The sequence below is a fragment of the Silurus meridionalis genome, chromosome 17 (genome assembly GCF_014805685.1).
Source record: "Silurus meridionalis isolate SWU-2019-XX chromosome 17, ASM1480568v1, whole genome shotgun sequence".
NCBI classification, from domain to species: Eukaryota; Metazoa; Chordata; class Actinopteri; order Siluriformes; family Siluridae; genus Silurus; species Silurus meridionalis.
In genome coordinates, this window is record NC_060900.1 from 28,618,300 (window position 1) to 28,690,388 (window position 72,089).

At 42.3% G+C, this 72,089-nt stretch overlaps 3 protein-coding genes and 1 long non-coding RNA gene across 6 annotated transcripts in view; 2 read left to right on the forward strand and 2 right to left on the reverse strand.

Annotated features, from left to right (window-relative positions):
- lonrf1l (LON peptidase N-terminal domain and ring finger 1, like) overlaps positions 1-499 on the reverse strand; it is a 9,135-nt gene extending 8,636 nt beyond the window's left edge. The window contains 1 exon segment of the mRNA XM_046870248.1: positions 1-499. This exon segment is cut by the window's left edge and continues 367 nt beyond it. Within this exon segment, the coding sequence (XP_046726204.1) occupies positions 1-225 (225 nt within the window). The 5' untranslated portion in view covers positions 226-499.
- A 2,356-nt stretch (positions 500-2,855) lies between these two features.
- On the forward strand, positions 2,856-12,021 carry LOC124399387 (very low-density lipoprotein receptor-like). Its single transcript, XM_046870243.1, has 12 exons — positions 2,856-2,950; positions 4,895-5,032; positions 5,671-5,790; positions 6,297-6,422; positions 7,035-7,206; positions 7,875-8,084; positions 8,298-8,416; positions 8,521-8,660; positions 8,853-8,997; positions 10,910-10,984; positions 11,368-11,519; positions 11,635-12,021. The coding sequence occupies exons 1-12, from the start codon at positions 2,878-2,880 to the stop codon at positions 11,659-11,661; spliced, it is 1,497 nt and encodes a 498-aa protein (XP_046726199.1). The 5' UTR covers positions 2,856-2,877; the 3' UTR covers positions 11,662-12,021.
- A 7,745-nt stretch (positions 12,022-19,766) lies between these two features.
- LOC124399388 (N-acetyllactosaminide beta-1,3-N-acetylglucosaminyltransferase 3-like) lies at positions 19,767-55,549 on the forward strand. Of its 3 annotated transcripts, XR_006928225.1 has the most exons (4): positions 21,736-21,813; positions 22,054-22,250; positions 51,487-51,517; positions 51,837-52,032. XR_006928225.1 is itself a non-coding variant. In XM_046870246.1 (3 exons), exons 2-3 carry the CDS (start codon positions 51,493-51,495, stop codon positions 54,546-54,548), a joined length of 1,191 nt encoding a protein of 396 aa, XP_046726202.1. In that variant the 5' UTR covers positions 19,767-21,813; positions 51,487-51,492; the 3' UTR covers positions 54,549-55,549. The 3 variants fall into 3 exon arrangements, 2 of the variants coding, with proteins under 2 accessions (XP_046726202.1, XP_046726200.1); XM_046870246.1 differs by lacking the exons at positions 22,054-22,250; positions 51,837-52,032 and adding an exon at positions 53,383-55,549 and having other exon boundaries at positions 19,767-21,813; XM_046870244.1 differs by lacking the exons at positions 21,736-21,813; positions 51,837-52,032 and adding an exon at positions 53,383-55,549 and having other exon boundaries at positions 22,133-22,250.
- On the reverse strand, positions 21,807-25,678 carry LOC124399391. The gene is made up of 4 exons (XR_006928226.1): positions 23,025-25,678; positions 22,611-22,806; positions 22,125-22,302; positions 21,807-22,013 (listed from the first exon to the last, which is right to left on the reverse strand). It is a non-coding gene; the product is annotated as an uncharacterized LOC124399391 (long non-coding RNA).
- Positions 55,550-72,089: the final 16,540 nt, after the last annotated feature.

Consider the following 72,089-nt stretch of genomic DNA (forward strand, 5'->3'; position numbering starts at 1 on the left):
CATGAGCTCCACCAAGGCGCTGATGTGCTCTGGTCGCACAGACTCCGACTCGGACCTCACGGCTCGGAACAGGGCGTCCAGCGCTCCCCGAAGGCGCTTGTGCTCCAGCCCGAGCCGGTCTCCGAGCTCCTCCTCAGCCCAGTCCCTCTCAGACTCGGACGGGATGAAGAACCCTCCTCTGTCCCCTGAAGAGACACAGTTTTGCTCCGGCTCTTCTATCGACATTTTAATTGTGCAGTAAAAACCAAATAAATGATCAATTCCGCCGTAAATCCATGTTTTTATTTTCTTCTCTAAGCTCGGAACAGCCGCACCGCAGGATCACCGACATCACCCCCGTGCCAGCGTGTTACATAAAAATACACCGTCACGTGACCGGAACGGAGCGCGCTGATTGGTCAGAGGGTTGTGAGTTACAAAACCGGAGCTTGTCAAGTTTTGTAACTGATCCCGGGAACAGACTTTCGAGGAACTGTTACCTGATACCACCTCCAAAAATAGAGCAGAAAAAAGAACACAGAAATATGCACATAAACACAACCAAAACGAGTTATTTACAATAATAATAATAATAATAATAATAATAAAGTTTCGTTTTAAAAGCAAAGCGTGAACCTTCCTGCATCATGAACTGCCTCGATTAAAATAAACATCATATAAATCTATATCATCTATATGTTTATTTAAACACTACTAATAAAGCTCTTTACATTCTAATACAAAACAGAAACGAGTGAATGTTCTTTCACACATCCTGTTTCAGGGCGGAGCTTCTGCGCATGCGCAGGAGGAGAAAAAAAAACGCGTTATGAGAGCATTGGAATGATGAAACTTATTTCATAACAGCTTTCATAACTTATCTATTTATTCCTACATCTCGCTTTTTATCCTCTGCATCAGCAAAATTATCACAACACTCATGTAACCGACCTCAGTGTACTGCAGCTGTGTGTTAGGGCTCTTATTTAATGTTTATTTCAGGATTTTCATGTCTGAAAGTGTTACAGTGTATAAACCAGTGAGATTTATCATTAATTCAACAGATTAATAAATCTTAAAAAGGTTTATGTGAACAAGAAACAAAAACACCTGGTACCGTAAGTGTAAAGGTACATTATTAGTGATTAGACAGAAAGTCACTTTTATTTGTAAATCGCTTTAAACAATGATTGTGTCCCAAAGCAGAATTAAATGGATTATATATATATATATATATATATATATATATATATATATATATATATATATATATATATATATATATATATATATATATATAAAATATAAACCTTTACATTTATAAATCAGTCCCTATAAGTTTAACCCTGATGCACCAGCCAGAAAAACTCCCCGAATTCATGAGAAAAAAAAACCCCCAGAGAAGGAAACTGTTTAAAAGTGAACTAATCCTCAACACCAAATGTTCATCATTGTTAATGTGCACTGTTTACTTATAGAGGCTTCATTAAACTTAACTTTATAAATGACTTTATTATTAAAATGTGCTGCATTTAAACATGTCATAATTTAAAACCCAATAAATTGAGAAATGTCTCTGATGTTAAGATCATTAACACAGAAGCCAAGAAGGTACTGATCACTTCTTAACTATTCTAATGTGCATTTTTCAGATTATTTGTATCCTGAACTCATCCTCATGTTTTAATCCAAAAGATTATTGTCATCTGTACAGGAAACAGTCTGTTACGCCTTACAATCAAATCCTTACTATGTGAATCCTTCAAACAGCCTGACAGATGGTTTGGACATAAAGAAAAGAAAAAGACACAGACACAGACATAAAGAGAAAGACATAAATTAAGACAGTTATGATTCATCTATAGAGCAAATGCAAGAAACAGAAGTGTGTGCAGAGGTAGTCTGTAATCAATGCTGCTTTTTCCATTTTGGTGTGTGTGTGTGTGTGTGTGTGTGTGTGTGTGTGTGAGGGATGGTTGTAGTAGACCCCTCTCAGGGTCAAAGGGTAATCTGTGTGTGCAGTGATGTGGGAGAGGCAGTGGATGTGTGTCGTTCACAAGTCTGATGTCATGCAGGTAAAAACTGTTATTCAGCTTTGAAATTCTGGTTCCTGTAGCGTCTGTCTGATGACCAGAGTGTGAAGGTCATGCTGGAGGTGACTGCTGTTTTTGATGATGCTGATTGATCTCCTGGCTTGGTAGTGGCTCTACATTGTTTGTAAGATTGTTCTAGTGACGGTTTGGGCACATACAGCCTTACCATCATTTACTGAGCAGATTCTAAACAGGCTGTGATGGAGCTGTCTAAAAGAACAGCTTTATAGCTTTATAGCTTTTAGCTGGATCCTAATATAGAAATTATTAGCAGCTTATAACGTGTATTATAACTTGTAAATAAAACTAGTTTCATTTCCTTGCACAGAAAATTTCTAGACAAACCAGACAATTAACCAGAAAAGGATTTTGAACTCTGGTTTACATTAAAGTCATTTTTAATTTAATAAATACAATGAAGATGCTGTGATGACGTCATATAAACTACAATTATAAACAATATCAATAATCCTGTAGCACATAGAAAAAATAAATACATAAAAACACAAACAGGCACTATAATAAACCATCTAATATTTATAACAAATGTAATCTTCTAACACTGTATATTTAAGGAGATGTTCAGGTAGGAACAGGTTCAGTATTCAGCTTCTTTCTTCATAACACAGAGCACATATAATCAAATTATAAACAAATTATAAACAAGTTATTTTTAAACAATAATTATTAAACCCGGACATTTTTCCAAACATGGTTTAAAATTAAACTTTATACATGTAAAAATAAAAAGGACGGACGGCTGGTGATGACGTCATATTCCTGCGCCACGAGAAGGAGCAGGTCAATGAATGGCAGCATGGAGCGCTTTTACCCTCTTCTGCTGTTTGCAGGTTTATTGTGTGTAAAAGGAGCAGTGGGTAAGAGAACAAATGGTGGGATGCAGAGTGTTATAGAGGGAGTGTGTGAGTGTGAGTGTGTGATAATTATTAATTTAATACTTTATCAGGCAACCCGCGTAGATTTGCGTGAACTTGGCTGTGATTGGTCAGAAGAGCTGTCAATCAAACCGGCACACACGTGTGTGTGTGTGTGTGTGTGTGTGCGCGCGTGTGTGCGCGCGTGCTGCTAATTAGTGCTAATGCTAATGCTAACCATGCAGGTGACAGCTGGAGAAAGTTAGTGAGAAAGAGAGAAAGAAAGAGATCTATATTGAGAAATGAATATCAGACTTGTCCGGTGTGTAATTTGTAAAAAACAACTGACGTCACAAAATGATGCATCTGTTTTACCAATCAACACGTGTTACACATGTTAAAAGTGATAGAGTAAAGAATAGAATAAGTGTGGAGAAATGTCTGGTAGCAGAACAATCACAATGAAGCTGCTTTAAACCCCTAAAAACACATCTGTTTAATTATAAATAAATAATATATATATATAGTGTATATGTATGTATGTATATATGTGTGTGTGTGTGTATATGTATGTATGTATGTATGTATGTATATATGTATCTCAGTGGTGGGCCGTTATAGACAGAAAGTCCTTCTCTATCAGAATCACTGAATTTATATTTTATTTTTAATCATAAATATGTATTTAATTATCCCACTCGTCTCAGTTGTTACAAGGAGCAGCACCACTGAGTGTAATTAAAAGAGATAAAAGGGATCTGCATAAAGCCTGCACTATGAGCACTATGGGCACTATGAGCACTATGGGCACTATGGGCATTATGAGCACTATGGGCACTATGGGCACTATGAGCACTATGGGCATTATGAGCACTATGGGCACTATGGGCACTATGAGCACTATGGGCATTATGGGCACTATGGGCACTATTGGCACTATGAGCACTATGGGCACTATGGGCATTATGAGCACTATGGGCACTATGGGCACTATGTGCACTATGAGCACTATGGGCACTATGAGCACTATGGGCACTATGGGCATTATGAGCACTATGGGCACTATGGGCACTATGAGCACTATGGGCATTATGAGCACTATGGGCACTATGAGCACTATGGGCATTATGGGCATTATGGGCACTATGGGCACTATGGGCACTATTGGCACTATGAGCACTATGGGCACTATGGGCACTATGAGCACTATGAGCACTATGGGCACTATGGGCACTATGAGCACTATGGGCACTATGAGCACCATGGGCACTATGTGCACTATGGGCATTATGGGCACTATGAGCACTATGAGCACTATGGGCACCATGGGCACTATGGGAACTATGGGCACCATGAGCACCATGGGCACTATGGGAACTATGGGCACCATGAGCACCATGGGCACTATGGGAACCATGGGCACTATGAGCACTATGGGCACCATGAGCACCATGGGCACTTTGGGAACTATGGGCACTATGAGCACTATGGGCACCATGAGCACTATGGGCACTATGGGAACTATGGGCACCATGAGCACTATGGGCACTATGGGAACTATGGGCACCATGAGCACTATGGGCACTATGGGCACTATGAGCACTATGGGCACCATGAGCACCATGGGCACTATGGGCACCATGGGCACCATGGGCACTATGGGCACTATGAGCACTATGGGCACTATGGGCACTATGGGCACTATGAGCACTATGGGCACTATGGGCACTATGAGCACTATGAGCACTATGGACTCCTTGTAGCTTCAAATCCATGTTGCTTGAAGTCTTGTTTCTGTAACCAGTCAGATTGTGGCTTGTTCACTCATGAACCCTCTGTATGCTGTAAAGGTTGTACGTGTGTAAAATGGAGTGTGTAATGGAGTGTGTAATGGAGTGTGTAATGGAGTGTGTAATGAGATGTAGTAAAAGGTGGATGGTGTTGCAGGTGTGGAGTCTGTGCAGGTGCAGGAACGAACGTGTCTCAGCTCTGAGTTCAGCTGCTCTAATGGACAGTGTGTGGATCACTCCTGGAGATGTGATCACACTAATGACTGTGAAGATGGCAGTGACGAGGAGAACTGCGGTGAGGAAACCATCTAACGCTGTCTTCACTTCTCTTCTAATTTCCACTTCACATTCTCCTCCACTTCCTCCTTCATTTCCCAGCCCACTTCCTCCTTTTCCTCCTATGCACACTTCTTCTGACTGCGTCCCATGTTTGCTAGAAGCCATGGTGCACGCTGCTCACACCTCAGAAACACCTCAGAAGCACCTCAAATGAGTGGCTGCTGGAAAACTCCTTGAACAATCTTCTGGGTGATTATTTTAACTGGCCTTTAGAGGCGACTCACTGACACCACCAGCTGTTCACACGTGAGACTGCGCACTGCATAGAGAGCGCTATTATATTTATTAGTGATAAATTATTCATTTTATTTATTCATATATTCATATTTATTTCATTTGGCACATTTTCATGATTCAGTATTTTTTGTATTTTTGTAATAAAGTGCAGTACTATTTTACATGGACTTTAGTTTGTTTGATATCAGTTGATTAATCGGAAGGTTCGATCCAAACTAGTTATCAATAAAACCCAGTCAGCCGAACTCTGAACATGAACACTGTGTGCGTGTGTGTGCGTGTGTGCGCGTGTGTGCGTGCGCGTGCGTGTGCGTGCGTGTGCGTGTGTGTGCGTGTGTGTGTGTGTGTCTTTTTCAGAAGAGAACGAGTGTAAGTTGAATAACGGTGGTTGTTCTCATCACTGCGTGGATCATCCTCTGGGCTTCGTGTGCGAGTGTCCTCCAGGCATGAGACTGGTTCAGGACACACAGTGTGAAGGTACACACACACACACACACACACACACACACACACACACACACACACACACACACACATACATACACACACACACACACACACACACACACACACACACACACACAATAACAAATACACACTGAAAAAAGTGACTATATAGAGGCATACATATTATCTAAGCAGATTCTCTCTCATTCTGTAGGTGAGTCTGATTTAAAAAATTGTATTATTCTTTATTATTCTTTTTTTTATTTGTATTAAAAATTGTTTTTATTTCTTTTAAATTATCCATTAAAGATTATGAGTAATATACTGGCTTTTGATTCACCTGTAAACACATTAACCACTAGATGGTGCTGTTGATACTCACCATACTGATATTAATTATAATATAATATATGACACAATAATGATATAAAAATATGATAAAGTTCTACTTTGTGTATTATTGAATGTAATTCAGTGTATGTTTAAGTGATGGGGTGTGTGTGTGTGTGTGTGTGTGTGTGCACGTGCGATGCCAGAGGTGGACCCGTGTCTGAATGCAGATGTTTGTGATCAGGACTGTGTTCAATCCAACGGTTCTTTTACCTGCGAGTGTGGTAATGGTTACGTGAAGCTCTCGGCACCTGGGCGCTGCCTGGCTGCAGGTGAGATTCCTCATGGTTATGATTTCTTTCAGTACTAATTGAATCTGTTTAATATCAGGATTAATTTAAGGAAAGTAAGACACAGACCCGTAGAGTGTGTGATGGCACAGGAGTGAGGATACGCAGGGGAAAATACTCAGGGCTCCAGACTGCGTCTAAAATGGTCGCGTTTGCGACTAAAAATAATAAAGTGCGAGTAATATTTTTGCCGAGAGCGCCAGCTGCGACCATAAACATGTACACGTTATGACAGAATAATCTGCATGTTATGACTTTTTATGTGCGTGTTCTGTGAGGAATTGGACAATCACGCATAACGGTCCATTTTTCTCATAGTTGATTTTTTATTTATTTTTTTGTCTGGAGCCCTGAATTGAATGGGATGTTAGTCAATGGGAGGGCACTGTGAAAGCGCGCACACACACACGCACACGTACACACGCACTTTTAGTTACACCAAAGCATATCCAATCTGTAAAACTCCTTACAAATTATAGCTGTATGTCATTCACTATGTGTGCCACTAGAGGGCAGAATTACACTTCTCAATAATTGGCATTGCGTGTGTGTGTGTGTGTGTGTGTGTGTGTGTGTGTGTGTGTGTGTGTGTAGATGATGCAGCAGCAGTGATCTTCAGCAGCAGTGAGGGAATCATGTGGATGAAGCCTGATGGCTCTGAGCAGAAAAGAATCTCTAACAGAACAGGAACATCAGGAGCTTTAAGTTCTCTCACTGCTGCTAACACACTGTACTGGGCTTACACTGACCACACACACATTTACAGGTACGTACACACACACACACACACACACACACACTGTACTGGGCTTACACTGACCACACACACATTTACAGGTACGTATACACACACACACACACACACACTGTACTGGGCTTACACTGACCACACACACATTTACAGGTACACACACACACACACACACACACACACACACACACACACACACACACACACACACACACACACACTGTACTGGGCTTACACTGACCACACACACATTTACAGGTACGTACACACACACACACACACACACACACACACACACACACACACTGTACTGGGCTTACACTGACCACACACACATCTACAGGTACGTACACACACACACACACACACTGTACTGGGCTTACACTGACCACACACACATCTACAGGTACGTATACACACACACACACACACACACACTGTACTGGGCTTACACTGACCACACACACATCTACAGGTACACACACACACACACACACACACACACTGTACTGGGCTTACACTGACCACACACACATCTACAGGTACGTACACACACACACACACACACACACACACACACACACACACACACACTCTGTACTGGGCCTACACTGACCACGCAGTGTGTTGACTGAATAGTGAAGTGTGTGTGTGTGTGTGTGTGTGTGTGTTTGTGTTCTCAGGCTGGTTCTGGATGGTTCTGAACCCTCAGTGATGCTCTCAGGAGTCAGTGGGATTGTGGGACTGACAGTGGACTGGATTAATCAGGTTCTGTACTGGACCAGTACCAGTACTAGAGCTATTCATACCATGGTGCTGAACGGAACCACACACCACGATCTGATCACGGGTCTGTCGTCCCCCACAGCCATCGCCGTCCAGCCTTTAGCAGGGTCAGTTCTGGGTCATTGCTGTTTGCTTCTGGGTCAGTACTGGATGGTTCTTGGTTGGTTCTGTGTCAGTATTGTGTCAGGAATGGGCCAGTTCTGGGTCAGTTCATGTTCAGTACAGAGCGGTGCTGGGTCAGTACTGGCTGGTTCTGGGTCAGTACTGGTTGGTCCTTTGTTGTTTGTTTTGAATCAAATGTTGATTTGTCTCCTCTTCAGTTTCCTGTTTTGGGCCGATGCTGGAGTTTCTCCCAGAATCGAGCGCTCAGATCTGCATGGACAGAACCGCAAACCAATCGTCACCTTCGCCATACTCAACCCTGTCTCCATCACTATCGGTTAGTACCTACAGCTCCATCAGTCAATACCTACACCTCTATCCCTCCATCCACCCCTTTACCCATCTCTTTATCTCTTTGTGTATTGAATACATCCCCCCCAGATGTTCCCCGCATGCTGCTGTACTGGGCCGACTCGCGCCTGCACACTGTGTCTCGCGTGGCGTACGACGGCCTGCACAGAAAGACAGTGGTGGAATCGAATGGTTTCCTAGACCAGCCGTTCGGTCTGGCTGTGTTTGAGGTAGGTGAGCTCATGGTGTGTGTTGCAGTGAAAGAAAATGCTTCCTGACCACTTCCTGTTACACGTACATTCAGATCACTTCCTCTTAATATGGCAGAATTAGTTTGTGCTAAAGAATTAGGAAATCACTGTGTGTGTGTGTGTGTGTGTGTGTGTGTGTGTGTGTGTGTGTGTGTGTGTGTGTGTGTGTAGAGTGTGGTATACTGGAGCGACAGGAGTACAGGAGTAATCTGCCGTGCTGATAAACACACTGGGAATCTGCTGAACATCACTAAAATCTCTGGAGCGAGTTTTCCTGCAGGTTTACTCCTCTACCACCCGCTCCTGCAGCCTACAGGTGACACTACACTGTGTCAACAACTGCACTAACAACACCACCACACCATTACCACCACCACTTACAACACCACACCATTACCATCACCACTTACAACACCACACCATTACCATCACCACTTACAACACCACACCATTACCACCACCACCACTTACAACACCACACCATTACCATCACCACTTAGAACACCACACCATTACCATCACCACTTAGAACACCACACCATTACCACCACCACTTACACCACACCATTACCACACCACTTACAACACCACACCATTACCATCACCACTTACAACACCACACCATTACCACCACACCATTACCATCACCACTTACAACACCACACCATTACCATCACCACTTACAACACCACACCATTACCACCACACCATTACCACCATCACCACTTACAACACCACACCATTACCATCACCACTTACAACACCACACCATTACCATCACCACTACAACACCACACCATTACCACCACCACTTACAACACCACACCATTACCACCACACCATTACCACCATCACCACTTACAACACCACACCATTACCACCACCACTTACAACACCACACCATTACCACCACCACTTACAACACCACACCATTACCACCACCACTTACAACACCACACCATTACCACCACCACCACTTACAACACCACACCATTACCATCACCACTTACAACACCACACCATTACCACCACCACTTGCACCACACCAACACTTACACCCAACAATGCTACCAGCAATACCACCAATAATAACTATACCACCAGCAACACTACCACTTACACCAACACCACACAGTACCACCATCAAGACCATTACAACACCACTGACACTACCACCATAATCAACACAATAACACCAACACCACAAGACAATACATCATCTGTAGATTACACAAGTGCACACAGAAAAATTTTCTGCAGGTCTATGAAGGTTGTTACTGTATAGTGCTGTATATTTGTGGTAGGTTTAGGAGTTGGGGTTATTTGTAGGTTTAGGGGTTGTTTGAGGAAGGTTTTGGATTTGGGGTTAGTTGTTATTTAGAGGTTGGGGTTAGTTGTAGGTTTAGGGGGTTGGGGTTAGTTGTAGGTTTAGAGGGTTGGGGTTAGTTGTAGGTTTAGAGGGTTGGGGTTAGTTGTAGGTTGGGGTTAGTTGTAGGTTTAGGGGTTGGGGTTAGTTATGAGTTTAGAGGTTGGGGTTAGTTGTAGAGTTTAGAGGTTGGGGTTAGTTGTAGGTTTAGGGGTTGGGGTTAGTTGTAGTTTAGAGGTTGGGGTTGGTTGTAGGTTTAGAGGGTTGGGGTTAGTTGAGGTTTAGAGGTTGGGGTTAGTTGTAGGTTGGGGTTAGTTGTAGGTTTAGAGGTTGGGGTTAGTTGTAGGTTTAGAGGTTGGGGTTAGTTGTAGGTTTAGAGGTTGGGGTTAGTTGTAGGTTTAGAGGTTGGGGTTAGTTGTAGGTTTAGGGGTTGGGGTTAGTTGTAGTTTAGGGGTTGGGGTTAGTTGTAGTTTAGGGGTTGGGGTTAGTTGTAGGTTTAGAGGTTGGGGTTAGTTGTAGGTTTAGAGGTTGGGGTTAGTTGTAGTTTAGAGGTTGGGGTTAGTTGTAGGTTTAGAGGTTGGGGTTAGTTGTAGGTTTAGGGGTTGGGGTTAGTTGTAGGTTTAGGGGGTTGGGGTTAGTTGTAGGTTTAGGGGTTGGGGTTAGTTGTAGGTTTAGGGGGTTGGGGTTAGTTGTAGGTTTAGAGGGGTTGGGGTTAGTTGTAGGTTTAGTTGTTTAGTGTCACCTACAGCAGCCTCCGGAAACAGCAAAATGAATGAATTGTGTCAATATTAGTTCAGATGAACAAGATTAAGTGAGTAAATATCATAAAGATTTTTTCATTTATTTCTTTTTAAACTTTCAGAGATGACGTCTCGTCTGGTTGAGCCGTCCAGACCAGACTTCACCTCCACCGTCTCCTGGACTCTCTCTCTGTTTGGTCAGTATGTAGATGTTACTTGTCTCTGACTGGTCAGATGAGTGTGTCTGCATTTTTACACTCTTTATACTTTATTTGATAAAATTCTAAATCATCAGTGAATCAAGATGCACAAATCAAACTATTTTAATCCCCTTGTCTTCTTTAAATCCTTTGCTTTAATCCATAATTTGGGACATAAAAGATGAGACATGAAAACTACAGACGTGATGTCTGTAAAACACTGGGTGAGTTTTCATGTCTCTCATCTTTTATGTCCTAAATCAGAGATGTTTGTAAATTAACCTTCCCCTATATACAGTATGTCCTTTACTGTAGTTGTTGTTGTTGTTGTTGTTGTTGTTGTTGGTATGTAGTGTAAAAGTGTTGTTTCTCCTCTTCAGCTTTGCACTGCGTTCTTTTCATCGCTCTGTTCCGCTACTGGAGGACGAAAACATTCTCATCTTCTTTCTCAGGGTTCTCTGAAGAACCCATGATGAAGGAGTCACAGGACCCACTCGTACCATCAGGAGACACCGAGATACAGGCAGACAGAGTGGGAAAAAAAATCACACACACACACACAGATCACTTGTTCAATTGTTACTGTAATTTGTTTGGATATTAAATGGTATTTTATTTAATAATAATTGTCTTTTTGTTTGTTACAGCAAAACACACTTCCTGTTCCTGTGTGAACCATGAAGTAACTGAAAAAAGCCCAAGAGACCAAGATGTGTGTGTGTGTGTGTGTGTGTGTGTGTGTGTGTGTGTGTGTGTGTGTGAGGAAGTGACTGTTATATCAGATGTTAAGGTAAATGATGTGAATTGTTTGCATTATTATGGTTCTTGTCCCTCTGATCTATACGCAGATCTTCAGTGACTCAGATGAAGTCATTTTCTGGATGACTCCAGGCACAGAATGACTCTGTAAATATCACAGTTTAATTTATTCCTTATTTCTTTGCCATCAGCACATCTGGATCTGGATCTGGATGTTTTCTTCACATCAGCATGTTTTTATTTATTTTCGTATTAAAATGGGAATCTTTTCTGGAGGAACCTTTCTGGGCTTTAAATCAGTTTCTCGAGTGAATCTGTAGCTGATTCTGCCTGCTGGTGTTTAAACCTTACTTATTTAAATCTACTGAATCTGAATCAGATTGAAAGTGGGATGAAATAATCCGTATTCATTTAAACTGAAACAGATTAATTTCTTACGCCTTATTCTGGATCCTACTATAACGATCCGACTGGGTACGCAAACGAATGCTGGAATTGTTCACTGTATGCTGGATGGAGATCGATTTTTTTTTACAGCTCTGAGATTGATTTGATTAAATTGTTGACGGATGGTGGCTCAGTGGTGAAGATGTTGGACTTCTGATCAGAAGGTCATGAGTTCAAATCCCAGCACCACCGATCCGCCACAGCCGGGCCCCTGAGCAAGGCCCCGAGCCAAATTCTGTAAATGCTAATTTACACAGACAATCCCAAGTCGATCTAAACGGTGCTTTAATATCAGAGTGAGTCATTTTTAATTTAATTGTAAGACGAAAGATAAAAAAAAAAAAAGTGATTGATGAATCAAGAAGATCCGTTTTACAGTAACGAATCCTTCGCTGCCTCATCTGTAAACGACAAATGAGTTTGTAATGAAACCTTGTGAAAAAGAAAAATGGTACGCGATTATGTTTTGTGTATAATTATATTAGATTTTTGTTGACTTTGGACGTCCATCTGGACTGTAAAGTAAATATAAATCAGATTTTCTCTTGAACACACTCCAGTTTAACTACTGATTCATTAGGGTTTGTTCGTGAGAGTCAGTGACTCGTTCGTGAGAGTCGGTGACTCCTCGTGTGTGAGTCAAACAGGTGAAGTGGTCAGTTCAGAGGGTTGATGTTTGTGTCTCTGCTGAACTTTAAAGGTGTTACATGGGTGTGAGTGTGTGTGTGTGTGTGTGTGTGTGTGTGTGTGTGTATATACACGTTTAACGAGTAATCACACAGACTCAGCTCTTATAATTTAAAATTTAAATGATGATTTTTGTATTATATTTTGGGGTTTTTTTGGGAGCAGTGTTGTAATGTTGTAGTTCTATTTATAGTTGAGAGAGATATTTATTTTGTTGTTGGTCATGAAATAAAATTGGAATCATGTAACTTCACTAAAAGTGCAATAAACTTGGTTTGTTTTTTGTTTTTAATGTATACATTTTTTTGTGCATTAAAAATACACTTATAAATAATTTTAGTCTAAAAAAAAGTATGCAGGAAAAGTTTATCTCCAGCTCCGGTTTGTCCCCTGAAGAAACTCTTTATTCTCCTTTTTGTAACATTTTCTGTTAACTTTAGTTTTATTCTTAAAAAAAAAAGCACAAGAATGATCTGCACTAAGAGCTCTCAGACGTCCACTGTGTATTTTAACAACCCAGCCATTAGGGGGCACAAGCCAGTGCACTCTTAGTGCCGGTCCCAAGCCCGGGTAAATGGGGAGGGTTGCGTTAGGAAGGGCATCCAGCGTAAAACATGTGCCAAATCAAATATGCGGATCACAAATGAGAATTTCATACCGGATCGGTCGAGGCCCGGGTTAACAACGACCGCCACAGGTATCGTTAGCCGACAGGGTACCGTGGAAATTGGGCTACTGTTGGTCAAGGAGGAGAAGGAGAGGAGGAAGACGCCTACAGAGACGGCAGGAAAAGGAGCAGTGTAGGAGAGTAGAGGTTCGGGTTGGTACTTTAAATGTTGGTACTATGACGGTAAAGGGAGAGAGATAGCTGATATGATGGAGAGGAGAAAGGTAGATATGCTGTGTGTTCAGGAGACCAAGTGGAAAGGGAGTAAGGCCAGGAACATTGGAGGTGGATTTAAACTGTTTTATCATGGTGTGGATGGAAGAGAAATGGTGTAGGGGTGATTCTGAAGGAAGAGTACAGTAAGAGTGTAGTGGAGGTGAAGAGAGTTTCTGATAGGGTGATGATCGTGAAGGTGGAAGTTGAAGGATGATGATAAATGTCATCAGTGCCTATGCTCCACAAGTTGGCTGTGAGATGGAGGAAAAGGAAAGATTCTGGAGTGAATTAGATGAAGTGGTAGATGGTGTACCTAGGAAAGAACGATTGGTGATTGGGGCAGACTTTAATGGGCATGTAGGTGAAGGGAACAGAGGTGATGAGGAGGTGATGGGTAGGTATGGTTTTAAGGAGAGGAATGTGGAAGGGCAGATGGTGGTAGATTTTGCTAAAAGGATGGAAATGGCAGTGGTGAACACTTATTTTAAGAAGAAGGAGGATCATAGGGTGACGATAAGAGTGGAGGAAGGTGCACACAGGTGGACTATGTGCTATGCAGGAGATGCAACCTGAAGGAGATTGGAGACTGTAAGGTGTTGGCGGGGACAGTGTAGCTAGACAGCATCGGATGGTGGTCTGTAGGATGGTTTTGGAGGCGAAGAAGAAGAGGAGGAATGTAAGGATTGAAAGAAGAATAAGATGGTGGAAACTGAAGGAGGAAGAGTGTAGTGTGAGGTTCAGGGAAGAGGTCAGACAGGGGCTCGGTGGTGGTGAAGAGGTGCCGGATGATTGGGGAACTACTGCAGGAGTGATGAGGGAGGCAGCTAGAAAAGTACTTGGTGTGACATCTGGAAATAGAAAGCAAGACAAGGAGACGTGGTGGTGGAATGAGGAAGTGCAGGAGAGCATTAGGGGAAAGAGGTTGGCAAAACAGAAGTGGGATCGACAGAGTGATGAGAAAAGTAGGCAGGAGTACAAGGAGATGCGGCAGCAGGTAAAAAGGGATGTGGCGAAAGCCAAGGAAAAGGCATATGAGGAGCTGTATAAGAGGTTGGACACTAAGGAAGGAGAAAAGGATTATACCGATTGGCCAGGCAGAGGGACCGAGCTGGGAAGGATGTACTGCAAGTTAGAGCAATAAAGGATGGAGAGGGAAATGTGTTGACTAGTGAGGAGAGTGTGTTGAGAAGGTGGAGGGAGTATTTTGAGCAGCTGATGAATGAGGAAAATCACAGAGAGAGAAGGTTGGAGGATGTGGAGTTGGTGAAGCAGGATGTAGATAGGATTAGTAAGGAGGAAGTGAGAGCAGCGATTAAGAGGATGAAGAATGGAAAGTCGGTTGGACCAGATGACATACCGGTAGAGGCGTGGAGATGTTTAGGAGAGATGGCAGTGAGTTTTTAACCAGATTGTTTAACAGGATTCTGGAAGGGAGAGGATGCCTGAGGAATGGAGAAGGAGTGTGCTGGTACCGATCTTTAAGCATAAGGAGATGTGCAGACCTGCAGTAACTACAGGGGAATTAAGTTGATCAGTCACACCATGAAGTTATGGGAAAGAGTAGTGGAAGCCAGGCTGAGAGAAGAGGTGACCATCTGTGAGCAACAGTATGGTTTCATGCCGAGGAAGAGCACCACAGATGCCTTATTTGCTTTGAGGATGTTGATGGAGAAGTATAGAGAAGGACAGAAGGAATTGCATTGTGTATTTGTGGATTTAGAGAAAGCGACGACAGAGTGCCAAGAGAGGAGTTGTGGTATTGTATGAGGAAGTCAGGTGTGTCAGAGAAGTATGTAAGGGTGGTGCAGGACATGTATGAGGACAGTGTGACGGCAGTGAAGTGTGCAGTAGGTACGACAGACTGGTTCAGAGTGAAGGTTGGACTGCATCAAGGATCGGCCCTGAGCCCTTTCCTGTTTGCAGTGGTGATGGACAGGTTGACGGACGAGGTCAGACAGGAGTCTCCTGGACTATGATGTTTGCAGATGATATTGTGATTTGTGGTGAGAGTAGAGAGCAGGTTGAGAAGAGCCTGGAGAGGTGGAGATATGCGCTGGAGAGAAGGGGAATGAAAGTCAGTAGGAGTAAGACAGAGTACATGTGTGTGAATGAGAGGGAGGGCAGTGGAGTGATGCGGTTGCAGGGAGAAGAGGTGGAGAAGGTGGAGGAGTTCAGGTACCTGGGGTCAACAGTGCAAAGTAATGGAGAGTGTGTTAGAGAAGTAAAGAAAAGAGTGCAGGCAGGGTGGAGTGGGTGGAGAAGAGTGACAGGAGTGATTTGTGATAGTAGGGTATCTGCAAGAATGAAAGGGAAAGTTTATAGGACTGTGGTGAGACCTGCGATGTTGTATGGATTAGAGACAGTGGCATTGAGTAAAAGGCAGGAGGCAGAGCTGGAGGTAGCAGAGCTGAAGATGTTAAGGTTTTCGTTGGGAGTGACGAGGATGGACAAGATTAGAAATGAGTTTATTAGAGGGACAGCACATGTAGGATGTTTTGGTGACAAGGTGAGGGAGGCGAGATTGAGATGGTTTGGATATGTGCAGAGAAGGGACATGAATTATATTGGTAGAAGAATGCTGAAGATGGAGCCACCAGGTAGGAGGAAAAGAGGAAGGCCAAGGAGGAGGTTCATGGATGTGGTGAGGGAAGACATGCAGGTAGTTGGTGTGAAAGAGGCAGATGTAGAGGACAGGGTGGTATGGAGACGGATGACCCCTAATGGGAGCAGCCGAAAGAAGAAGAAGATCTCCCGGCAGAGGTGGAGTTAAAGGGTATTGGGGGCGTGTCTATAAAATGATGGATTTAGATTGGATTAGATTTGATTGACAGGAGGCTCTTTTCTAAAGGATCTTGAATCATTTTCATTATTATTTTTATTGTTCTGCATATTTTTCATGTTATTTTGAATACTGGTTTTAAAATGCACTTTTTTTAGCTCTACATTCAGAGATCCACATTTCTAATGATCTAAAACATATTTCAGACCTGTATTTTTTTTTTTCAGGACTTTTTTTTAAAAGATTACAGAAAATGTTTTGCCTTGAGTAATTTACTCGTTTACATCCTCATTCCACAACCAGTTTTTCCTCAAACTTGCTGTCTTTGTATTTTATAATAATGTTTACATTGCAGACGTACGTATCTAGTGTGGAACAGGTAAAGCCGGAGATACAGGGTCTTTCCAAAAACACAGTCGTTTTATGGTTTTTGTAACTCATGTCCCTTTTGTTTCTGTGCAACAAACTCGTTGTTAGAGGAAGAAATGTAATGGTTCGGGGTTGTTTTGGAACATTGAAGATTCCGGAAAGTGAACGGAATACAGAACCAACACGTCTCCCATTCCACACTTTTACTGTGCAGAAGTGACTTCACTGTACAACAAGACACCGAGACGAAGCTCACGTCTGAGTTCTGTACGTGTTATTTAGAGAGACGTCTGGAGTGATATTTATCATGGAACCACCTGCCCAGTCACCGCACCTCAATCCTACTGAACTGCTCTAAAGAAGAACTCTTTATAACTTTACAACCTCTTTCTCGCTGTAAAGCTGCTTTGAGACAACGTCCACTGATAAAAACGTTACACAAATTAAAATTAATAATACAATGAATTATTAAAGGCTTGAAATTATTATTATTTTTTATTTATTTAGGAACAGATTACAACATGCCTAAAGGGTGTGTTATATATGCCTGTGTTCAACACACACACTCTCATGATTGATAGTTTATTTTACTCTTCATTTCTTCAGTTGGTGTTTCTAGAACGTACAGGAGGTAAATCTATTTTATTTAGTGTTTATTTGATTTCTGTGTGTTTATCATTCTGCAAGTTGCTGTAATTCTCACTGATACAAAAAACTTTTGAATCAAAATTTATTAAAATAAATAATCACTTAAATTTGTATAAGTTTCTGAAATCGTTATACCTCACTGCTTCTGCATCAACCCTGCATGTCCCTTTATTACAGTTCCATCATTGTTGAAGACCTAAACACTAATTTAAAAGTTTTTCTATAACTGCAGAGCTTTGTAAGAGAAAGGTCCACGCCCTAGTGTAGTTTTCATTTTTTAAGACACCAACAAATACCCTGAACCTTTTGATTGAAGTTTGATATTTATATACAGGTGCATCTCAATGAATTAGAATAGAATTAAAAGGTTGATTTATTTTAGTAATTCAATAAAAAAAGTCAGACTGGTATGTTGTATAGATTCATCACACACAGACTGATATATTACACGTGTTTGGAGAGATTTTCAAAGAGTGGACTGCAGCTGATGCTTCAAGAGCCTCCACACACACACACACACACACACACACACACACACACACGTATCCATGTGCTACATCTGATGCATTCCTTATGTCGAGCCACTCCTCAGTCAAGTCAAGTCAAGAAGCTTTTATTTTCATAAATATCTGATGCAATACGCAGCGAAATGAGACAACGTTCCTACAGAACCCTGGTGCTACATTATACAACATAAAGCTACATAACAGAAAACACAAAATGAACAAAACCTACTGTATATTACACAGAGCAGTGTGTTAGAGAGAAGTGAGTACAGGAGTAAACAACATGCAAACAAAAGGGTTTGTGCAAAACAGCAATATGCAAAAACAACATGCAAACAGTTTGTAATAATGAAGTGATATAATATGGGTGGTGCTGAAGATGTGGATGTGTGATGTGAGTACGAGTGTGTGTGGAGTCGGGGTTCTACAGATCAGTCACACAGTTGTGTGTGAGGGGTGTGCGGGGTAATTCTGGGAGGTCTCCCAGTCAGGATCCAGTTACAGAGGGAGGTGTTCAGGCCCAGTAGTCTCAGCTTCTCAATCAATGCTGAGCTGAAGTCTATGAACAGCATTCGTACAAATTAGTCCTTATTGTCCAGGTGGTGAGGGCCAGATAAAGAGTCGTGGAGGTGGGGGAGATGGTGATACATGAACTGCACGGGGTCCAGTGAAGGTGAAAGCTGGGTCTTGATGTGCCTCATGACAAGCCTCTCGAAGCACTTCATCACGATGGGTGTGAGTGCAACGGGACGATAGTCATTGAGGCAGAAGACTGTAGACTTCTTCACCATGGGGACGATGGACGTCGTCTTGATGCATGTAGGAACAACTGCTATTTAGGGAGACGTTGAAGATGTCAGTAAAGGGATCAGCATAACAGAGATGTGGGATCAGTAACCATTTTGGGGGTGGAGCTTTGCCCAGTATTTGCTGGGGATGTTTGTGTAAACAACATGAAAGACCTTCGGCCTGTACATCCCCTCTGACAAGCTGGACTTGTACGATCCGTGCTACTACCGTGAGGTTCTCCTGGTCCACAGGTTTCTTCCACACCAGATCTTTATTATGTGGCATGAAATTCATCGGGAAGATTTGGTTTGTGGAAGGAAAGGATTTTCCGAGCAGATTGTCACCATGTCCAAGAACTGAATGGAGAACTGGCAGGAAGCACAAAACTTTCAGACACTGTTTATTCTCAGAAATCAACTAACGTTCCGTTTGGTTTTACTTTAGACAAAATTGCACAATTTTGATGACAGATGCAGTAAAAGATCTCAGCAGCAGAAGTGGACAGTAACAATCTACAAATACTTTAATACAGTAATTAAGTAGATTTTTCTGGTATCAGTATTTTACTTCATTTCACTCAGTAATGTTTTTACACAAATATCTGTACTTTCTACTTCTTACAACAGACTCATTACTTTAGTTTTAATCTGTTTGGTGATGATCAGTATTTTCTCTTCTCATTGCACCGTTTTTCAGCACATCAACCTGTTTCCTGTCATTACGCTGCTTTTTCAATTCACTGGTGCATCATTTCCTGTCTCTCTCACACCACAGACGTAGACTAGTTTCTGAAGCTCACAGTGAGCAGGCAGAAGACAGTAAGAAGTCTGGGATTAACGTGGATGAGACAGAGGGAGTCAGTGATGAGAACATGACTGAGAACAGAGACATTCCTGATCACCTGATCATCATCATCTTTTCTCTGCTTGTGTTCTATATTGTGGATCTTCAGTCTGGATACATTCATTAGAGAACAACATTTCAAATTATTTTATATTAATTAGAATATTTTGACTTCATGCTCTTTGTCGAGTTTGGTTTCACTAATAATAAACATTTGCATAAAGCATCGATATTTGTCAGTGCACATGTTGCTTAGAACATTAAAAACAAAGTATTAATATGTGGTACATATTGAACAGATAGAAATGTGTGATTGAATTGCGATTCAATATTTTAAGCCCTTATTTTACGATGAAGTGAGGTTCAGTTACCAGCGTGACACTAAAACAGGTAGTAATAATCACTACTTTTTACTGAAGAACATCTCAGAGCTCAAGCTGCAACATGGTTTAGGGACCTAAAACTATTTATACTAAATAACCTTGGGAGCAGTGGTTCTGCTTTGGAATGTGTGGTTGTAGGATATACATGTAATTATAATAATGAATAATTATAATAATATAATAATATATACAATAATTCATTTTAAGGTAATTTTGTTTTTGACAGAAATCATTTTGTATTTTTTTCTCTTCGGTTTGTCTACCATGAGGCTATAATCTAAATTCACTGATGTACAAAATATTGTCATTGAAACATGTTAATTTCTGTCCAACTTTTTTTTTTTATATTTTGAAGATGCAGTATAGTACCACACACACACACACACACACACACACACACACACACACACACACACACACACACACACACACAGAGAGAGAGACACATGAACAAAAGCTTTATCAACCATCAGTGACATAAAAACACTTATTCTTTTGGCTGCTCCCATTAGGGGTCTCCACAGCAGATCATCCATCTCCATCCCCCCGTCCTCTATCTCTGCCTCTTTCAAACCAACTACCAGCATGTCTTCCCTCTCACACATCCATAAACCTCCTCCTTGATGTTCATCTTTTACTTCTTCCTGGTGTCTACATCCTCAGCATTCTCCTACTGATATACCCCATGTCCCTCCTCTGCACACTGTCCTCATACATGTCCTGCACCACCCTCACATACTTCTGACACACCCCACTTCCTCATACAATAAGCGACATAAAAACACAATTTTGTGCAGACGTGTGAACAATGTCATGCATTTCGTTACTTTGTACCTGCACTATACAATGACAATAAAGTTCTATCTATCTCTCTCTCTCTCTCTCTCTCTCTCTCTCTCTCTCTCTCTCTCTCTCTCTCTCGCGATCTATCCATATATCTATGGTGTGTAACACCAACCTGATGTCTAAATATTTACAGAATTATGGTATGGGTGTGTTGTGTAGAAGTGGTGTTGTGTGGCTGCATGTGTTTAACACAAACTTGTGTTGCTCACTTTATAGAGCAGAAATGTGCCTATAAATATCAGTCGACACGGTGACACAACACATTCATGACTACAGACATTTTCAGATGTGTAATTACTAACCAGATTATTAAGTTTATTAACAGTGAGGTTTAGCAAAAGTAAAAATAATTAATAATTTGTCAGGATGCCTTTATGCTTTATTTGATTCAGAGTGAACAATCTGCTTTATTTGTATAATAATTTGTATACATAATGATGTTCTCCTGTTCATTTTGTTCGTTTATGAATCATCAGAGAATCAGTAAACATGTTGGAACAGCTGAAACCAAATTCCTTGTGTGTCAACACACTTGTCCAATAAACTTTGATAAAAGCCAGTCAGCTCCTAAACAGATGGAATTCATTTAAACCTCACACCCAATCAAACTATTTTGATTACCATGTTTTTTTGTAAACAATTTCAGAACTAGTTTTAGTGTTTTAGAAAGAGGAAAGTCTTCATTAGTCGTTAAAAAGAGGAAGTGACTCAGATATTCAGACATCTAGCGGAAGTTTATTCCACTACATCAGTGCTACAACAGAGAAGAGGTACACCTACCTTGATGTACACCTACCTCATATCCTGCGAGAAGTTGGGACCAGTCGAGCAGTGCTGGAAGATCTCAGGCAGCATGCTGCAGTGTGAGGAGTTATCAGATCTTTGAGGTAAGAGGGTGCTGGTCCATTTTTTATTTGCAGCTTCTGGAAGCTGGTGGAGGAAGCAGCAGTGAGGTTGTGTGGGTGAACTTAGGCAGGTTGAACACAAGTCATGCAGCTGTGTTTTGAATCATTTGTGTTGAGAGGTAGATCTGCAGCAGAGTGTTGCAGTAATCCAGTTTCAAAATGACAAGAGACTGAACAAGCACCTGTGTGGATAAAAATGTTTGAATCCTTTTGATGTTGTAGACAAGAAACCAACAAGAGCATGTCACATTGCCAACATGTGAGAAAAAGGAGAGGTGATTGTTCATGGTTACCCAGATGTTGCGAGCAGAGGCTGAAGAGAAGATCAGAGAGTTGTGTAGCGTTATCCTGAGATCCTGACCTCCAGATCACCTGGAATCAACTGGGAGGACCAGCAGTTCAGTTTAGCAAGGACTGAGGTACAGCTAATGAACACTCATCCATGAAAACATGCTGAGATCTGAGTAGAAGCTGTGGTATTTGAGGAATGAAGGAGAAATTGAGATTAACACATTTTTCTCAGATTAATATGTTATTATTATCATTGCTTTTTTTTTCTTGTTGTTTTTTTTTACCATATTAAAATCATTATATTTACAAATTCAGATCAGGAAGCAGTCAAGTCAAGTTTAGTCAAGGAGGCTTGTAATGTCATTCCATTCACATAGAGTGCAGCACACAGTAAAATAAAACCTTGTTCCCCCAGGACCAAGGTGCTCCATCAGACATCATCAGTTAACACAGAATAACACAAACATGTTCTTGATGATGAGACCCACCACGGTCATGTCATTGGTGAACTGGATGATATGATTGGAGCTGTTCTTAGTCATAAATCAGCAGTGTGAATGTAACCGGTCGGGTTCGGTTCTGACTGGTGCTCGTGTTCTCTGCGTTGTGTTGTGGAATGACGAGTCGCTACAACAGGGTCACAGCAGTACTGGGGAGTTTAGTGTCACCAACACTTAAACAATTCTGGATGGAAGATAGAAAGAAACAAAATTAACGTGGCTGCTTCGCCAGCTTTACCACCTGCACGCTTAATCCTCCCCATCCATCCACAAATCACTTTACAAATCACAAACTACATTAATGACACTTTTAACAATAATATTTGAACATGTCATGAATTAAATTGGAATGTTTCAAACTTTTTTGTAAGTAATCCCGGGAGAGAACCGCTAACAGCTTACCTCTTCTCAGTACGCACAAAGTAAGATGAAGATCCAGCGCAGGCTTCCCGGATTACATCATGAGGTAGCACAACTTAATTCGCAAGGAAAACAGAACTAATCAATTTAAACAGGACATAAAACATATTAAACAAATTAAAGCAAATTAAACAAATAGAAATAATTATTAGTGAAATGCATTTGTTTACAGTGTAAATATACATACATGAAGATTAACATCAGTCACATTCACCCCTCCTGAATTTCACTAGAATCCTGACTGGATTAGACTATGTAAACAATAGAATCAGATTCACAATAACTTGCTTGTAGTTCAACATAGTAAATAAACTGCTTAACAGATTAAGTATATAAGTATATAGACTAGACCAATCCAAGGTTGGTCTAGTCCTGGACATTTTTAGAACGTCATACTGCCTTTTACAGTATTCATTAATCTGATCCATCATACTTTATAAACTCCACATTGTGCACATCTTTTTCACAACACTATGCTAAAGAAAAGAAAAAACCTTTTCCTTAAAACTGAGAAAGAATCGATCCTGTCCTCTTCACTACTGGCGACTTCTGTGTCATGGACTCAAACGACTAACCCTTTTGACCACCCTCTCGAGTCCTATCACTCTGTGTGTCATCTGAAACGTTTGTTGGCATGTCAGTAATAGGATTAGTATTAGAGTCATTCACAGCCCTTACTTGCTGGTCTAAGTTACTAGGGTAGGATTCACTATTACATCATACACTTGATCAGAACAATCTCCAACAACCTCATTTGAATTATGCCATTCTGCTGAAAAAAATCAGATTCCAAATCACCACCAACAGACTTTTGACCCTTGACTTCTCCCTGTTCATTAAACACCCATGCTTTCATCCTATCATCAGAACCTTTTCCCTCCATTGATTGGGACAGTTCCAACATACAAGGTATGGTCTCCACGTTCCCAGCACTTGACTAAACATTCTCCTCTTGGGTTGGTTCAATGGGTAGAAAACTGATGTCCAAAATGATTAGATTGCGATGCACCACTTTTGACCTAACCTTCCCATCAATCAATTTGTATATGTTCACCCTAAGATCCAGTTCCTTTACAGTATAGACACTTAAATCCCACCTATCAGCAAGTTTTTTCTTTCCTCTCTCACCCTTGTTGGCAAGCAACACTATCCCCAATGTTTCAAACATATACCCTTAACTTTTCGATTATAGAAGTTGGCCTGCTTCTCTGCTCTTTTTCAGTATGTTTCTAAACAATGCATGCTGCTTCTTTGAGGTAAGACATTAGTGTTTGCACATAGTTACTATTGTCAACAACCATAGGGTAAAAAAAAATGACATTAACTGGCAACTTTGGGATACAACCAAACATTAACTGAAATGGGGCATATCCAGTGGTTTCATGCACCGTGGCATTATACGCAAATGTCAAAGCCTGTGTGGCGAGAGGGGTGGGGGCCTAGGGGTGAAAGCCGAACGGCTCGTCACACCCAAGCTCAACTTTATATACTTAACCAATTCGACTATGCCCCCTGGGAGGGTTACACCCAGGAAATAGAAGTAAACCCCCTAGTTTATTATATCACACAAGTTCGATTCCCTTATTAATGAGTGTAGGCAGGAAACGTGGGCATCGTATAAAAAATACAAAGTTTATTGAAAACTTGAAATTAAAATAGAATGAAAAGAAAATATTCTCAATGGTAAAAACGGTCCGGTGACAATTACACAAATAACAAAAATAAACAATCCGACACGAAATATTAAACAACCAATTTACACAACTTCCAAATAAACAAAACAAAATAGAATCCTTAAATACAGGGCTGGGGTTACCCACGGAGTGATCAGCACTAATTATCAAAAGCACACTTCCACACACACACACACACACACACACACACACACACACACACACACACACACACACACACACACACACCGTGAACTCAGAGCACCCACTCATACACGTCAAAAGTGTCGCACGGCAAACGTATGGACAGTCACCGAAGCACAATATGATTTACCATATACACCTCTTACAAAGAAAAACAATGAAAAACTTTATTAAAAGTTTGAGGGAAGCAAAACTCAAAAGGAGCGGCCACGTCGTCCTTAAGCCAGCCCCGATACTTGCATGTTGCTCCACCCCACAGTAGGCCAGACAATACCAGTTAAAAACAAATCACAAAAGCCAAACGGCAGCAGCAGAAGTCCCCTTTTAAATAGTTGTAAACCGAGGTTGTTCACTCGGCACGCAGCAAGGGAAAAGTCGAATCGCAGCAATAATCACCCAGGACGAAAATATAATACAAACGATGATACAAGATATAAATGATACAAGTAATTGCACAACTACATGCTGTAATTCCCCCTAACAAACCGAAACAACTTACCAAACGCGGATAGATAAGTTCCTGAAAATCAATTCACCGCTCAGGATACGCAGCCTTCAAATAACCTGCTGTTAAACTGAAGTTCAAGGACTGCACATTACTCACGCCACCTGACACCCGTTAAAGCTAAACATTGCTAAACAACTTCCTCATACCTGCAGGAAGGGCAGTAAACAGATCCAAAACAGCATCCAAGGATACACAAACGAGCCATTAGTGCAACGTGCAACGAAAAACTAATTAGCCAACGCTACATACTAACAGCACATACCTGAAATCACTATAGCAACTGCAAAAGGGAGGATACGGGCGTGACGCATGCCAGGCTCAAACCAACCCACTCTAAATAGTGCCTGCTCGCTACTGATTGGTGGTCAGGAGTGTCAATCACCACCTGAACCTCATTCATTCTGTCACAATCCACCCCCAGCTTTTGCATCGTCGCCCCGACGATGAACTAAACCAAAAGCCCACTCTCTTAACTTTCAGTCTCAAGGACGGAATAAAACCACAGCTGTACTACCCACTATACTAGACACTGTACCTGGTCCCAAGGATCGTGGGAGGTGATGTACATTAGAGTGCTGCCCAGCAGTACTCCTTCCAGTCCTTCTCACCACACTCTCACCCACTGAAGCAAAGTGTAAAGGAGGGTTCATTAGTGGCTGCACATTCAATCTTACCTCAGGGATTTCTTCTGATTCCTGGACTTCACCAGAACCCTGGGGTTCAGACTGAACCATACTCCTAGGTGCTTGCCTACTACTAACCCGCGGTGTTTCAGGTACCAGAACAAACAAATCTCCCTCGTCCAACTCTTCTTCTCGAGGCCGCACAGTTTCCACTAATGGAATGTCCTGCAACATGGGGGGAGGGTTCCTGCCAATCTGAAGTTTCAGCAAAGATCGGTGCACATGCTTTAACTTGAATAGATCTGTGATGGGAGCAATCGTATACACCACACCTCCTTCCTTAGGTGCCTTCACAATCTGGTACACCACGGAGCTCCACAGGTCATGGATTTTATGTCGACCTCTCACGCTATAGTCACGGAGATATACCAATTGACCCTCCTGCAGTTGTGATTCTCATACCTGCAGATCGTGCCTGGCTTTTCGGCGTTCAGCAGCGGCCCCCAACCGCTCACGAGCCCCCTCAAAAGCTACCTGCAACCGATCCTGATGCTCCAGGACCCACCGATGAACACTACCTGACTGTGGCTCTTCAACTCTACCAAGCAGGAAGTCAACTGGAAGTCTAGGCTCCTGCCCAAACATCAAAAAATACGGGCATGCTCCCGTAGCTTGGTGAGGAGTAGTGTTGTAGGCGAACAGTACCTGTGGAAGACAAGATGGCCAGTCCCCCTTCCTTGACACAGGCAAGGTGCGCAAAAGATTGTGCAGCGTCCGGTTAAAATGTTCACACTGGCCATTTCCAGCAGGGTGATATGGAGTAGTGCGTGACTTTTCAACTCCCTATAAACAACACAACTGCTTAACAAGTGCCGACTCAAAGTTACGGCCCTGGTCAGAATGAATACGGCCAGGCCCCCCAAATTTACAGAACCATTCAACAACCAGAACCTGTGCCACAGTCTCAGCTTGTTGATTTCTAGTAGGTACCGCCAAGGTGTATTTGGTGAAAATATCAGTCATGACCAACACATTCTCAAGACCGGAACTTGAGGGTTCCAACACAGTAAAGTCCAAGGCCAGAATCTCATTTGGCCGTGCAGCCAGCAGGTGTCCCATGAAACTAACAGGGGCAGGCTGGACACCCTTTGCACACTGGCACCTTTCACACTCATGGCACCACCAGGCAATGTCAGAGGACATCCCTGGCCAATAACATCGTTGCCACACCAGCTGAGAGGTGCGCTCCACCCCCTGGTGCCCGTGCAGTTGATGTAATTGTGTCAATACCTCCAGTTTCATGGCCACCGGCAATAGCACTTGGAGGACCTCCTCTCCACTATCCGGGCGAAACACCCGGCGATAAAGCACCCCCTTCTTCTCCACCAGACGATTCCACTGCCGAAACAGAAGCACAGCAGACCTAGAAAGTTTCTTACGCTCCTCAGAGCTAGGCAGCAATTTCCGCCTCCAGAACACCAGCAGCTCTCCAATAACTGGGTCAGCCTGCTGCTGAGCAGACATATCACTGATGGAATAACCAGGAAAGGATACAATCTGGTTTACCCGAGTCATCAATCCGCCTTGGTTGACTTGACGCAATGCAGCAGGAACAGATACACCTGGGCACAAATCCTGAACTTCCACAGCAGGTGAGTTCTGGCGTGACAAGGCATCAGCATTGTGGATGCTCTTACCTGATCTATACTTAAGCTCAAAGTTAAAGGCTGCCAACTGGGCAGCCCAACGCTGTTCCATGGCACCCAACTTAGCTGAGGTCAGGTAGCTAAGAGGGTTATTATCGGTGTAAACTACACACTTGTGTCCCAGCAGGTACTCCCGGAACTTCTCAGTCATGGCCCACTTGAGCGCAAGAAACTCCAGCTTCATAGAACTGTAGTTTGAAGTATTGCGCTCAGTGGGCCAAGACCTCGGCTACCATAAGCTATGGGACGACCTTACCTTGTTGCTCTTGTGAGAGGACCGCCCCTAGTCCCCATGGCTGGCATCCACCTCCAGGATAAAAGGAAGTGAAAAGTCAGCATAGGCGAGTACAGGGGCTGTGGTAAGTCTACCTTTAACTCCTCAAAGCTACTCTGACACTCCATAGACCATGCCTCAGCAAACTCACGGGACCCAGACTTTGACCGCTTTGGGGTTGCCAGCTCTGCCACCAACCTGTGGAGGGGGGCAGCCAGCCTCGCAAACCCCTCCACAAAGCGGCGGTAGTAGCTAGCAAACCCCAAAAATGACCGCAAACCTGCAACACTGGTTGGCTGAGGCCACTGCGAAACTGCCTCAATCTTTCCTGGGTCTGTAGAAACCCCTTCTGAGGAGATCACATGCCCCAGGTACTGCACTTCGTGTTTGAAGAAGGCACACTTGGACAACTTAGCCTTCAAACCTTCCCTGTGTAACCGACTTAAGACTACCTCCATCCGAGCTAGATGTTGGTCAACTGACGAGGAGAAAACAACAATGTCATCAAGGTACAAGAGGAGAGACTGACACTGTTGGTCCCCAAACAACCGTTCCATTAATCTCTGGAAGGTGCTGGGAGCGTTGCAAAGGCCAAACGGCATCCTGTTCCATTCAAAGAGCCCAAACGGAGTACAAAACGCTGTCTTAGATCTATCTGCCTCACTAACAGGGACCTGATTGTACCCACTGGCAAGGTCCATGGTAGAAAACCAACGTGCCCCTGCCAGTGAGTCCAACGTCTCCTCGATACGAGGTAGAGGGAAGGCATCCTTCCTGGTCTTAGCATTTAAATGACGGTAGTCTACACACATGCGTAGACTGCCGTCCTTCTTCTTAACCAAAACGATGGGCGAAGTGTAAGGGCTGCAGCTCTCTCCAATTACCTGGGCCTCCAAAAGTTGGTTAATGTGAGCCTTTATTACCTCGTACTCTGAAGGAGGAATACGCCTGTACCGCTGGCGCACAGGGACCTCATCTAGTAAGGGGATGTCATGGGAAATAAGATTTGTACATCCCAAATCCCCATCATGTATGGAAAACACAGATGAATACCGGTCTAGTAGCACCCTCACCTTGCCTTGTTCTTTACCGACAACACAGACAAGTCAATCGCCCGGATCTGCTCTTGTACAGGAGGGGAAACCTGCACAACTTGTGTACTTACCCTAGCTGAAACTTCCTGAACTTCAGTGACCTCTGGGGGTAAGCTCACCACCTGAACATGGTTAACAGTGCCTACGACCGTGCTAGCGTACATCACTACATCTATTGTACCCACATTAACCACAGGCACATAAGCTGTGCCATGGTGCACGTGGACCAGAGCAGGAGATGCCAACAAACCTGCTGGGAGACCAGAATCTGGAGGCTCAAACAATACTGTACCATTTGAGTACTGGGCAGAGCACGTTACGGCAACCAATTTCATGGTGCCCCCTGGGATGCGACACGCCCGACGTCCACTCACCTTGACTCGACCCCCCTGATCTGAAACTAGCTGGATGTCGATGTGATGACAATGCTGTAAGGCCTGGACAACAGAAATAGGGGCCTGTGACACAACAAAAAGTGTGTCAAAAAGACTGGTGCCATGCTGACCAAAGAGCTCCCGGTAACAGCGGCTTAGGACATTCATTCCCAGAACACCAGGAACCTGAGCCCCAAACCACCGGGAGGATCTCTGACCACCAGCACTCCACACCCTAAGACCACACGCCCACAAAGCTGTACATCTAGTTCTAAATAGCCAATATAAGGAATTGAGACCATTCGCAGCCCGGAGCTGTAACCAATGGCACGACCTAAACTGTTCCTGACCCCACGACCCAAAATTCGCCAAGAAACACTTCTCCGTAATGGTGGACACCATAGAACCAGTGTCCACCAGGCAAGGTACCATAACCCCACCCATACACACGTCAAGTTGCGGACACGTTGACATAAACGAGACATAAAATTGGCATCATTTAGAACACCCGAGCCCGTCTTTTCCCCGACCAAGCTGTGGCCCTGCAGGTCAGCGGGAACTAGTTTTCTGACGGTTGCCTGGACTGTGACTGCCCACCTCTCGATACCGCGGAGGCTGCGCGTACTGGTGGAAAGCGAAAAGGTCTCCGTTCCCCATCACAATCCCTAGCAAAGTGACCAGGCTGCTGACACCGTCTACAAATTATCTGATTAGATCGGGATAATTGCGAACGCTGAGGATTTTGAATTTGAGCCAAACTTTGAGTAAGTTGATTCAATTGTTGTTGTTGCTTTTTCAGCATTTCTCGCAACTCGCCCAATTCGGAAGTCGCCAAATTACTACTTCCCCCTGTGTGCTGATGTCCCTGTACCCCATACTGAATACCCTGAGCGGAAGGAACTGATTGGCTTCGACCACGCGCCCCCCCAGGCATTCCCTCACGTTCCCAGCGAATAGCTTCGCCACGAACATTCAACAACGTAGCAGTGGGTTGGCGGCGGACCAACTGTTTTAATTCACGCCGGTGCACCGTCGCTCACATGCTCAACAAATTGATCTCGCAATAACATATCCGCATTAGGCATACCATGGGGTGATTGACGTTTCACCTTTTCCAGAAGATTCAACAGGGCTAGGGAGAACTCTAACAAGGTCTCCCCACCCTGTTGTTTTCTGGAAAAAAAGGATTCTTGAAGAGCTACGACGAACTCGTGCAACCATACAATTCGCGCAATGCCTTAATAATTTTGTTTGGATCCTCCCTCTCGTCCCTTGGCCGATATCGAATTTCCTCCCTCGCCTCTCCTTCAAATGATCAACCAAAAGAATGCTTGATCAACCAAGAGAGATGGCGAAGACGCATGCAGGCCTGAGCCTCCTCCACCCATTCCTCAATCCTAATGCCTGATCTACCGTTAAATTTCGGACACTTACGATCCCGAGGCACAAACACGAAACAATCTGTTGCAGAGGCAACAGCACCAGTGAGTGGTGGATCTACAACGGGAGACATAGGAGCATTAAATGGGCTAGGTTGCACAATTGGCACTTGCTCCTGTTGCAATCTTTCATTATCTGCCCTTAATTGGGCTACCAATTCTCTCAATTCGCGTAGTTCATCGTCCATAATTGCAAACCCCGCAATCACTTACCACTACTGAGGAAAACTACGAAGCTCAGGATCTACTCACAAAATTGGAGAAAAAATAAACTGCTGCTGCCCAGCTTCTGCAAAATACAAAATATACAAAACACAAATACACAAACAATACCCACGTCTTCTGCACTACACAAAAGATCCTGCCGACTATGCCAGAATGTGGCGAGAGGGTGGGGGCCTAGGGGTGAAAGCCGAACGGCTCGTCACACCCAAGCTCAACTTTATATACTAACCAAGTCGACTACGCCACCTGGGAGGGTTATACCCAGGAAATAGAAGTAAACCCCAGAGTTTATTAGGTCACACAAGTTCGATTCCCTTATTAATGAGTGTAGGCAGGAAACGTGGGCATCGTATAAAACAATACAAAGTTTATTGAAAACTTATTAAAATAGAACGAAAAGAAAATATTCTCAATGGTAAAACGGTCCGTGACAATTACACAAATAACAAAAATAAACAATCGGACACAAAATATTAAACAATAAATTTACACAACTTCCAAATAACAAAACAAAATAGAATCCTTAAATACAGGGCTGGGGTTACCCACCGGAGTGATCAGCACTAATTATCAAAAGCACACTTCCACACACACACACACACACACACACACACACACACACACACCTCACCGTGAACTCAGAGCACCCACTCATACACGTCAAAAGTGTCGTACAGCAAATGTAGAAATAGCACCACCAAAGACCTTTCACCCGTGGGACCCCAGCTCCTGAAAGAAACCAAAAGCAAAATAAATCTCAGACAGAAATGAAGGAAACAGCGAATTAAGGTCACAATTCCACCGTAATATGATGGATAGTCACCAAGCACAATATGATTCACCATATACACCTCTTACAAAGAAAACAATGAAAACTTGATTAAAAGTTTGAGGGAAGCAAAACTCAAAAGGAGCGGCCACGTCGTCCTTAAGCCAGCCCCGATACTTGCATGTTGCTCCACCCCACAGTAGACCAGACAATACCGGTTAAAACAAATCACAAAAGCCAAACGGCAGCAGCAGAAGTCCCTTTTAAATAGTTGTAAACCGAGGTTGTTCACTCGCACGCAGCAAGGGAAAAGTCGAATCGCAGCAATAATCACCCAGGACGAAAATATAATACAAACGATGATACAAGATATAAATGATACAAGTAATTGCACAACTACATGCTGTAATTCCCCCTAACAAACCGAAACAACTTACCAAACGCGGATAGATAAGTTCCTGAAAATCAATTCACCGCTCAGGATACGCAGCCTTCAAATAACCTGCTGTTAAACTGAAGTTCAAGGACTGCACATTACTCACGCCACCTGACACCCGTTAAAGCTAAACATTGCTAAACAACTTCCTCATACCTGCAGGAAGGGCAGTAAACAGATCCAAAACAGCATCCAAGGATACACAAACGAGCCATTAGTGCAACGTGCAACGAAAAACTAATTAGCCAACGCTACATACTAACAGCACATACCTGAAATCACTATAGCAACTGCAAAAGGGGAGGATACGGGCGTGACGCATGCCAGGCTCAAACCAACCCGCTCTAAATAGTGCCTGCTCGCTACTGATTGGTGGTCAGGAGTGTCAATCACCACCTGTATCTCATTCGTTCGGTCACAATCCACCCCCAGCTTTTGCATCGTCGCCCCGACGATGAACTAAACCAAAAGCCCACTCTCTTAACTTTCAGTCTCAAGGACGGAATAAAACCACAGCTGTACTACCCACTATACTAGACACTGTACCTGGTCCCAAGGATCGTGGGAGGTGATGTACATTAGAGTGCTGCCCAGCAGTACTCCTTCCAGTCCTTCTCACCACACTCTCACCCACTGAAGCAAAGTGTAAAGGAGGGTTCATTAGTGGCTGCACATTCAATCTTACCTCAGGGATTTCTTCTGATTCCTGGACTTCACCAGAACCCTGGGGTTCAGACTGAACCATACTCCTAGGTGCTTGCCTACTACTAACCCGCGGTGTTTCAGGTACCAGAACAAACAAATCTCCCTCGTCCAACTCTTCTTCTCGAGGCCGCACAGTTTCCACTAATGGAATGTCCTGCAACATGGGGGGAGGGTTCCTGCCAATCTGAAGTTTCAGCCAAGATCGGTGCACATGCTTTAACTTGCCTAGATCTGTGATTGAATTGTATACACCACACCTCCTTCCTTAGGTGCCTTCACAATCTGGTACACCACGGAGCTCCACAGGTCATGGATTTTGTGTCGACCTCTCACGCTATAGTCACGGAGATATACCAATTGACCCTCCTGCAGTTGTGATTCTCGTACCTGAAGATCGTGCCTGGCTTTTCGGCGTTCAGCAGCGGCCCCCAACCGCTCACGAGCCCCCTCAAAAGCCACCTGCAACCGATCCTGATGCTCCAGGACCCACCGATGAACACTACCTGACTGTGGCTCCTCAACTCTACCAAGCAGGAAGTCCACTGGAAGTCTAGGCTCCTGCCCAAACATCAAAAAATACGGGCATTCTCCCGTAGCTTGGTGAGGAGTAGTGTTGTAGGCGAACAGTACCTGTGGAAGACAAGATGGCCAGTCCCCCTTCCTTGACACAGGCAAGGTGCGCAAAGATTGTGCAGCGTCCGGTTAAAATGTTCACACTGGCCATTTCCAGCAGGGTGATATGGAGTAGTCGTGACTTTTCAACTCCATATAAACAACACAACTGCTTAACAAGTGCCGACTCAAAGTTACGGCCCTGGTCAGAATGAATACGGCCAGGCCCCCAAATTTAGAACCATTCAACAACCAGAACCTGTGCCACAGTCTCAGCTTGTTGATTTCTAGTAGGTACCGCCAAGGTGTATTTGGTGAAAATATCAGTCATGACCAACACATTCTCAAGACCGAACTTGAGGGTTCCAACACAGTAAAGTCCAAGGCCAGAATCTCATTTGGCGTGCAGCCAGCAGGTGTCCCATGAAACTAACAGGGGCAGGCTGGACACCCTTTGCACACTGGCACCTTTCACACTCATGGCACCACCGGCAATGTCAGAGGACATCCCTGGCCAATAACATCGTTGCCACACCAGCTGAGAGGTGCGCTCCACCCCCTGGTGCCCGTGCAGTTGATGTAATTGTGTCAATACCTCCAGTTTCATGGCCACCGGCAATAGCACTTGGAGGACCTCCTCTCCACTATCCGGGCGAAACACCCGGCGATAAAGCACCCCCTTCTTCTCCACCAGACGATTCCACTGCCGAAACAGAAGCACAGCAGACCTAGAAAGTTTCTTACGCTCCTCAGAGCTAGGCAGCAATTTCCGCCTCCAGAACACCAGCAGCTCTCCAATAACTGGGTCAGCCTGCTGCTGAGCCGACATATCACTGATGGAATAACCAGGAAAGGATACAATCTGGTTTACCTGAGTCACCAATCCACCTTGGTTGACTTGACGCAATGCAGCAGGAACAGATACACCTGGGCACAAATCCTGAACTTCCACAGCAGGTGAGTTCTGGCGTGACAAGGCATCAGCATTGTGGATGCTCTTACCTGATCTATACTTAAGCTCAAAGTCAAAGGCTGCCAACTGGGCAGCCCAACGCTGTTCCATGGCACCCAACTTAGCTGAGGTCAGGTAGCTAAGAGGGTTATTATCGGTGTAGACTACACACTTGTGTCCCAGCAGGTACTCCCGGAACTTCTCAGTCATGGCCCACTTGAGCGCAAGAAACTCCAGCTTCATAGAACTGTAGTTTGAAGTATTGCGCTCAGTGGGCCAAAGACCTCGGCTACCATAAGCTATGGGACGCACCTTACCTTGTTGCTCTTGTGAGAGGACCGCCCCTAGTCCCCCATGGCTGGCGTCCACCTCCAGGATAAAAGGAAGTGAAAAGTCAGCATAGGCGAGTACAGGGGCTGTGGTAAGTCTACCTTTTAACTCCTCAAAGCTACTCTGACACTCCATAGACCATGCCTCAGCAAACTCACGGGACCCAGACTTTGACCGCTTTGGGGTTGCCAGCTCTGCCACCAACCTGTGGAGGGGGGCAGCCAGCCTCGCAAACCCCTCCACAAAGCGGCGGTAGTAGCTAGCAAACTCCAAAAATGACCGCAAACCTGCAACACTGGTTGGCTGAGGCCACTGCAAAACTGCCTCAATCTTTCCTGGGTCTGTGGAAACCCCTTCTGAGGAGATCACATGCCCCAGGTACTGCACTTCGTGTTTGAAGAAGGCACACTTGGACAACTTAGACTTCAAACCTTCCCTGTGTAACCGGCTTAAGACTACCTCCATCCGAGCTAGATGTTGGTCAACTGATGAGGAGAAAACAACAATGTCATCAAGGTACAAGAGGAGAGACTGACACTGTTGGTCCCCAAACAACCATTCCATTAATCTCTGGAAGGTGCTGGGAGCGTTGCAAAGGCCAAACGGCATCCTGTTCCATTCAAAGAGCCCAAACGGAGTACAAAACGCTGTCTTAGATCTATCTGCCTCACTAACAGGGACCTGATTGTACCCACTGGCAAGGTCCATGGTAGAAAACCAATGTGCCCCTGCCAGTGAGTCCAACGTCTCCTCGATACGAGATAGAGGGAAGGCATCCTTCCTGGTCTTAGCATTTAAATGATGGTAGTCTACACACATGCGTAGACTGCCGTCCTTCTTCTTAACCAAAACGATGGGCGAAGTGTAAGGGCTGCAGCTCTCTCCAATTACCTGGGCCTCCAAAAGTTGGTTAATGTGAGCCTTTATTACCTCGTACTCTGAAGGAGGAATACGCCTGTACCGCTGGCGCACAGGGACCTCATCTAGTAAGGGGATGTCATGGGAAATAAGATTTGTACATCCCAAATCCCCATCATGTATGGAAAACAGATGAATACCGGTCTAGTAGCACCCTCACCTTGCCTTGTTCTTCCACCGACAACACAGACAAGTCAATCGCCCAGATCTGCTCTTGTACAGGAGGGGAAACCTGCACAACTTGTGTACTTACCCTAGCTGAAACTTCCTGAACTTCAGTGACCTCTGGGGGTAAGCTCACCACCTGAACATGGTTAACAGTGCCTACGACCGTGCTAGCGTACATCACTACATCTATTGTACCCACATTAACCACAGGCACATAAGCTGTGCCATGGTGCACGTGGACCAGAGCAGGAGATGCCAACAAACCTGCTGGGAGACCAGAATCTGGAGGCTCAAACAATACTGTACCATTTGAGTACTGGGCAGAGCACGTTACGGCAACCAATTTCATGGTGCCCCCTGGGATGCGACACGCCCGACGTCCACTCACCTTGACTCGACCCCCCTGATCTGAAACTAGCTGGATGTCGATGTGATGACAATGCTGTAAGGCCTGGACAACAGAAATAGGGGCCTGTGACACAACAAAAAGTGTGTCAAAAAGACTGGTGCCATGCTGACCAAAGAGCTCCCGGTAACAGCGGCTTAGGACATTCATTCCCAGAACACCAGGAACCTGAGCACCCAAACCACCGGGAGGATCTCTGACCACCAGCACTCCACACCCTAAAACCACACACCCACAAAGCTGTACATCTAGTTCTAAATAGCCAATATAAGGAATTGAGACCATTCGCAGCCGGAGCTGTAACCAATGGCACGACCTAAGCCGTTCCTGACCCCACGACCCAAAATTCGCCAAGAAACACTTCTCCGTAATGGTGGACACCATAGAACCAGTGTCCACCAGGCAAGGTACCATAACCCCACCCATACACACGTCAAGTTGCGGACACGTTGACATAAACGAGACATAAAATTGGCATCATTTAGAACACCCGAGCCCGTCTTTTCCCCGACCAAGCTGTGGCCCTGCAGGTCAGCGGGAACTAGTTTTCTGACGGTTGCCTGGACTGTGACTGCCCACCTCTCGATACCGCGGAGGCTGCGTACTGGTGGAAGCGAAAGGTCTCCGTTCCCCATCACAATCCCTAGCAAAGTGACCAGGCTGCTGACACCGTCTACAAATTATCTGATTAGATCGGGATAATTGCGAATGCTGAGGATTTTGAATTTGAGCCACACTTTGAGTAAGTTGATTCAATTGTTGTTGTTGCTTTTTCAGCATTTCTCGCAACTCGCCCAATTCGGAAGTCACCAAGTTACTACTTCCACCTGTGTGCTGATGTCCCTGTACCCCGTACTGAATACCCTGAGCGGAAGGAACTGATTGGCTTCGACCACGCGCCCCCCCAGGCATTCCCTCACGTTCCCAGCGAATAGCTTCGCCGCGAACATCCAACAACGTAGCAGTGGGTTGGCGGCGGACCAACTGTTTCAATTCACGTCGAAGTGCACCGTCGCTCACATGCTCAACAAATTGATCTCGCAATAAAATATTCGCATTAGGCATACCATGGGGTGATTGACGTTTCACCTTTTCCAGAAGATTCAACAGGGCTAGGGAGAACTCTAACAAGGTCTCCCCACCCTGTTGTTTTCTGGAAAAAAAAGATTCTTGAAGAGCTACGTACGAACTCGTGCAACCATACAATTCGCGCAAGGCCTTAATAATTTTGCTTGGATCCTCCCTCTCGTCCCTTGGCCGATATCGAATTTCCTCCCTCGCCTCTCCCTTCAAATGATCAACCAAAAAGAATGCTTGATCAACCGAGGAGAGATGGCGAAGACGCATGCAGGCCTGAGCCCCCCCCCCGTCCTCAATCCTAATGCCTGATCTACCGTTAAATTTCGGACACTTACGATCCCGAGGAACAAAAACGAAACAATCTGTTGCAGAGGCAACAGCACCAGTGAGTGGTGGATCTACAACGGGAGACATAGGAGCATTAAATGGGCTAGGTTGCACAATTGGCACTTGCTCCTGTTGCAATCTTTCATTATCTGCCCTTAATTGGGCTACCAATTCTCTCAATTCGCGTAGTTCATCGTCCAAAATTGCAAACCCCGCAATCACTTACCACCTCTGAGGAAAACTACGAAGCTCAGGATCTACTCACAAAATTGGAGAAAAAAAAGAACTGCTGCTGCCCAGCTTCTGCAAAAACACAAAATATACAAAACACAAATACACAAACAATACCCACGTCTTCTGCACTACACAAAAGATCCTGCCGACTATGCCAGAATGTGGCGAGAGGGGTGGGGGCCTAGGGGTGAGAGCCGAACGGCTCGTCACACCCAAGCTCAACTTTATATACTTAACCAATTCGACTACGCCACCTGGGAGGGTTACACCCAGGAAATAGAAGTAAACCCCCGAGTTTATTAGATCACACAAGTTCGATTCCCTTATTAATGAGTGTAGGCAGGAAACGTGGGCATCGTATAAAAAATACAAAGTTTATTGAAAACTTGAAATTAAAATAGAACGAAAAGAAAATATTCTCAATGGTAAAAACGGTCCGGTGACAATTACACAAATAACAAAAATAAACAATCAGACACGAAATATTAAACAACCAATTTACACAACTTCCAAATAAATAAAACAAAATAGAATCCTTAAATACAGGGCTGGGGTTACCCACCGGAGTGATCAGCACTAATTATCAAAAAGCACACTTACACACACACACACACACACACACACACACACACACACACACACCTCACCGTGAACTCAGAGCACCCACTCATACACGTCAAAAGTGTCGCACGGCAAACGTAGAAATAGCACCACCAAAGACCTTTCACCCGTGGGACCCCAGCTCCTGAAAGAAACCAAAAGCAAAATGAATCTCAGACAGAAAGGAAGGAAACAGCGAATTAAGGTCACAATTCCACCGTAATATGATGGATAGTCACCAAGCACAATATGATTCACCATATACACCTCTTACAAAGAAAACAATGAAAACTTGATTAAAAGTTTGAGGGAAGCAAAACTCAAAAGGAGCGGCCGCGTCGTCCTTAAGCCAGCCCCGATACTTGCATGTTGCTCCACCCCACAGTAGGCCAGACAATACCAGTTAAAAACAAATCACAAAAGCCAAACGGCAGCAGCAGAAGTCCCCTTTTAAATAGTTGTAAACCGAGGTTGTTCACTCGGCGCGCAGCAAGGGAAAAGTCGAATCGCAGCAATAATCACCCAGGACGAAAATATAATACAAACGATGATACAAGATATAAATGATACAAGTAATTGCACAACTACATGCTGTAATTCCCCCTAACAAACCGAAACAACTTACCAAACGTGGATAGATAAGTTCCTGAGAATCAATTCACCGCTCAGGATACGCAGCCTTCAAATAACCTGCTGTTAAACTGAAGTTCAAGGACTGCACATTACTCACGCCACCTGACACGCGTTAAAGTTAAACATTGCTAAACAACTTCCTCATACCTGCAGGAAGGGCAGTAAACAGATCCAAAACAGCATCCAACAGGGACACACACTGAAAAGACAGGCCAAGGATACACAAACGAGCCATTAGTGCAACGAGCAAAGAAAAACTAATTAGCCAACGCTATATACTAACAGCACATACCTGAAATCACTATAGCAACCGCAAAAGGGGAGGATACGGGCATGACGCATGCCAGGCTCAAACCAACCCGCTCTAAATAGTGCCTGCTCGCTACTGATTAGTGGTCAGGAGTATCAATCACCACCTGTACCTCATTCATTCGGTCACACCTGTATCTGCTCAGGCCATTTTTGTTTTCTCCTTGCGAGGCAAGGAACATAGCATAATGCTCAAAATTCGATTAAACCGCTTTGTTACACCATTCCCCATTGGGTGGTATGCTGTAGTGTGTGACTTCTCAACACCAGCAAACTTAAGCAATTTTGCAATGAGCGCACTTTCGAAGTTAGCCCCTTGGTCGTTATGAATATGTGTCGGAAAACCATAGATGCAAAAAACATGATCCCACAACTTCTTGGCTATCTGATTCGCCAACTTAGAAAAAGGTTCAGTAACAACTAATACATCCACGGATCGGTGCTTGCTATCCACAGCACACCAAAAATTCAAACACACCAACTGAAGTCTTAATGTTCTCAAGAGGGGCTAGAGCAGATGGCTCTGGTGTTTTGGCCAATACACACCTCTGACAACATTTGACATACTCCCTAAGATCATACTTTATCCTAGGCCAGTAAAAACGTTGTCGAGCTAACTGGAGGGTTCTCGACTGTCCCTGATGTCCAGCAGGATCATGTACACTGTTTAAAGCCTTAGCTCTAAGATTTGATGGAATTACAAGTTGGAACCTTTTGTGATTGCTTAACGGATCTTTCGAGACGCGATAAACTACTCCGTTTTGCATTTTCAACCTATCCCATTGCTTAAGAAGAGATAAAGTTCCAGCGTCCATTTCAATCATCTCTCACCTTGATGGTCGTTTTTTCAGACTCAAAAAATAAATCACTTTCGAGATTGCTAAATCTGACTCTTGATCTTGTCTGATTTTTTCTAAAGGGATTGCTGAAATAGTATCACACCCAGGCGTTACCATATCCTGAATGGATTGGATTGTCTGCATGGCCCTTAGCTCGGTTACCATTTCCCACTGATCATGATAAGCCTATGACTCACTGTTTTTGCAAAAGGATCACAGCTGAAGGCATCAGCTACAATGTTCTTGCTCCCAGCAATATTTTTAAGATCAAAAGTTTAAGCAGCAAGCTTGGATACCCAGCTTTGTTCACAAGCATTGAGTTTAGCATTAGTTAGTATATAAGTGAGTGGGTTATTGTCAGTCCATACCGTGAACATGTAATTTTAACCAATGGCTGAATTTTTCTCATACTCTCCACTTTAAGGCTAGAAACTTAAGCTTATGTGCTGAATACCTCTTTTGAGAGTTACTTAGAGTCTTGCTTGCGAATGCAATGGGGCGTGCTTTCTCCTCCCCAGGCGGTATCTGTGATAGCTCAGCCCCGAGTCCATCTAGAGATGCATCAGTTGACAAAATTACCGGAAGAGAGAAATCAGGATGTGCTAGAACCACAATCTGCAATAAGCTCTCTTTCAGTTTAGAATGGGCCGCATCACACTCGGGAGTCCAGTCAGTTGATTTTAACTTCCCATAAGGGCCTGCCCTAATCCCAGTTTTGATCTTTTTCTTTCTTTTCTGTCCAGCTGTCAAAGAAAGCAACAGTTTGGCTATTGAGGAACAACATGGGATGAAATGCTGATAATAGAGAATCATGCCCAAAACAGACTTAATCCTTCAGACAGATAGAGTACACCCATCCTCTTTCATGAGGTCCTCTTTTGACAATTTGGCCGTTCCCATTAATTACGTGACCTAAAAATTTCACAGATGCTTGCATGAAATGTCACTTTTTCAGACTTAACTTGAGGTTGTTATCCCTCAACTGTCGAAAGACTATCCTCAGCCTCTGCAACACTGCCTTCTCATCAGGTGCAAACACCAATTCTTCCTTTTGGCTTCTCCCATTGGGGGTCACCACAGCGGATAATCCATATTCATAATCTGCATGTTCGATTGGCACGTTTTTACTCTGGATGCCCTTCCTAACGCAACCCTCCCCAGTGTTGTGCTAGTTACAAAAAAAAGTAACTAGTTACAGTTACTCGTTACTTTATTCAAAAAGTAACTCAGTTACATTGTTGATTACTTACACCAAAAAGTAATGCGTTACTGTTAAAAGTAACTTTTTAGTTACTTTTTTAAAGAATGTTCATTGAGTTGCTGGAGGTGCTGCTATCGCAGTAGATACGACCTTCGAACCAGAAAGACACAGCTTACATTTGACTAAAATTTTTTTGTATTTATACTCAACTAAAGTGAAATAATGATCATATTTCCACTTTGAGAAACTTGTCTTGCTCTCCTCGACTTGCCATTACTGCCGCACAGACCTGAATAAACGGAGACACGCCCACAGTGCGTCTTCTACCTGTTTACAGTGGTTCATCCACCAATCCTACAATGCGACGCTGCTGTAAACAGGTCAGACTGTAGGCTACACTTCAGCCCAAATTCATTAATTTAAAAAAGTAATGGGTAACGAACCATACGGTAATGGTAACGAAGTTACTTTATTTAAAAACACACGTAACAGTATTAGTTACTGTCAAAAGTAACTTCGTTACAGTAATTCGTTACTGCCCAACACTGACCCTCCCCATTTATCCAGGCTTGGGATCGGCACTAAGAGGCATCCTATTGTTTTCATGAAGGCCCTACTTTTTATATTCTTTAGACATGGGGATGTTATAGAAACCTGATGTCAGATCCATAGCGCTGAAGAGAGCGTTTCCACCTAAGGCAGCAAGGCAGTCTGATTGATGAGGGAGTGGTTGTGCATCCTTGATGGTTCTAGTGTTCAGCCATCTAAAGTCCGTACAAATTCTTAAACTACCGTCTCTCTTCCACACAAAAACCAGGGGCGAAGCATATTCACTCAATGACTTCCAAATTATTCCCTGCTTTTCCATTTCTGAAAGAACTTGCCGTAATTTCTGATAGTGAGCGGGTGGTATCCAATGGTACAAAAGTCAGAATGGACATTTATCAGTATCAGGCAAATGCAATTCCAAATCTACCACAGCATGACATGAGTACACATCTGCCAAATTACAGTTCGTTTTTAGGGTGATCGGTTTGTCTGAAAGGTTGACAACTTTCAGAGGAACCCAGCGATCTCCCCATAAAGGTGTAATGACGCAGCCAATGATAATGTTCCGAGGCATAATTCGGGGAGGAGTGGCCTCTACAATTACGGTGCTTCCTGGCAACATGGCAGTATTACTTGGCAACTTTCCCCAAACAAGGTGTTCTTTTTTTGCCACTAATGTGACCACTTGAAAAAGCCTAACAATCCCACCTTATCTGGTGGGTCACTACCCCTCCAACAGCAAGTATTTGCCATAACAACTAAAAAACGTTTGCATGATGAAGATGGTTTTGAAGCACTGTTGAACAGAGTTCTCCAATGATCACTGTTGGCTTTCATTAGACTCATGAGAAACTTCACCACATTGGTTCTGATGATTAAATCATCCTTTTGCCCTGGCACAACCAAGACTGGTACCAAGCATCTCACACCATTTACTTTAAGCTAAACTTCTTATATGCATTTCAGCTTTGTTGCTTTACATCCACATCCCACAAACATTATTTCCTGTGTCAGTGGTGTGGGCTTCGGCAACACATTATCTCTGAGCATTCTGCTGTCTACTGCTTCACTGAAAGTACAAGCCATGGATCCAGAGTCCAACATTCCCATCATTCGAAATTTATCATTCACATAGACAGGTGCATAGAACAACTCATCAAATACTTCCAAGGTTTGCATATTCTGCGCAATCAACTTGATTTGGGTCAGAGTTTGCGCACATGCACTTTCCTAAACTTTCTTAATGTCTGTAGTACTGAGGGTTCTTTCTGTTCCACCCACACATCCCCTCTTCAGGTGTGGGCTGACTATTTTAAATGCGATAACCCTTAAAAGGGCTGTACAGTCTGACTGTCAGTACTTGATTGAATGTTCACACAATTCCTTTTTATATGGCCAGATTGGAAACTAGCCAAGCAAGGCAGAGTCGCTGCCATTAGCAAAGTGACAAAGTGGAATGCTCATGAGCGCCACATACTTTACATTCTCTAATAGATGAATGACTTGGCCCAGAGAACTTTGCCTCTACCTGACTATTCTGAGTTAGAGCACGATCAAGTAAACTGATGTGTCTTTATACAATTATCATCATTCTGTAAGGATAGAGTACTAGCATTAGCATCATCAGGCATCACAACAGGGAAATCTCCTGTGGTGGCATTCCCCTCCCTACATGACTGGGTATTAGCTGTGACATCACGCTTGGACCTAACTACTGACTGTTCCTTTTGCTCAAGCTAATATCTGTCTAGATGTTCTTGTACCTTGCTTGCTGTCCACTTAGCTGATGCTTTTAAACGGAAAATCGCTGTCAAAGATGGGTCTGGGCAATGTTTGACAAACATCATGGCTGCTTCTTGGCATGGGTAATCCATCTGTCGCCAGAGCCTAATCGAAGCCTCTTCTGCAATATTCGCGGCCTTATTCAAACAAACCCAATATTCTACTGGATTTTCTCTGGCAACAGGTACTGTGCTGTAGAAATCCGCTAAGGACATCTAAGAAAATCTGGCTTTGCTAAAATGCTGTTTTAGAATATCAAATATCACTTTGGGATTCTATGAGGGTCTCAGTGAAGTGTTACTAGGAAGAGTAATTCTAACGTTGTCTTTAGCTTTACCCATCAGTCTCGAAAGGATTTCATGATAATGCTCTGATGTTGGTATACCCCTTTTCCGCAAGAAAGTGTCCATTAGTTCCCCCCACTCAGGCTCCGTTACTTCAGACTGCATGACTAGTTTAACTTCTGTCAAATTAAGTGAGGGTATTTCTGAGAAATACTGACTTGCACTTAAACTATGAGTCTGTGCACCACTGGTGTCCCTCTCTCAATTTCTCCTTTCACTTTGAGTAGATATTATTTTTAGTCCTACTACTTGAGCGATGTGTGTTACAAGGTCATGTCATGCCACATCTTTTAAATCCGAGCTAACCGATAATGGATTACTTCTTAACTGTTCAAGTGTCTGTTCAATTATTCGAGTAGAGCAAAATCACAATCTTCGTTCAACACTACCCTTCCCTACACCAGGTGTAGATACACAATCACCCAAAAATCTCCCTGTCCAAAAACTTGAATTTACATAACCCCTTTAGCATTTAGACTCTCTGTATTAAAACAATGATCCATCTCTGTTCAATAATGTACAAATTACTAAACAAAGAATACATTTTCAATTAACAACCTTATCTAGACATCAGCATGAAAAAAATAATTTTAAGAATCTAAAAAGAGAAGGGCAAGGGGAAAAAAAAGAAAAAAGTAACGGTGCTAATCTCTTAGCAAAGTATCCAGTTTCTTAGCAATGCACTAACGTGTGTTAATGTTCGTTGGAACCTCCACTCTCCTCCACTTCTACTTTCCCTGCCGTCTCTGTAGACATCTTTCTTCTCTCCTTCTTCTCCTTTGGCAAACAGCAGCCCAATTTCCACCAGTACCCTGTTGATTAACAATACCTGTTGTGGTCGTTGGTAATCCAGACCTCGACCGATCCGGTATGAAATTCCGGTATGAAATTCTTATCGCATATTTGATTTGGTGCATGTTTTACATTTACATTTACATTTAAATTTGCGGCATTTAGCAGACGCCCTTATCCAGAGTGACATACAAAAGTGCTTTGAGTCTCTAGTAATGAATAAATCTACACTGGTATGCAAGTTTACAAACTTAATATAAATATAGCCCTTCTACAAGCTTGGAAAGTGCTAATTTAAGTGTTTCAGGAAGATGAAGGTCTTCAGTCGTCTAGGGGAAGTTCATTCCACCACCTCGGTGCCAGAACAGAGAAGAGCCTTGAAGTGTATTTTATGCTGGATGTCCCTCATAACACAACCCTCCACATTTATCTGGGTTTGAGACCGACACTCATTACTTGTTTAAACCTTTAACTGTCTACACTCCAATGTGAGATCTTTCCTGCTCTAATTCTGGTCCTTTAGTTTTTCATTCTACCTGTTTATGTTCTATGGGTGATCAGGATTTTTCTTCCTTTCTTCTTTCTATGCGCCAGAACTTTGGAATTCTATCCCTGTTGAGATTAGACAAGCTGAATCTTTTAGTGTTTTAAAAGTTTTTTTCAGGACAGATTTGATTAGATTTTTCATTTTTTGTTATGTTTATTTATTTATTTCATTTTTATTTCCTATATTAATGTGTGGAAAGTAATTTGAGATATAGCTTTTATATAAAATGTAAAAAAAAAAAGATTATTATTATTATTATTTCTATAAATATAGGTTATGCTGAAGTGGTGCCACACAAAAACGACTAAAAAAGACAGTGTGGGAGAGCTGACGGTTCGGGGAAAGGAAAACCACTCAGGGCAGGATCAGTTCTGAATTAGAATTATTTCTTATATTTTCTGAATGATCAGTGCTAAAGACACAATCTCGCAGGCACACACACCCCTGGCACACCCTCTCGCTCCTCTTTTATGCTCCCCCTGATCACTGCTAGAGAGAGAACATTCATTAGTCACAATTCCCTTGAGTAAAATTAAAAGTTTCCCCAAGTGGAAAAAGTACAAAATAGCAACTTAGTACAGTAACTAACTACATTTACTTTATTACTGCTCACCACTGGAAATAACATTTATGAAATGCATCAGTCAGGATTTTGGCCACAACATAGCACAAAGACGGCACTGGTTAAAATGATAAATGACCTGCTATTGGTCTCTGATCAGGGTTTTGACACCTCACTTGATCTGACGTGCAGCTTTTGACACCACTGATCATAATCTACTGCATTCTAGACTAGAATGCTCTGGTCTTATTAGACTGATCTCTATCAATTTGTTCATGTAAATCATGTAACAGCTATGAGCCCTTTCCTGTTTGCAGTAGTGATGGACAGGTTGAAGGACGAGGTCAGACAGAAGTCTGTGTGGACTAGGATGTTTGTGGATAATATTGATATTTGTGGTGAGATTAGGGAGCAGGTGGAGAAGATCCTGGAGAGGTGGAAGTACACGCTCTCTCCTCTCTCTCTCTCTCTCTCTCTCTCTCTCTCTCTCTCTCTCTCTCTGATAATTGTAATGTAATAATCACACACACACACACACACACACACACACACACACACACACATACACACACACACGCAGTCTCATGGTTAAGGTTTTACTCTTCACTTGTCTGGTTTGAGTTTACTGGATGTTCTGCAGGTAAATCAGTTTTACTTCATGTTTATTTCACTGTGTGTGTTTGTGTGTGTAATTATTACATATTTATTTTTTTATAATTTAGTTAAAGCTTTACATGTGCACTTTTGATTGAATCTGATTTTAATTTCTGATTAAACACAAAAAAAGTAATAAAGAAATAACTGAAGTAATAAATAAAGTAAATAATTTCCAGAATTAAATTTTTTTTTCCAGAATTAAAGCAATTATGATTAATTTATTGATCAATGATGATTAATATTATTATGATGTTAAAAACATTAAAGCATCTGAAAGAAAGCTGCACAGAAGCAACGCTGATAACTCCATCGTAATCTTCATTAACATCATCTCAATTATTATTATTATTATTATTATTATTATTATTATTATTATTATATTATCATTATTAATAGTATTATTATTAATATTATTATGTTTTGAATATTTTTCATGGTATTTTAACTCTACTAAACAAATGCACATTTAATTTGACCACAAAATTTGGAGATCCACGTTTCAAATAATCGCATTACAGAACTGGATTTTACTGACGTTACAAAGGTAGATTATATATAATTATATTTACAATTTATAAACTGCCTTGAATAATTAAGAACCAGTTTTTCACATTCTCTGAAATGTATGGGTGCAATTACACATATTTATGCGTCAGTTTGTGTGTGTGTGTGTGTGTGTGTACATGGTTGATGCTGTTGCTGACTAAGATTCTTTTCAAACACATTATGAGTATAAGACAAAGCATTCTTTTATTTTGGAATTGATTTAATTATTCTCTTCCTTTTCTTCCTCTCGATTCATTCTAAGATAAGATATAAGTTTATTTGTCCGACAGTGGGGACATTTTTTTCTCCTTTTTTAATTTGTTAATGTGGGTGTTTTATCTAAATGGGTTTTCGTACTTCACATATCAGAGGAAACCAGTTTAGATACCATACATAGCTTAGATATATATGTAACCACTGATGGTTATACCACTGTCAACTTGTTGTTGATTATACAGTATATATATATATATATATATATATATATATATATATATATATATATACAGTGAGGAAAATAAGTATTTGAACACCCTGCTATTTTGCAAGTTCTCCCACTTAGAAATCATGGAGGGGTCTGAAATTGTCATCGTAGGTGCAGAGAGACATAATCTAAAAAAAAATCCAGAAATAACAATGTATAATTTTTTAACTATTTATTTGTATGATACAGCTGCAAATAAGTATTTGAACACCTGAGAAAGTCAATGTTAATATTTGGTACAGTAGCCTTTGTTTGCAATTACAGAGGTCAAACATTTCCTGTAGGTTTACAACAGGTTTGCACACACTGCAGGAGGGATTTTGGCCCACTCCTCCACACAGATCTTCTCTAGATCAGTCAGGTTTCTGGCCTGTCGCTTGGGTTTAGGTCTGGAGAAGCTGTGGTCAGTATCTATACAAAGTGCTCCAAAGAAGGAACAGTGGTGAACCGGTGACAGGGCCTTGGGTCCAATCAAACAGATGAGCTCCTGAAGCTCAAATTGCTGAAGAAGTTCATGCTGTTAATGCTTGATGGGTCAGGATTGTTTTGGCAGCATATATATATATATATATATATATAAACAAATAGCTCTTACAAAACCAAATTGTGCAAAGCAGATGGTATAGGATGTCACTGCAAAATGCTGGGGCATGTTGGTGAAGTGTGCGCTCAAGTCAATAACATTGTCACCAGGAAAGCACCTCCACACTATCACACATCCTCCTCTAGATAGATAGATAGATAGATACAACTTTATTGTCATTGCATTGTACAGGTACACAGCAACGAAATGCAGTTTAGCATCTACCAGAAGTGCAAAATGTAGCAGTCGTGCAAAAGTGCAGATAAATATCTAGCATATTTACAGTGCAGATAACTATCTGGCATATTTACAGCAGTGGTATATATATGAAGTATATACAGTGAATAAATATAAAGGCTATTTCAGTGCAGAGATGTGTGGACATTCAGAAGTACAGTGAATAAATATAAAGGTGTACAGTAATTAAGAAAAATGTGCAGAAATGAAAGGTTACAAGATCACAAGATTATAGCATTAAGGAGTAGCAAGCTGAATAAACAGTCTACTATATATAAAAAAAATATATATATAAATATATACACATACATTATATACACAGATGAATGTGAAATGTTGGGCAGAATGTACAGTAATGATAAATATACATACAGATATAAAAAGTGCAGATGTAATGAGGAGTGAAAAGATATAATATGAAGTATGTACATGTATTGTACAGAGGTTATATACAGACTTTTGTTTATGTTTGTTTTGTAGTGATTTAGCGGTGTAGTGTTGAGTTCAGTAGTGTGATGGTGGATGGAAAAAAACACAGTGGAGCCTCCGTACCATGCAGTGATGGAGTTGGTCAGGATGCTCTCAATGATGCAGCGGTAGAAGCTCGTTAAAATCCCCGGGGACAGATGAGATTTCTTGAGACTTCTCAAGAAGTACAGGCGTTGTTGTGCTTTTTTTACCAGAGCTGACGTGTTCTGCTGCCAGGACAGATCCTCAGAGATGTGAACTCCCAGGAACTTAAAGCTGGAGACTCGCTCTACCTCGGTTCCATTGATGTTGACTGGTAGATGTCTCCTGCTGTTGGATTTCCGGAAGTCCACAATGAGCTCTTTGGTCTTTGTGGCGTTGAGAGTCAGGTTGTTGGTGGCACACCATGCTGCCAGATTACGGATCTCTTCCTGTAGGCCGATTCGTCGTTGTTGTCGATCTGGCCGACCACGGTGGTGTCATCTGCATACTTGATGAAGATGTTGGAGTTATACAGAGGAGCACAATCGTGGGTGAACAGGGAGTAGAGCAGTGGGCTCAGAACACAGCCCTGCGGTATGCCAGTGTTCAGAATTAGGGTTGAGGATACCTGGTTTCCCAACCTGACAGATTGAGGTCTGTTGGTGAGAAAGTCCAGAATCCATCTGCAAGTGGAGGTGCAGATACCCAGTTCACTGAGCTTAGTGATCAGTACAGTGGGGAGGACTGTATTGAACGCAGAGCTAAAGTCAATGAACAGCATTCTGATGTACGTGTTGCTTTTATCCAGGTGGGTGAGAGCAGAATGAAGAGCTGTGGAAACTGCATCCTCTGTTGACCTGTTCGGGCGATAGGCAAACTGGTATGGGTCCAGTGTGGGTGGTAGGCCCGCAGTGAGGTGATTCAGGACCAGTTTCTCAAAGCACTTCATAGCAATGGGGTGAGTGCAACCGGGCGAAAGTCATTCAGGCATTTAGCAGCTGAGTGCTTAGGCACTGGTATGATAGTAGTGGTCTTCAGGCATGTAGGTACCATGGCTTGGGCCAGTGACAGGTTGAAAATGTCAGTAAAAACCTGTGCCAGTTGTCCAGCGCATGCTCTGAGAACACGTCCCGGTATGCCGTCCGGGCCAGCTGCCTTTCGTGCATCCACTCTGCTGAACACTGAATAGACGTCCGTTGTTGAGATTGAAAGTGGGCTGTAAGCAGTAGCAGAGTCCGTGGTTGGTGTAAAATGTCCTGTGCTTTGGTCAAAATGAGCAAAAAAGTGATTAAGTTCGTTCGGTTGGAAGGCACTACTGGTTAGTTGAGCTGTGGGTTTGTAGTCCGTGATTGACTGGATGCCTTTCCACATGCGTCTGGGGTCAGAGTTGTGGAAGTGCTCTTCTATGTGGCGTTTAAATGTGTGCTTTGCTTTCCTGATGCCCCTTTTCAGGTTGGACCTGGCTCTGTTGTAGTCCTCCGCACTGCCAGATTTAAAGGCAGCATCTCTTGCTTTCAACAGGAGACGGACTTCAGAGTTCATCCACGGCTTCTGGTTAGGAAAGCATTTCACGTGTTTGACAGTAGTGACATTGTCAATGCACGTGTTAATATGGTCCAAAACAGATGATGTGTAACTGTCCATGTCTGTGTGAGAGTCCAGTGTGGCCTGTGAAGCGAACATGCTTTACAGTGGAAACCACACATCATTCCTCAGATTTAATATGAATTTCTTGTGTTTCATGGGCCAAGCAAGTCATTTCTTCTTGTTGATCTTGCAAAGTAATCCATGAAGGCCTGACTCCATTATAAGTGCTAAGTTTTCCAGGCTCTGAGGCTGGTAATTCTAATGAATTTATCCTCTGCAGCAGAGGTAGCTCTTCCTGGGATGGTCCTCATGTGAGCCTGTTTAATCATTGTGTTTGATGTTTTGGAGACGGCATAATTTCTTACCATAATATGGATTTGTACAGTAGCTGTAGTGATATTGACTCTGTACACACACTTTCATCTGCACATGACAACCGATGCTCTAAAGCACATTAAGAAGGCAATAAATGTCACAAATAAACTCTTGATAAGACGCACCTCTGACCTGAAACCCATTCCAGGTGATGACCTTATGACAATAATGAGGTGCCATTAATTTTGTGTGTGTGTGTGTGTGTGTGTGTGTGTGTGTGTGTGTGTGTGTGTGTGTGTGTGTGTGTGTGACTCACTTGAATATTTGATTACATTTGTGGATGTTAATGTAAGGTGTAAATGTGTTGCAGGTGAAGATGATGGAGCTGAAGAGAAGTTACAGTAAGCATCACAAATTCTATCAGTGCAGATTTTCTAATGCTTTCTCACAACAATCCTAACATAACTTTGTTAATTAACTCTTTTATATTTATTAACTTTTACCAAAAGAGCTTATGGACAGGTTTTAGGAGTATCTCATTCATATCAATCATACCCAATCACACACACACACACACACACACACACACACACACACACACACACACACATTACCACACTGTGCTGCTATGCTACTAATCCCAATGCTTAAGAAGTATAACAGAGACGTGTCAAAGAAGTGCAAGGAAGTTCTTTTGGGGTATTTCCTGTATCATTCCAGCTATGAGCGGCCGTCTAGATTCTTAGTACTGCTGAGGTGCAGGCCTGGACTAAAGCCATATGGATTCAGGGTGGCAGATCTCTTGCTACATGCATGTGCTTCCTGGAGCTGTTCCAACATATCTTTGATCACTCTCCAGATGGAAAAATGGCAAGCAACAACTTTTTATGCAGACACAAGGCTCCTGTAGAGTCACAAAATTAGTATGCAGCAATGAAAATGTAACTCTTGACCTATTATACCTATTATAGCTTAACTGTGAACTAAGTGATACAGTTAATGAATGATGTGAGAAGGAAACATCAGAGGAAGGTTTCTACTGTGGGGGAAACTAATTATTCCTGGTCTTATGGACAAATCACTTGATGGTCCAGTCAGTGTCATGAACAATGTATTGAAGCCCAGCAAAGACAAACATGATTAAACTAAATCATATTATACCAGATACTCCAAGAACTCCAGGAAATGTTTCAAAGATCAAAGCAAGTAACATTCCTTCTGTAGGTCCTATGACAATCCTGAAAGAAACCCAAGCTCCACCTTAAAGGCTTTTTTTTTGTTTTTGTTTTTTTTACAAAAAATACTCTGTGCAACTGAACAAAACTATGATGAGGGTAATAGAAATCTCTTGGCTGTTGCACTCGCTTTGGAGGAATTAGAATTCACCGAGCATCCCTGTCATACTTATCGACAACAAGAACCTTGAGAAATCGAGTTCAGCCGAAAGTATGAACCCATGACAAACACATTGTTTTTTTATCGTTTAAATTTCACCCTTTTCTACCTGCATGGATCCAAGAATGTTGAAGTTTAAATGTTGTCAATTCTTCCCCATCATGGATGATTGGGGTCTTAGAACGGGAGGTAGACCAGGCGTTGGCATGACTTCCCTCAGTACAAATCCCCAATGCATGCCCAGTGTAAAACATTTTGTCCCAGACTCACAGATTTGTGCCCAACTCATATGATTCATATGATTGCTTAGGTCCATGTGGAGTTTATATATATATATATATATATATATATATATATATATATATATATATAAGATATATATGAGATGTCCTCTGAAATTGGAAACTGGTTGTGTTTTGACCAAACCTTTTATACAAGTCAGTACTAATAAGCTGTTGTAAAAAATGATTCAATTATTATATAAAGGAAAAACTCAAAGCAGAGAGGAGATTGAGGAGAATGAAGCATTTCTGTTTCTCATCTTGCGTCATGTGGTGCATTAAAATCTTTCCTCCTTTGGAATTTGATCAATAGATTGTTTAAATTGACGTGCTGGGTGAATTTGGATATCTTGAATATCAAACAATTTAATTTAATTCTGCTTAAATAAAAATAAGACGCTCATGAATTTACTCACTTTCGATCCAATTCAGTAATATGATCCAATCTTCTCATCACCACCTTCTTTCATGTCTCTAACATCACTGACCTTCTTCACTCTGCTGAGAGAAATTCATGTTTTCTGGTGTTTCATTTTTACCTCTGGATTTAATTGTGATTCATTTTCTTTATTCTGGATTCTTTCTTTCAGATTGCAGGAGAAAGAGCTGGAAGCTGAGAGTGGCTGCTTTGATCACCATGACAAGTCTGTTTGTGTTCATGATCCTGCGATTTAACAACCAGAACAACAAATCACAAAACACGCTTAGCAAAACAAAATCTAATTCAGAACATCTGGCATCTCCAGATGTGCTCCTGAGTTCTACCTACAAATGTGAGACAAACTTGTCTGCATCAAACATCTCCGGCTTTTCCACTTTCCCAAAGCGCACCCAAGACTTCCTGTTTTACCGGCACTGTCGGCATTTCCCCATGCTGCTCAACGTTCCCGGGAAGTGCGGTGGTCCTGAGAACTCTGCTGATGTTTTTCTGCTGCTGGTCATCAAAAGTTCTCCACCTAACTACGAAAGGCGAGAGGTTCTGCGCAAAACGTGGGCGTCCGAGAGACTTGAGAATGGTGTCTGGATCCGCACTGTGTTCTTATCTGGAACTACAGGACAGAGCTTCGAGAAGGAACGACTGAATAAACTCTTGGAGATGGAGAACCGTGAGAACCAGGACATTATTCAGTGGGATTTTGAAGATTCCTTTTATAACCTCACACTGAAGCAGGTCTTGTTCCTGGAGTGGATGGAGAAGTTCTGCCCAGATGTGCACTTTCTCCTTAATGGAGATGATGATATTTTTGCCAACACAGACAACATGGTGCAGTATCTCAAAGGGTTAGATGATAACGATGGAAGTAAACACCTGTTTACTGGAGCCGTAAACCTGTTAATGGAGCCGATCCGAGAACCTGGCAGTAAATACTACGTCCCTGTCCAAATCTATGCATTAGACAGTTATCCTCCATACTGCGGAGGAGGCGGCTTTCTGTTGTCACGTTTTACTTCTAGAATCATCTACAACATGTCTCACTCCATCGCTCTGATCCCCATAGATGATGCTTACATGGGAATGTGTCTGGAAAAAGCTGGACTTAAACCCGTTTTCCATATTGGAGTGAAGACCTTCGGCCTGTACATCCCCTCTGACAAGCTGGACTTGTACGATCCGTGCTACTACCGTGAGGTTCTCCTGGTCCACAGGTTTCTTCCACACCAAATCTTTATTATGTGGCATGAAATTCATCGGGAAGATTTGGTTTGTGGAAGGAAAGGATTTTCCGAGCAGATTGTCACCATGTCCAAGAACTGAATGGAGAACTGGCAGGAAGCACAAAACTTTCAGACACTGTTTATTCTCAGAAATCAAACTAGATAGATAGATAGATAGATAGATAGATAGATAGATAGATAGATAGATAGATAGATAGATAGATAGATAGATAGATAGATAGATAGATAGATAGATAGATTTTTTATTGTCATTGCACAGGGTAAAACAAAATGAAGTGTCAGTCCTTATGGTAGAAGTCTGTGAATTGTGTAAACATAAGTGCATGTAAAGCAAATATTTCCAAGAATTTTCTGATGGTGTTTCTTTATATTCAGTTCTCTAATTTTCTAAGGTAGAAGGAAATTTTCCTGGATGTTCCTGTTTCTGCATGATGTGATGCATCTGAAGCGTCTCTGCATAGCAGCAGGAGCTGAATAGTTCTTCCAGGGAGTGCAATAAGCAGCTGATGATTTTTTAAAAGGTGTTGATAATTCTCTGAACGGCTTTCCTCTCTGCTGCGGATCATCTGGTGTACCATACGGTGATACAGTACGTCAGAATGCTCTCAATAGAGCAGCGATAGTGAGACAACAGCAAATCCTCATGGAACTTGTTTTAATTAGGAGTCCTCAGGAAGTCGAGTCACCATGTGCGCTGTATACCAATGCTGTAGTGTTTCTAGACAGTTGGGACTACTTCAGCATATATGTACTCAAGAACCTGAAAGTGAAGACCTTTTCCAAACAATCACTATTGATGTAGATCGGATAAGTACAGTGCTATTGTATGCATACATAAGTCTATGCTAAGTTCCTTTGTTCCTTTGGTGTTTAGAATGTTTTCAGTGCAACACACACAAACCTGCACATTGTACTGTTTTAAAATATATCAACTGCTTTTTTTTTCTGACCAATCACAAGCCAGAACTCCACAGGCACCTGGGAACATAACATGTTTTAGGGACCTAAAAGTGTTTATACTCAATAATCCTGGGGTTGTTGAGGTACATGTAACAAAAAATAGATTTCTTCTTTTCCTTCTCTTTCTTTTTTATCTTCATTTTATTATCATTATCATTATTATTATTATTATTATTATTATTATTATTATTATTATTATTATTATATTGCTATTATGTTTTCCCAGATTAATGTTTTTTAATGTTCTTTTTTTTTTGTTAGATCTGTCTATCTATAATTCACTTTTATTTCACTAATTTTCTGCATACTTTCAAGTCAAGTTTATTTCTATTGTGTTTCACAACAGTTTCAAAGCAGCTTTAAAAAATTTAAGAAAGAAGGTGAATGATGTGTGTTTATCCCTGATGAGCAGCGGTGGAGACTGTGGCAAGGAAAAACTCCCTTAGATGTTATGAGGAAGAAACCTTGAGAGGAACGATCATCATCATTACAATAATTTGCATTTATTTTTCTATTATAATTACTGGTTCATGAACATGTAATGAAGTACCACACACACACACACACACACACACACACACACACGTATGCACGTACACACACACACACACACGCACACACCATAACTATTAGAAAATACAGTAAAACCATTTTTACCACCATCAGTGATTTAATATTAATATTAATATATTTTTACAGCTACCTCTCAAAAATGCACCATACAATTAAATGATAATCATAAAAATCAAGAAAAACAACAAACAATGGTTGATTACCTGTTAAATTGATCTAAACAGTTGAGATTTCTGGCATGATTTAAATGTGGTTAGACTTTTTCTTGAACAGATTGTGGAAAAGAATTTTAAAGCTGAGGAGCAGCCCAGCTAAATGCCCTGAACCCTATAGTGACTAAACCAACAGAAGGTACAACAAGGGAACCAGATGAAGCAGACCTGAGAGTGCACTTTGGGATGTAAAAATAAATCAGGTATGAGATATGAGGGTGCAAGATTATGAAGAGCTTCAAAAGTGAGAAGCAGAATCGTGTGGACTTGCCATCACGGCTTTATTTTATTGTAAATAAATACAATTTACATGTAAATAGATAAAAAGGTTATAAAAGTATGAACTGTATGGGATGAAAGAGCTGTGAACAGTAGCATGCTGTGAAATAATATAATATTATATCAATATCATTATTATATGGGTGTAGTTACAGAAATGTTGGGGTGCAGCTGGATGTAAAAAATTTTTCTAATTAAAATTTTGTTCTTGGTTCAGAACAAAAGCATTTTTCTCAAAACGCAACTCCACAAGTAGCCATTGTTCAGATGGGTGAGGTTCTTTGCTATGTTCCAGCTTGGCCTGTTCTCTGCAAGTCCATCTAACTGGATCCCATCCATGAGCAAATGGAATGTACTTCCTGTCCACATCATGTCTTTGTAATCATAATAAGCAAAAAACGTATGTATCCATAAACATGAACAAAGATCTTTAAAAGCAATTCAGACAGATTGGTTACAGCAGCAGCTCTTACATACATTCTAAAATACGGCTCTTACAGGAAGTGAGCGTTAAGAAACGGTTTAACACACCCCTGAATGCAAGTATACAATATATGATGTGTCAGTAGCAATTAGTGCTGATGTCATGATGTGTCAGAGGCAAAGAGCTCTCTCAAGACCTTTGTAACAAAATGGTTGTGCTACATAATAACAGCACTGGAGTTCTCAGACAGAACACCTAAATGTTTCTATTAACATCATTAGGGCCATTATCACTTTACTATCAAACAACAATGTACAGGAGCTACTTGGAAGATTTTTGATCGGGGAGTCAAAGGTCTGTAGAGTAGCACTCTGAAATAGATTTGAGAAATTTGAATCCTTTTACGGATTCAAATCCTTTTATGTCAAGAGTCCCTTTAATCACCATGTGTGTGTGTCTGATTTTGCTAAAAGAGAGTTCAGGTTCTACAGCCGGTACTTCATAGTTCTCAAAAAGAATGGGAGACTACATCCGATCTTGGATCTGCGTCAGCTGAACCACTGACTAAAAATGCTCAGGTTTAAGATGCTCACACTGAAACAATTTATGTCTTGAATCAGTCCAGAGTAATTCCACGTACCCATCCTTCCTTCACCCAGGAAGTTCCTGAGGTTTGTTTTCGGGGCAGAAGCTCCTACTTAAGTGGTGTCTATTCTTTTGGCCATCAAGAGAGTGAGAGAAGGCCAGTCACTCACAGTAAAGCAGTTCCAAAGACTGCTGGGTCTGATAGCAGCTGCATCCAATGTTGTGCCACTTGGCCTCCTATACATGCGACTCCTGCAGTAGTGGCCAAGACCGAAGGGTTCTCCCAGAAGATCAACCCATTCCACACAATCATGGTCACGCAGTGAACCTTACAGGCCTTAGACGCATGGAGGGAACCCGGGTTCCTGTTACAGGGACCTGTGTGGGGGGTTCCTTGTCATCGTGTAACTTTAACAACGGATGCCTTCCTCACAGGTTTGGGATGCGGTCATGAGTGTCCGCTTCACCCAAGGTTTATGGGAAGGGCCCCATCTCTTGTGGCACATCAGTTGCCTGAAGATCCTATCCATCGGTATTGAAGCATTTCCTCTCGGACCTATGGGGCCATTACGTGCTGATCCGTATGGACAACACATTGGTGGTCTCTTACATCAAAAACCGTGGAGGGTGTCGCCTCCTTTACAAGCTGGCACGACAGATCCTCTTGTGGGCCCAAAGGAAGCTGCTCTCACTGAGGGCAGTATACATCCCAGGGCACTTGAACCAGGGAGCGGATGCCCTTTTAAGGCAAACAACCGTGTGTGTCTGGTGCGAGCTGGACACATACATCCACAGAACTGCCTTGTGGAGGAAGTCGGTCAAACTGATTGTCTGCTACGGTCCGTATACGAAGAGTCTCCCTGCAGATAAGCAGACCCCTCAGCAACTGAATTGTGGATGCTATCCAGTCCTCTTATGAGTCCTCTGGTCTCCCTGCTTCTTTTAGGGTCAGAGCTTACTCAACCCAATGTGTGGTGGCCTCTAAGGCATTTACCCCCCTGACCTTTGTTAGATCCCCTAAGGTTAACCATAGGGACACTCCTGGCCCCTCTATCCTTCGACCTAGCTGTGTCCATCTACACTAGACAGGGACTGGTCAGTCTGGTGGTATTGTAATCTCATTCCCAAAGCGTTGTTGACACAGCTTGAGTTCCTGAAGGGGAACGTCTCCAGGTTACGTATGTAACCCTGGTTCCCCGAGGTAACAAGGCGTTGCATCTCAGTGCCACACTACCTGCATCTCTGCGAGCGCTTCCTTTATTTTTTAAGCTAATGCCATATCCAAGGTTTTTATAGCTTTCTGGTCATAACATCACCCCACCATTGATGTGCTTATCCATTGGACTGATTACACACGTGGTTCAGAGCATGGTCACACAGAGGCATTCCCAAAGCATTATTGATGCAGTGTCTTGTTCCCTCAAGGAAACAGGATTACATACGTAACCAAGAGACGTTTAATTATTTTGTGTGTGTGTGTGTGTGTGTGTGTGTGTGTGTGTGTGTGTGTGTGTCAGTTCACACAGTCTGGCTGTGAGACCCGCATACTTTGGTACCTATTTCCCAAATGGCAGGTATGTGTTAGGGTTGTGTGAGGGGTGTGTGTGTGTGAGGGGTCCTTCTAACTCAAACATCCCTTAATTCACTTTAATCAGTAGTCATTCTGCCTGCTTTTGCTATAGAGTTCCACTAGATGGAACCATATTCTTAGAAATCACAAAATCCCTGGACTCATAAATCTCACTTAGAAGTCCCTCGAATCTGGCTGATCAGCTACAAATCTGCAAAACGGAGTCTCTTGTGTTTCTGACCAGGCAGAAATTTTCTGAACAACTCAATCAGCTACTTGTCGCTACAGTAACTTGCAACAAAAAAAATTGGGTAAAATACAATTTGTATTTAATAATTTGGTTAATCGAGTAACTTGGCATTGCTTTGCCTTAAATTGTATGAGTGAAAGATCAATATTTCTCAGCTGTTTTTATAAATGACTGTGAATCAATATTTATCAATAGCAAATGTTTATTTTAACAACAAATACGTACAGTATACACATGACCTCACCAGCACTTCTGGATGGTATAAGGAGTGTATGGCTTTTGGCCACTAGAGGGGGCTCTGAATTCTTAGAATCCACTGAATCCTTGGACACATGAATCTCACCCACACACACACTAAGTCCCTCAGATCTGCAGAATCCCACAGTTCACAAGGATCAGCAAAGACTTGCATAGGATTTTGAGTCTCATGTGTTTCTAACCATACAGAAAGTTTCGTTAACAACTCAGTCAGCTCCTTGTTGCTACAGGTATTTGCTAACAACCACTTAGTACAACTAAATAGTGTCATTTACAATTTATATTCATATATGATGTTTTTAGTAGCAAGATAACCAAGGGCTCACAAGTGATTCGAGTAAATGAAAAGAAAGATTCAATCCTGAGTCATATAAAGGATCAGGAAAGGATCTACTCTGAAAGAGCTCCAGAAAATCCTGGAGACAGTCCCAAAGAATGTCCCAAAGAAACAGTAGGCAATGAAAGCTCACCTTGGAAAGCTCCATTATTAAAGAAAGGGCATGTTGAAGCAAGTTAAACTGTAGTAAGAAACTGTTACACAGTCTGGCAGTGAAACCCGATTACTTTGGTACCAATTTCCTAGTTGGCAGGTGTGTATGAGGGTGTGTATGAGGTGTGTGTGGGGGTGGGTGAGAGGGGTGTATGAGGGTGTGTATGAGGGATGTATGAGGGATGGGTGTGAGGGGTGAATGAGGTGTGTGTGATGTGTGTGTGTCTGTGTTTGTAAGGGGTGTGTATGAGTGGTTTGTGAGGGGTGTAGGAAGGATGTGTGAGGAGTGTATGAGGGTGTGAGTGGTGTATTAAGAGTGTGTGTAAGAGGTGTATGAGGGGTATGTAAGGGTGGATAAGCTGTGTATAAGGGGTTTGTGTGAGGTGTGTATGAGGTGTGTGTGAGGGTGTGTGAGTGGTGTGTGAGGGTGTGTGTGAGGGGTCTGTGTGGTAAGCCACAATCCTGGTGGATTTGCAGATACACATGTGGTGTAAACGTCCATGATAAAGAGAAAATAGACTCCTAATGATGTTCTCCATAGTCCTCACTATCCAGGGGTGAGGTTGTGTGTATGGTGTGAGGGTGTGTATGAAGGGTGTGTAAGGGTGTATGAGTTGTGTGTGAGCGGTGTGTGAGTGGTGAGTGAGGGGTGTGTGTGAGGTGTGTATGAGGGGTTTGTGTGAGTGGTGTGTAAGGGTTGCGTGAGGGGTGTGTGTGAGGGTGTGTGTAAGATGTGTATGAGGTGTGTGTAAATGGTGTGTAAGGGTTGTGTGAGGATGTGTGTGAGGGGTCTATGTGGTAAGCCACAATCCTGGTGGATTTGCAGATACAACATGTGGTGTAAATGTCCATGATAGAGATAAAATAGACTCCTGATAATGTTCTCCATGGTCCTCACTATCCAACAGTGTGGGTTACGTGTATGGTGTGAGGCGTGTGTGTGGTGTGTATTAGGGGTGTGTGAGGGGTCTATGAGGGGTTTGTGTGATGTGTAAGGGGTGTGTGAGGTGTGTATTAGGGGTGTGTGGTGTGTGTGTGTGTAAGGGGTGTGTGAGGGGTGTGTGTGAGGTCATAAACATTATGTTATCATGTTATGTTATAAACGTAATAATGTGTTATTATCGTCACTCCCAACGATAACCTCAACATCTTCAGCTCTGCTACCTCCAGACAAGAAAAAGACAAGAGACAACATGAGACAAGGAAAACCAGTAACACAGTAGCTCCGACCAGTACAGTACAGAAGGTTGTGCATATGGGATTGTCCATATACAAATCAAAAATAATTACTGTACATGCAAACATATGGCTGGATGCACACTTTTAGTTCAACAGAAGTGTGCAAACAGAGGTTTTTTGTTTTTTTACATCGATGTGGTGCCCACAGAAAATGTACACACAAACAACACAAACAGAGAATATTATCAAGGTAAGGGAAGGTCGTGTATACGGACGATATATGCAGCTATAGCTCATTTATACAGAGGAGCTGGCAGAGAAGACACACGATTCCAGACTCTTTTGTTTGTTTCCTGCATTTACAGTAATCTGGATGTTAGGTCTCCTGAGTTGAGACTTGCAACATTGATTGTGTTTTTATCAATGCAGTTACTTCATGTTGAGGAGTCTGATGGTTTGTGGGGAAAAAACTTTTACACAGTCTTGATGTGAGGCCCGAATGCTTCTGTACCGCTTTCTAGACGGCAGGAGAGTGAAGATTGGTGTAAAGAGTGTGTGATTAGCCACAATGCTGGTGGCTTTATGGCTGCAGCGTGTAGTGTAGGAAGGAAGAGAGACTCTGATGATCTTCTCACTATCTTTATCCTCACTATCCGCTGTAGGGTCTTGCGACCTGAGATGGTGCATTTCCCAAACCAGGCAGTGATGCGGTGGAGCGGTTTGGTAGCCAAATTGCAGTGGATCCAGTGTTACAAGCAGCAGGGTCTTTATGTGCTTCATGATGAGCTTGACAAAGTACTTCATGCTGGCAGGAGTGAGTGTAATGGAATGGTAGTCATTGAGGCAGGACACAGATGGTTTCTTCGGCCTAGGGACGATGGTCGTTGTCTTAAAGCACGTTGGGACAACAGCGCTGCTCAGAGAGATGTTGAAGATAACAGTTTGGTCTAAGATGATGTTCTTGAAGATGGTGACATCATCAATGAAGTTGCTGATGTAGCTGGTCACTGATGATGTGGACTCCTTTATGATGGTGAAGTCACTGTTGGTGGCAGAATCCCTAAACATGTCCCAGTTGGTACATTTAAAGCAGTCCTGAAAAGCAGAGATGGCTCCTGCTGGCCAGGTTCCCACCTGCTTTCAAGTTGGTCTTAAACAACACCAACAACACCACTTACACCATCAAAGCCCCAACACACCCCTAACAACAACCATCAACACCACTAACTGTCGGTTTCGCGGCACTTCCGGGGCCAAATTATCTTACCGGCCACCTAGCCACTGAGATTACTCCTGCCAACCTGCCTGCTCTGGGTCTGATCCTGTTTCTGACTAGACTGTTTTTTGGTTTGTGTATTGCACTGCCCTGTATTGCTTTGTTTGCTGTATTTTTCCACTGTATTGGTTTTTGGATTTGGTTCTCTCCCTGCATTACCCTGTTCGCCCGTGTTAAGACCCTGGACTGTTTTTGGACTGTGTTTTCGGCTTTGCTTCTTTGCTCTACTTTTTATATTTAAGTCTGTTTTCTCCATAACCCCGTGTGCATCCTGCATTTGGCTCCTCCCATCCAGTCACTCTGCACTCACCCAGACACCCGAGCTCCCTGACACTAACAACACAATCAACACTACTAACACACCGAATCATTTCCTCGTACTGTTTTTGCAGGTTGTCATGCTACAAATCCATTTCATTTGACTTGTGTGAACTTATTAATAGAATAATGACATTGAAACGGCCTGTAGTGCAACATTACACAAGCTTTTCACAAAACACAGAATTCACAGCGGCATGTGAACCCGACAGAAAATTCAGTAGTAGGGTTAAACAGTAGGGTCAAGGTTAGGGGTAAATTCCGGTTGGATATGATAGGTGTTTAGTTAAAGTTAGGTTGAGTTAGGGATTAGGTAAAGTTTAGGCTAGGATTTAGAATTTTGGATTAGGGGTTAGTTTAGGGTTTATGTATTACTATTAATGTTTCTTTATAAATGAAACTTGCATGGCCTACACCTAAAATACCTTATTCTTCTGTTAGGGTTAGGGTAAGTATTAGGGGTGAGGGTAAGGGTAAGTATTAGGGGTTAGGGTTAGGGTTAGGGTAAGTATTAGGGGTTAGGGTTAGTGTAAGCATTTGGGGTTAGGCTTAGGGTAAGTATTAGGGGTTAGGGTTAGTATTAGGGGTTAGGGTTAGGGTAAGTAATATTGGTTAGGGCTAGGGTAAGTATTAGGGGTTAGGTTAGGGTTAGGGTTAGGGTTAGGGTTAGGGTTAGGGTTAGTGTAAGCATTTGGGGTTAGGCTTAGGTAAGTATTAGGGGTTAGGGTTAGTATTAGGGGTTAGGGTTAGGGTAAGTAATATTGGTTAGGGCTAGGGTAAGTATTAGGGGTTAGGGTTAGGGTTAGGGGTTAGGGGTTAGGGTTAGGGTAAGCATTTGGGGTTAGGCTTAGGGTAAGTATTAGGGGTTAGGGTTAGTATTAGGGGTTAGGGTTAGGGTAAGTAATAGGGGTTAGGGCTAGGGTAAGTATTAGGGGTTAGGGTTAGAATAAGTATTAGGAGTTAGGGTTAGGTAAGTATTAGGGGTTAGGGTTAGTATTAGGGGTTAGGGTTAGTATTAGGGGTTAGGGTTAGGTAAGTATTAGGGGTTAGGGTTAGGGTAAGTATTTGGGGTTAGGGTTAGGGTAAGTATTAGGGGTTAGGGTTAGTATTACGGGTTAGGGTTAGGGTAAATATTAGGGGTTAGGGTTAGGGTAAGTATTAGGGGTTATAAATTGAGGATTAGGGATTGCAATTAAGAGTTGCGTAAGGGTTAAAATGATGAGTAAGTGTTTAGGATTTAGGGAAGGGTTAGGGTTACAGAAATGACTAAGAGCTTTGGCTACTCGACTTTACACAATCGTAACTTGTGAATAAATCATGAAACAACAAATCAGGATTAGGGCTAGGGTATAATTTCAGTTTTTTTTATTTAATTTTAAGCTTTGGTTTGAACCAATTATAGACTATTTTCTTTTTTAGTTTGGAGTGTTAATATTATTAATAGCATTATTTACATCATCATCATTATCTTCTGTTCCTCCTCTGTACAGTCAAATTTCTGCAGTGGTGTTTATTATTATTTTTGCTTTCTATACTCTGTGTAGAAAGCAAAAAAAAAGTGTGTGAGTGTGTGTGTGTGTGTGTGTGTGTGTGTGTGTGCGTGTGTGTATGTGTGTGTGTGTGGTGGGGGGCTTTTTGCACTGTGGTTATTGTTGTCAGAAAAAACTGACCGGAGATTCCGGAGTGTGTGCAGATGTATGTTGCTGATATAGAACTACTTGTTATGTTCACAGTATCAGATTGAAAATGTCAAAACAGCAACAAAAAAAATCCACCAACTCGATTGCAAAACATTTTAAAGACGTTTCTTCATTCACAGAAAACTAGAACCTGGAACTAGAAAGCCTGGTAATGAATGTCTGGTAATATGTTGAGGTTGAGCAGATGCACTTATCCAGAGCAACATACAAAAAGTTTCTGAAGTATCTATAAATGAATACATAAACAGTGGTTTACTGGGTTTTCATTATGTTATAAACCGTAAGTTCTTGGTGAAATTTCAGCAGAAGGGAGAGCTGTGGGTCATGGCCATTATCTGGTTGATTGGAGGACAAAGGAGATTGTAATGGATTATAAATAAATAGTGCAGTATTTATATTTACTACAGTAACCCAAACCAAAGGTTTATCTAAACCAGACCTTAACCAAAAACATCAAACTAAATAAATGGAATCAAAATGAGTTTTAATAAAAAGGACTAGAGAAGAAAACATCTGTTTATTTCATTCTTTATTTTCAATTTCCAGTCACTTGTAAACACCAGCCAATAATTCCTGTGCTAATTATCCATTTATCTATCATTCCAACCATCCCTTCAACAATTTCTTTATCCTTCCATCCAACCAAGATCAATCTTTTTATCTATCCATCAATCTACTACACAAATAAACACAACAAAAATCTACTCAATGTAACTGAAACGTTATTTTTCACTTGCAGAAATGACGTGACCTTTACGTTTCCTTCAGCTTTTTAAAACACACTCTGTTTACCTCCCTAATGTGTTTAACCTACATGCAGTGAATTTTATCAATAATCTGCCAGAAATTACGATATTGATTAGATCTCTGTCTGACCCCGCAGAGCTCCACTGGGCCACTGAATACCTAGAATCAACGTTATGTTATACTCTAGATGATGGAGCTCCACTTAAGTCCAAAATGATCAGTGAGAAAAAATCAGCACAGTGGTATAATGATCATACACGCACCTTAAAACAGACCACTTGAAAATTAGAACGTAAATGGCGTCAAACAAAATAAACAGTATTTTAAATAGCATGGAAAAAGAATCTCCTGAGTTCTAGAAAATCTCATAGAAAATAACAAGCAGAATCCTGGATTTTTATTCTGTACTGAAGCAAAATGAACAGGGAATAAAAGCACTGCACTCACATGCACACCATCAATAGGTAGTAATGATTTCATCAACTTTTTTAATAATGAAGTTGAAAACATCAGGCAAGAAATCCAGACGATTAAAATAAATCCAAACTATTTTATAAATAACCCTGTAGACAGCAGTGTCATTATAACAGACCATCAATTACAGTTTTAATCAAGAGAACGACTTCATTTCATTTATTTCCTCATCAAAATCATCAACCTGCATTCTCCATCCCTCGCCTACAAGTTTCCTCAAACAGATCATTCCAGAGGGAATTGAACCTGTTTTAAAATAATAAACTCTTCCATTAGCGCTGGTTTTGTACCTAAATCCTTCAAACTGCAGTTATCAACCCCTAATTAAGAAACCTGACCTTCACCCTGTCAGCTGTCCAACTACAGTCCAATATCAAACCTCCTCTTTATCTCCAAGATTCTAGAAAAGGTTGTAGCACAGCAGTTCTGCTCACATCTACTGAGGAACAACATTTATGAAATGTATCAGTCAGAATTTCGGCCTCATCATAGCACAGAGACGGCGTTAGTTAAGGTGGTAAATGACTGTTATTAGACTCTGATCAGGGTTTTGTCTCTTTACTTGTTTTGCTCGACCTCAGTGCAGCTTTTACGTCTAGATTAGACTACTGTAACACTTTACTGTCTGGGTGTTGGAGTAAGTGCAGAAATAAGCTTCAGTTAGTTCAGAATGCAGCAGAGTCTTCACTAGATCTAGAAAATATGAGCACATCACCCCTGTTTTAATCATCTACACTGCTCCCAATTACATCTCACACTGATTATAAAATACTACTACTGACGTATAAAGCACTTAACGCTCTCACGCTGCAGTATCTGAGTGAACTTCTGTACCAGTATGATCCTCCACGCCTACTTAGATCAAAAGGTGCAGGCTATTTGTTGGTACCTCAAATAATGAAGACTCCAGCAGGGGGCAGATGTTTCTCTTATAAACCCCACAGTTATGGAGCAACCTTCCAATCAGTGTTCAGGACTCAGACACAGTCTCAGTGTTCAAGTCGAGGCCGAACACATTTATTTAGTGGAGTGTTCAGTCAGTAGGTGTTTGTGAGGTAAAGGAGCAGATCTGGAGGGATGATGGATATGGAGTGTTTGGTGAACTGGGATATTTGGATGCTGTCGTCTCCTCACTCTCACACGTTCACTCAGATTTGTTGATAGTGGTGTGGTGGGTCGTCTCTTATCCCAGAGATCCTCATTCAATTCAATTCAATTAATTTTTATTTGTATAGCGCTTTTAAAAATGAACATTGTCTCAAAGCAGCTTTACACAGATAATGTGGTAGTTAAACGTAAATATGTTCTTTGTAAGTATGTTTGTCCCTGATGAGCAACTGTGGCAAGGAAAAACTCCCCGAGATGGCATAAGGAAGAAACCTTGAGAGGAAGCAGACTCAAGAGGGAACCCATCCTCATCTGGGTTGCACCAAATGTCCATTTGAAGCAGATATACAAAGTTGCGGGGTACAGTGATGATGATCAGAAGCGAACTGTATTCCTGAGTCAGTGTAGCAGACTGTTGACATTAACTACAGTCCAATCCGTCCTCAAAGCACCCGTTCTACTCCGGAATTACATGGAACCACCCAAGGTGTTGATGAGAGACCGTCGCAAGCTGCAAAGAAGTGTAAAGATCCACGGAGGGGAGAGGGGCAGGAACAGTGGTCACTGGAGCCTCAGGAGCATGTTTAACTCGACCAAGAGAGAGAGAGAGAGAGAGAGAGAGAGAAGAGGGTGATGGGAACAGAAGGATATGGATTATTAAGTGTCCCTATTGGTGTATGAAAGTTAATGTCACTGTGCAGTTTGGACTCCGGCAAGACTCGCTATGGCAGCATAACTAAAAGGGAGAACCAGAAGGTAACACAGAAATGAGGGATCTCTGGGATAAGAGACGACCCACCACACCACCATCAACAAACCCGAGTGAACGTGTGAATGTGAGGGGAAGACAGCATGCTCTAGGATTATCATTTGTCGACTTATTAAACTCTTTTGGGGTTAAACAAAACGTCACCAGACCAACTCATCGCTTTCACCACACATTAGACTTAATAATATCCCACGGCGCAGACGTCACTGATATAGATATCTTACCTCAGAGTGATGACATCACAAACCATTACCTCATACTGTACACACTACCGGTAGAGCAGATTAGCCGTGTTGCAATACGTTATCGACTTGGTAGGACTATTGTTCCGACCACTAAGGGCAGATTCATAAATAACCTGCCTGATTTATCTCAATTTCTCACTGAACCCATAACTGATAATAATCTTGATGAAATAACTAACAACATAGACCTAGACACCGTTGCCCCCATCCGGTTAAAAAAGGTTAGAGAACAAGCACCTGCACCTTGGTATAATAGTCATACGCATGCCCTCAAGAGAACAGCACGTAATCTGGAGAGAAAATAGAGGAAAACTAAATTGGAGGTATTTAGAATTGCGTATAAAGACAGTATGCTCAGCTACAGACAGGCGCTAAAAGCTGCTAGAGCTGAACACCTGAGCAAACTCATAGAAAATAACAAACACAATCCCAGGTTCCTTTTCAGTACTGTAGCTAAACTAACTACAAATCAGGGCTCTGAAAATTGTGTTCCATCACAGTTTAGTAGCGAGGACTTTAAGAATTTCTTCACTGAAAAAATAGATAACATTAGAAAAACAATTGTGGCGGTCCAACCTCTGACACCATCTCCTGAGACAGTGTTACCTTCAACTCCACAACTCCACTGTTTTACATGTATAGGACAGGAAGAGCTGTATAATGTTATTGCCAAAGCTAAATCAACAACATGTCAGTTAGATCCAATTTCTACTAATTTACTGAAGGAAGTGTTATATACAACTGGTGAACCTCTTCTGAATATTATTAACTCTTCACTATCATTAGGACATGTCCCTAAACCCCTCAAGTTAGCAGTTATTAAGCCCCTCATTAAAAAAACTAATCTGGACCCAAACACCCTATCAAATTACAGACCAATCTCAAATCTCCCATTTATGTCTAAAATTTTAGAAAAGATTGTCGCTGCCCAGTTCTGTTCCTACCTGCAAGAGAACAATATCTTTGAAGAGTTTCAGTCAGGTTTTAGGCCCCATCATAGCACAGAAACTGCTCTAGTTAAAATCACTAATGACCTGTCTTTAGCTTCAGACCAAGGCTTCATCTCGCTGTTGGTTCTATTAGATCTTAGTGCTGCATTCGACACTATAGACCATGATCTCCTCCTAGATCGGTTACAAAATTACATCGGCATTCAGGGACAGGCATTAAGCTGGTTTAAATCCTACCTGTCCGATCGTTACCATTTCGTAGATTTAAATGGAGAGCTATCCAGGCTAATGCAAGTAAATTATGGCGTGCCGCAGGTTCAGTTCTAGGACCCTGCTCTTCACAATATACATGCTTCCGTTAGGAAATATTATTAGAAGGCATGGAATTAGCTTCCATTGTTATGCTGATGATACTCAGCTATATATCTCATCTAAACCAGGCGATACAGCTCAATTAACTCGGATAACTCAGTGTGTTAAAGAAATAAGAGATTGGATGACCCATAACTTTCTACTTTTAAATTCCGATAAGACTGAGATTTTGCTCATCGGCCCAAAAACTAGTATACAGAAGCTCCAGCATCTCAACCTGCATTTAGACGGATGTTCTGTAACCACTAGTTCAACAGTAAAAGACCTGGGAGTTATTTTAGACAGCAACTTGTCTTTCAAATATCATATTAACCAAGTTACAAAAACAGCCTTCTTTCACCTTAGAAATATTTCTAAGTTAAGAAATATGTTGTCTATATCCGATGCAGAGAAGCTCGTCCATGCGTTCATGACCTCCAGAATAGACTACTGTAATGCATTACTAGGTGGATGTCCTGCGTCATTAATAAACAAGCTTCAGTTAGTCCAGAATGCAGCAGCCAGAGTTCTTACAAGGTCAAGAAAATATGATCACATAACCCCAATCCTATCGTCCCTACATTGGCTTCCTGTTAAATTTCGAATAGACTACAAACTACTACTACTCACTTATAAAGCACTAAATGGTTTGGCTTCCATGTATCTATCCAGTCTTTTAACTCGCTACAATCCGCCACGCTCCCTAAGATCTCAAAACTCTGGGCTTCTAGTAGTTCCTAGAATAGCAAAGTCCACTAAAGGTGGTAGAGCATTTTCACATTTAGCTCCTAAACTCTGGAATAGTCTTCCTGACAGTGTTCGGGGCTCAGACACACTCACCCAGTTTAAGTGTAGATTAAAAACATATCTTTTTAGCAAAGACTACACATAACACACATCACATCATAACCTTGTGCTCCAGAACATCTGATCACATGCACATTATCAACTTGTGCTGTTAATATCATGAACAGCAGCTATGCTAATTCCTCTCCACTGCTTCTCTTTCTCTCCCCATCCCGAGACACCCTAAGGTTTGGCCAGCTCCAGTCACCTCCCGCCTCGTGATGATTACGGACCTTTGAAGAAGTAGATGCCGAACTCACAAACATCCCGAACCATGTAGAGACGTACCAGTGCCATTTGGATCCCGCTACATGTGTGGAGTTTGACATTGGACCTCCTGGAGTGTTTAAAGGCTCTGGCACGGAGAAGCTGATGCTGGATCTGTGATGATCACAAATGTTGAGCTTATAAAACTAGGAGCTACTAACCATATAGACTGTATAAGACTGTAGAAAGAACATCACTTATAATCTTATACTCCAGTAATCATGTTAGTTCTCACTCTCCAGTGTTCTGTATTGTTGAAAGATTTATGATCAAACTCTTGATGTCACCCAAAATGAGGATGGGTTCCCCTTTTGAGTCTGGTTCCTCTCAAGGTTTCTTCCTCATAACATCTAAGGGAGTTTTTCCTTGCCACAGTTGCCACGGCTTGCTCATCAGGGATAAACACACACCATTCACCTTCACTGTTGATTTGTGTAAAGCTGCTTTGAGACAATGTCTGTTGTGAAAAGCGCTATACAAATAAACCTGACTTGACTTGACATACAAATATACCAGTTCACCAAACACTCTATATCCATGCTCCCTCCAGATCTGAGCCTTTACCTAAGAAAAATCTACTGATCAAAGGCTTGACTAAATAAATACGTTTTTAACCTCGACTTGAACACTGAGACTGTGTCTGAGTCCCGAACACTGGTTGGAAGGCTGTTCCATAACTGTGGGGCTTTATAAGAGAAAGATCTGCCCCCTGCTGTAGTCTTTGTTATTTGAGGAACCAACAGATAACCAGCACCCTTTGATCTAAGTAGGCGTGGAGGATCATACTGGTACAGAAGTTCACTCAGATACTGTGGTGCAAAACCGTTAAGTGCTTTATACGTCAGTAGTAGTATTTTATAATCAATGCGAGATTTAATTGGGAGCAGTGTAGACTGATTAAAACAGGGGTGATGTGGTCATATTTCCTAGATCTAGTGAGGACTCTTGCTGCTGCATTCTGAACTAACTGAAGCTTGTTTATGCACTTACTCGCACACGCAGACAGTAAAGTGTTACAGTAGTCTAATCTAGAAGTAACAAAAGCATGAACTAGTTTTTCTGCATCCTGTAACGACATCATATTTCTAATTTTAGCAATATTTTTAAGGTGAAAGAAGGAGATCCTGGTGATATTATTCACGTGAGCCTCAAAGGAAAGACTCGAGTCAATAATCACACCAAGGTCTTTGACAGCCGTACACGCTGAAACAGAAACACCATCCAGACATGCTACGTAATCGGAAAGTTTACTTCTAGCTGCATGTGGTCCTAGTAAAAGTACTTCTGTCTTATCTGAGTTGAGCAGAAGAAAGTTATCAAGCATCCACTGTCTAATGTCCTTTACACACTCCTCAACATTGTTAAGCTGATCTCTCTCATCTGGCTTTGCTGAAATATACAGCTGTGTGTCATCAGCATAGCAATGGAAGCGAATCCCATGTTTATGAATAATTTCACCAAGAGGCAGCATATATAAAGAGAAAAGCAGTGGGCCTAGGACAGATCCTTGAGGAACACCAAACTTGACCTCATAGAGTGTGGAGAACTCACCATTTACATCAACAAACTGATAGCGATCAGTCAAATAAGACCTGAGCCAAGAGAGAGCTGTTCCCTTTATTCCAACAACGTTCTCAAGTCTAGCAAGTAGTATAGTGTGATCAGTGGTGTCAAAAGCTGCACTGAGGTCGAGCAAAACAAGTAAAGAGACAAAACCCTGATCAGAGGCCAATAACAGGTCATTTACCACCTTAACTAGCGCCGTCTCTGTGCTATGATGAGGCCGAAAT

What these genes read in the sequence shown, in the direction of transcription:
- LOC124399387 (XM_046870243.1), top strand. Translation starts at nt 2,878, where the DNA reads ATGAATGGCAGCATGGAGCGCTTTTACCCTCTTCTGCTGTTTGCAGGT. An exon ending in GTGTGTAAAAGGAGCAGTGG is followed by an intron (nt 2,951 to 4,894) that starts GTAAGAGAACAA and finishes ATGGTGTTGCAG; the next exon opens with GTGTGGAGTCTGTGCAGGTG. An exon ending in TGGGCGCTGCCTGGCTGCAG is followed by an intron (nt 6,423 to 7,034) that starts GTGAGATTCCTC and finishes GTGTGTGTGTAG; the next exon opens with ATGATGCAGCAGCAGTGATC.
- LOC124399388 (XM_046870246.1), top strand. Translation starts at nt 51,493, where the DNA reads ATGATGGAGCTGAAGAGAAGTTACA. An exon ending in GGAGCTGAAGAGAAGTTACA is followed by an intron (nt 51,518 to 53,382) that starts GTAAGCATCACA and finishes TCTTTCTTTCAG; the next exon opens with ATTGCAGGAGAAAGAGCTGG.